Below are 72,089 nucleotides of genomic sequence, written 5' to 3' on the forward strand. Positions count from 1 at the left end.
TATGCTGAGGTGACTAGGATGGCGTAAACAAAGTCCATTATTTTACAGGTATTTTTTTCTCTTACTGAACTTCAGGTTTCCTTCAGGAAACTCACATTAAAATAGCATTTATCAATGAGCTAACCCTGGCTGAGAGAAGTCAGAGGATTGGCATAATTTCACACAGCTAGCTATCACTGCTGCCAGAAACTCAACACAACTTTCTGACTCCAAATCCTGTTCTTTCTACCCTTTCTCCCACTCAAGATTTTAGTTCAAATAAAAGACAAGTATGTTATTCCATCTTTGGGTATTTAAGCAAGCAAATTTTGTAAAAAAAAAAAATAAATAAATAAAAGCTGAAAGATGATAGGCATTAAGTACATTACAGTACGATTAAAAATAATGATAGGTAGACTGGAAAGAGGAGGATGTGAATTTCAGTCCCTGCCCTGACACCTACTAGCTTGGTGAGTTATAGGCAAGTCAGTCAAGTGAAACGTAGAGTAATTCTGTCCCTTGTAAAATGAAAGAATTTGTTCTTGTCCTGCAGGGAAAGAGAACAGAACTGTTTTCTGAGCACCTATGCATGTACTTTACAAGCATTTCTCACTTAATTCCCATAATGACTCTGTTCATCTGCTCAGTTGGAATTATTTGTTGTTATTGTTGTTTTATTCTGAGAAGGAATCTAGGATCTAAAAACTTCATTAAATTTGCTCAAGGTCACCACAGACTACTCTACATGCCTTAAAAAATAGTCATGAGATAAAATGGGGTAAGAGATGAGAATGAACATGTCACACTATCCAAAATCTGGTCCTATTGGTAAAAGCAGAAGAATGATATCCTGAACGTCAAGTCAGAGGACCTGAGTTTTAAGCTCTTATTTCAACACTTACTAACCGGGCAATCTTGACAATTTCACTTCACTTCACTTCTCTGGACCTCATTTTTCTCACCAGTAAAATGGGGCACATGAAAACCACAGGCCCAGAGGCTTGCTTGACAGAGCGGTAAGGAGGTCCCAGCAAGATCACAATTGTAAAAATGCTTTGTGCTCCATAGAGCCCTATACAAATGTGTGTTATTATTATTATTATTATTATTGCTATTACCATTATTATTACACCGTGTTCTTTGGGCAAGACATTTATGTTAAACTGACACAGCACATAATTGGAGTGCTCAAGTTAAATAAATGAAGTCAGCTGTCTGACTCCTTTAAGATAAATGATGTTATTACAACATAATTGTATAACCCCATATAGCTTACAGCAGCAAAAGGATGTGTATTTCACATGCCCTCCTATAATTACATCCCCATTATAATTTTGCAGTTAGTTGCGATGAGCTCTGGTCATGAAAACATGCCAATTTTGTATGGGATTGAAGTCTGCCTAATTTTAGCAAATTGAGAGTCACACAAAAGAAAAGAGATAAATACTATGTTGTTATTTTTCATTAGAGAACTGCTATATTAAGAGGCTGCGATCCAGCTGTGTTTGTTTAAATAAAAGTGTGATTTGAATACCTCCTACAGCTAATGTTCCTGCCAATGAATAAAAGATAAAAATGCAGTTCTCCTCTCGTTGGATGGGAGTCTCTGCATTCTAGCTGACTTGGAGATTTATTGTTCCACATAAGGAAGTTGAAAGCGTGGAGGGCAGACCACACGCAGGGGCCTTTTGTGTATTGTTTCAAGCCATACCTCTAATAGATTTCTTCCACCGAGGCTCCCAGCAATTCAGCTGTGCTCAAATGCTCCACTTAACTGTGAAAAAAATAATAATAAAATAGTAATTATGCCTAAATAGCAAATGCAGACCCGTTCGATGCTACGAGGAAGAAAGTAAACAGGAACAGATACCATTCAGAGAAGGAATGCTGTATTTAAGAATAGTTGTGATAAGGGATTTAAGCCTCCTTTATTTCTTCCAAATAGACCCTCTCACTTCCAGCCTAGTGCCTCTCTGTCCCCAGTATCCCTCAGGAACTAGCAATGTTCTCCTGAAATTCACGGTCCCGACCAGCTGGCCAGCCCAGAATGAAAGACAAGAGATGATCTCCAAGCTATAGCTACAATGTAGGACAATTCTGAAGCACCTAGAATGTTCTAGGACTCTGGCATACCAGGATAAGGACACCATTAAAATCTCTACCCTCGGGCGGTTCACAGTCTAATGACGGATATAAGGTATATATACATAGTCCCCATTCTCCAAATCGTTAAGCGTGACTTTTCAAAAATGCCATTGTCTGGACACTGCTCTTGACCACTCCATTCTTGTCCACAACGCTCTCTGACATAGCCATGCCAGACTTCTTACATGCACACAAACACACATACACACACACACTGCATCTTTTGCCTCCAGGTCTCTTCCGGGGCTACCTACGCCCTCTACCTGACCTCCTTCCCTGCTGTACTCAGGGAGTGAATTCATCTTCACGATGTAAATCAAACATCAGCTCCCGCAAGTCTTCCCTATACCACCCGCATGGATGATCCAAGCGAGATGGGAACATACTTCCTCTCTGTGGCACTAACACCTGTGCTCACGTCTCACACTAATCCCCACCTGAGGAGCCTGGACTCAGAGACCTGCAACATGCATCCCCATCTTGTTCCGGGGTGAGGGGAGCACATGGCTTCCATTTTCCCCCCCTTTCCCTCCCACCAGTCCTCACCAACTACCAGAATTGTAGCCATTATGAACCATTATAATAGGAATGCAACTTCAGATGTGTTGAGCTGGAATAAAAATAGAGAATGGTAGTCGTGTTGAAATATTCTGTTTACTTAGCTGTCCCTCTACAAGGCCTTGGACGAGAAACCATGTCTCTGCATCTCTGTATCCTCAGGGCCCTTAACAGTGACTAGAACTTCACAGGTGTTTTGTAAATGATGGACGGATGGATTAGCAGATGAACATAAGTGAGAAGACACAAAAAGTGAAAATAAAATGCAGTGAGAACCAAAATAAGGGACAGTTCATTCATAGCTGGGGAAAAAAAAAAATGGCCTTCTGAAGAATGTGACCACTGAGCTAAGATTTAAAAGATTTGTGGTTAGGAAATGGACATTCTAGACAGACGGAACAGCAAGCATGACTAGTCAACAAATACCCCATAACCTCACACTATCCAAACAGGGTAGCCACACTATCCAGAGGGCATAGTTACTGTAGACATAAAAACTTGGAAAACTACATACTGTTCCAATAATAACCAATTTCTGAATCCTTTACAAACAGTCTTCAAGATCTACCTACATAGGCCCTAAAGAAAATCTATCTCAGATGGCTTCAAGTTTTTTTAAACCCAAATCTGGAATACCCAGCTTCATTTCCCAGCTCACTGTTCCTTCGAAGGTTGAATATATATGATTCACACACACAGCATGTGCTCAATATATTGAATGAAGTCAGTGAACTAACAAACTCAAAATTGCCACCACCGGGGACAATAAAAATGTCACATCACTTCATCATAGTCACCAGTTCATAGTGAAGAAGAATTGCCTGGTGAAAGAAAAGAAGAGAAAAACATACTACTTATTGACTCTTTAACCCTGTACATATTCTATAAGCTAGCTAAGCTTCAATTTCCTCTCATAAAATGACGTTAATAGTAGTTGCTTCATAAAGCTAAGATCAATGAGACAAATGTTAGGTTAAACCATGTAAAGTTACTGTTTCCTGGTGAAAGATCAGCAATGCCACATGATTCAACCTAACAGAACATTGATTAGAGTACGGTAAATGCTCAATTTATCTTAAGAATAAATATTGTGTATACATGACAAGTATAGGTTTAAACCTTAGCTATATCATGTAATAGCAGTTAATGAGTGAGTCGGTTAATAAGGAAGCCACTTGTTCTAGTCATGGTTTCATCATCTATAAAATGGAGTTGATGATACTTGCCTAGTAGGTATACCATGAGGATAAAAGGAATTCAAAATACTGGATACAAAGAGGTCACTCAAGCAACATAAGCCTGTATGATTGCAAGAGACCATGATCTATGGAAAGGCTACAGTATTCCAAAAAAAACTGGCAGGGAGAAAGTTTATTCAAGAGCAGCTCACAGCCATGGGTACCCTGGCTTTAGGTTGGGATATTCTTTATTGAATTCCTATAGCCACACACATAATTCTGAAGACCTGGTGTGTTGGAGCTGATTTAGTTAACACCCAAGTAGAGGGCTTTGGGACACTTGCCAGAAGCCACCGACCCTTGAAGTCTCTGGAATGTCAGGGAGCATGGTTTATACTGTCTGAGTCGATTTAAATAACCAGCATGCTTGAAGTCTAAAAAATTCTATTCAAACAGTAACCTTCATGATCAAATTAAAACTACATGTTTTTTTTTTTTTTTCCCCCTGGGAATGTGGCATGGGGATCAAAACTAGATGTGAAATACTCAGAGGGATCAGACGAACAGCAGTTTTTCTGACTAGAAAAACATAAAGAATACATTCATTCGTACCATCAGAAATTATTATTATCGTCAGAAATCATAATAAACTAAGTTATGACAACATGCAAAAGTAGTTGAGACGTGAGAAGTAGTGAGAAGATGTGGTTTTTATCAAGTGTGTAATACTAATAGCCATCCAATAAGATAATTATTTTAGTTAAATTTTGGAATATCTGAGAAGTAGTACATAGGGATTGTAGGGGGATACTGTTCTTGGGGTGTACACAGGGGAGTGCTTTATCAATGTCCTGAATGTGTGCCTGGGGACCTCAGCCCCACACACAAAGTGTAGAGGTCACATCTTAATGCAGTGCTGAAGACAATCACCAAACCTCAAAAGATTTCTTCACTTAGAATTTGGATCAGGGATGATGTGAAGAATACTCAAGGGGATTTCTTGGAACTTGTCCTTTTTAAAAGAGGAAAAGAAAAGAAAAATAAAGACATTCTGAACTACACTGTGAGGCATTCAAACGTGGAGAGGGAAGTGAGCTGTCTCTCAAAACCAAGACTGAAACATCAGCTGGCCTTGCATATTTCACACCAAACAACAATGGAGAGCAGGGATCGAAGAGTACAGGCTTTGGGGTCATTTATATCTGGTCTGGTGCCGGTTCTGCCTCTGAAGACCTTGGACAATTTTTAATCTTTAGCTTCTTTATCTGCTAAGGATGCCAATCATCTATCTCCTGGGAAGTAAATAGCACAGAACCAGTCATTAGGCTATACATGAAGACTAAGGGGTACATGCAAGTTTGCTCAGCCTCTTAAGGAAGATTTTGAGCTATAAGAGGGGGCCCTTCATGTGGTGTCGGTTACCCAGATTCCTTTCCAATAAAGCTCTGTAGTGGGCCTGGGGGAGGCAAAGGGTGCTATGTGGGTGGCATCTGAGATTTTGAGGCACAGGTGCTGGCTGGCCCCCAAGGAGACTGAGCTCTATCTCGGAGTGGTGTCTGCTTGGGATGCCCTGAGGCCCTGGCCTGGCCCTGGGGACAGACTAATCAGATCCAGGCTGTTGTATGATTGCTGCAATATTGTGGGGGGAAATGATAGGTTTTCTCCTATCGGAAGTCTGAAACAAATTCAGCATGAGATTTTGGTCATTTGAGAAGGAGCTTGAATGAGAAGCAGAAGTTGAATAAGAACATATCTTTTCAATAACCTTGACAGATGCCTAAAGAAAAGTGAAGAAACAAATAGGATACAATAATGTTTCCTAAACTGTTCCCAGAACACATATTTGAGATGTTTATTAGGGTTTTACCAAAAAAACAGAGTGTTCTGTGGTCAGGTAAGTCTGGAAAATCCCATACACTGTATTTACATTCATCTTGGATAACAGCAATTCATACTAGTAAAGCAAATGCTCCAAGAAAATCTGTAATAAAAATATATGTCTGGGATGCCTGGGTGGCTCAGTTGGTTAAGCGACTGCCTTCAGCTCAGGTCATGATCCCAGGGTCCTGGGATCAAGTTCTGCATCAGGATCCCTGCTCAGTGGGGAGCCAGCTTCTCCCTCTCCCTCTGACCCTCCCCCTGCTCGTACTCTCTCTCTCTATCAAATAAATAAATAAAACCTTTAAATATATATACACATATATGTATATATATAATTGCTTTATCCTTGTGTTTGTGTTGTTTTACTTTGTTTCCTTTTAAAATACAATATCTATGAACACCTTTGAAAATACCAGTGTTTTTACCAGATAAATGTGGGAAGAGCAAAAGCTAACAAAAATGAGAATATCAAACAACACATTCTGCAAGTATCTTCCAGGGACTAACTAATGCCTCCTTACATTACAATTCCCATGGGATACCCTTTCCCATTTTCTTAACTGGCGAACTCAGCTAACCATTTTTAGGCACAGAGTTTTAAAAGATTTCTTTAATTTTCCTGCCAGTACCTGCTCGGAAGCTTAACCTATAGCTCCAGAGCCCATGGGTTTGGTACATGTGACAGTGTATCGAAATCGTCTTTGGCTAGCGTTTGTTGTCCCTACTAAGCTGTGAGGTCTTTGAGGTCAGACTTGCAACTGAGACTCTTAAACCTTAGCAACTATTCAAATACCCACATATACCCAGTTTAACGTTCTTCATGTGATTGTTAAACTTTCTAAAGTGAACGTCAATGTTTCAACAAGCGCCCTGTGCTCAGTCTGAAAGTCAAAGCAATTCCAACCCTTTTTCTACAAAGGCAATTTCTCATCCCTGGTTTGGTTGTCTGCACAGAATTGGAGTCTTAAGGAAAGCAAAGCTAGAAACTTAGCTTCTTGTCTACCAAATAAAAGACTCTTATTTGTGGTACAGCAGCCAAAAGCAAGAAGTCTTATTCTAGAAGATTTTATCTCCACAGCATGTTCAGAATATATCCAGTCCCCTTCAATCCCACCACCACTACCCTTGTTCCAGTATTTGATATTTCTCATCAGTGACATTGCACAGGTATCTGTACTGGTCTCACATCTCCCATTCATCTGATCCAAGACTAGTCATTTCTCTATTAACAATGGGTACCACTTCTACAGAAAACCACAAAATGTACTTTCACCTATGTAATGTTATGTAATATTACCTAGACCACAGTTTTCTCCTACAACCAAAAAATATTTCATAGAACTTCATGAATCTATCCAGTCATTCATGATCATCTAAAATCTGGCCCATATTTTATGATTGCAAAACTGAGATTGACAGTTTGGCATTTATATTATTAAATATTATTTAAGCACTCAAACAATAAATTTTATCTTAATTTTGTTCTGAATAGATTTACTTTTTTAGATAATAATCTAATACACTTTGATTTTTTAAAAGCTGCAAAACAAGTTCAAATATATTGTGCAGGTATCATCATATGGTGAAATCATATGGTATTTTTCTTTGACTGGCTTATTTTATTTAAGAGAACTGAATCTTTCAAAATTTTAAAGATTTTATTCCACTGTCTTCTCACTTACAGCATTTCTAATGAGAAATATGTTGTCATCTGTATCTTTATTTCTCTATATATGTTACTTTTTTATATATTTGCTTTTTTTATATATATATCACTGGTTTTGAGTGATTTAATGAGATATTCCTTGGTTTAATTTCCTTATGTTTTTTGCACTTGAGATCCATTAATCTTCCTGATTCTATGTGTTTATAATATTCATCCCGTTAGAAGAGTTTGGGTGATTATTTCTTCAAATATTTTCTCTGCCCCTCCTCTTCCTTAGTCTTTAGGAAATCCAATTATATCTATGTTGGGCCACTGGAAGTTGTTCCACAGCTTATTGATGTTTTCTTTATTTCTTTAAATTATTTTTTTCTTCCTGTTTTCCCCTTTTGATATTTTCTATAGCTGTCTCAACTTCACTATTTTTTTCCTTCTGAATTGTCTAATCAACCATTAATCCCATTAAATAAGTTTTCATCTCAGACATTGAATTTTCATCTCTTGAAGTATGATTTGGGCCTTTTTTATCTTCCATGTCTCTTTTTGAACATGTGGAATATAGTTATAATGGGTTTAATATGTTTATCTGCTCATTCTGTATCTTTATTAGCTCTAAATCATTATCAATTGATTGATTTTCTTTGACTCATTATGGCTTATGTTTTCCTTCTTTATTATATGCCTGGTATATTTTAATGCCAAATAATGTGAATTTGTCCTGTTTTGTGCCAAATATTTTCTGTATTCTATCAAATTTGTGAGTTTTCTTCTTAAATGCTGGAAATTGGAAATAGTTTGGTCCTTTCAAAGTTTGTTTTTAAGATACTTATTTAGTGGGATCAGAGCAGAGCTCAGTATGGAGCTATTTACTCTCCACTACTGAGATAAATTCTTTGGTTGCTCAACCCAAATCCTGGTGAATCATGAGGTCTGATTTTTTTTTTTTTTCCAGTTTGACTGGTAGAAACAGGCACTATTCCCAGTCTGGCATGGGTGTCAGACACTGTTCCTACTATCAGTTTAGGACATTCTTTTCTTATCCTCAGGTAGAGTCCCTACAAGTATGAGCTGACTCATCTATAGAACACTCAATGGAGATCTTCTACAGATTGAGGGTTCACTCTCTGTGAAGCTCTCTTCTTTCCAGTGCTTTGACCTATGAGCCTGCCTTGGTCTCCCCAGACTCTCAGCTATAGCATCTCAACTCAAGGTGTCCAGTGGGCTCCATGTAGATTCCCATTAGCTGTTCCATGGCCTGGAAATTCTCTCATGGCAGCAAGATAGGGAGATCTCAGGACTTACTTTATGTTTTCCCCTTTCCTGATAATCATTGCACTTCGTTTGTTTGGGGTGGGAAGGGGTTGTTTATTGGTTCCTTCAGTTGGGAGAGTAAATCTAGTCCTTATTACTCCATCTCGATAAGCAGTAGTGGTCTACCTCTATTTGTTAAATCTTTTTCCTCTCTGTGATTCCATTTGTATATTTCTGTTTATTATAAAAGGTTCACTGACCTTTTATTCCTCATTTTCTAATCTGTTAATTCCATCTAGTAAGTTTATTTTTCATTTCAAATACTACATTTTTTATCTCTTGAAATTTCATTTTTTTCTCTTTTGTCTATTATCCATTTCCTCATGCTTATATGGGTGTGATTCATGACACCCCAAAACAATTAAAACAGGAACATCAAAGATCACTGATGACAGATCACTATATCAAATACAAGAAGAAGAAGGAGGAGGAGGAGGAGGAGGAGGAGGAGGAGGAGGAGGAGGAGGAAAAGGAGAAGAAGAGGAGGAGAAGTTTGAAGTATTGTGAAAATTACCAAAACATGAAACAGACATGAAGTGAGCAAATGCCACTGGAAAGATGGTGCTGATAGACTGGTTTGTGGCAGGGTTATCAAATACCTTCAATTTATAAAAAATGCAGTATCTGTGAAGTGCAATAAAGGGAAGCACTCTAAAATGAAGTATGCCTGTGTTCAAATATCTCCCAGCCTAGTGTTAGCTCTTAGAATTATTTAGTTTATTATCATTTTTTAAAAATTTCAATTCTAGTGTAATTAATGTACAGCGTTATATTAGTTTTAGGTGTACAATATAGTGATTGTACAACAACCACTGCTCATCACAAGTGCATCCTTAATCCCTATCACCTATTTCATCCACCCCTCACCCACCTCCTCTCTGGTAACCATCAGTTTGTTCTCAGTAGTTAAGATTCTGTTCCTCAACTTCTCTCTCTTTTCCTTTGCTCATTTGTTTTATTAAATCCCACATATGACTGAAATCATAAGGTATTTTTCTCTTATTTCACTTAGCATTATAGTCTGTAGCTCCACCCATGGTCTTACAAATGGTAAGATTGCTTTCTTTTTATGACTGAATAATATTCATATGTACGTGAACAGATAGATCTGAATAGATAGAAAGGAATAGAATGATATATATATATCTATATATGTTGTAGATATATTAATATATATCATATCTTCTTTATCCATTCATCTATCAGTGGACACTTAGGCTGCTTCCATAATTTAGCTATTATAAATAATGCTGTTATAAACACAGGGGTACATGTATCCCTTTGAATTAGTGTTTTTGTATTTTAGTGGGTAAATACCCAATAGTGCAATTATTGGATGACAGGGAAGCTCTATTTTTAACTTTTTGAGGAAACGCCATACTGTTTTTCACAATGGCTGCACCAGTTTGCATTCTTACAAACAGTGCACAAGGATTCCTTTTTATCCACATCCAGGCCAACATCTGTTATTTCTTGTGTTGTTGATTTTAGCTACTCTGACAGGTATGATGTGAATCTCATTGTAATTTTGATTTGCATTTCCCTGATGATGAATGATGTTGAACATCTTTTTATTTAGCTGACATCTTAATGGCATTTGTTTTTATTCAACCTTTATACCTGAACAGATTAGAATTCAGCCAAGGACTCAAGAGTACCTCTGTACATACTTCAGGAGATTTTCTGTCCATAGATCTCTTTCCTTTCTCATAATTTGACTAGAAAATTCCTGACACCTGGGGCGCCTGGGTCATGATCCCAGGGTCCTGGGATCGAGCCCCACATCAAGCTCTCTGCTCAGCAGGGAGCCTGCTTCCTCCTCTCTCTCTTTGCCTGTCTCTCTGCCTACTTGTAATCTCTGTCAAATAAACAAATAAAATCTTTAAAAAAAAAAAAAAGAAAGAAAGAAAGAAAAGAAAATTCCTGACACCTATATCCTTCCAAATTTTGGGGCCTATAACTTCAACTCAGTGTAAATGCCATGCTCTGTGTGGGGTTCCCCTTTCTGCAATGCAGTCTAGAGGTTCCTTCAGATAGATAGCCAGGACAATTACCTTATTTTTCTCTCCTCTAAGAGATCAGTATTCTGCAGTACCTGTTGCTTGATGTATGAGAAAACATTTTAAATATTTTGTCCAGTACCCTAATCGTTTTCAGTGAGAGAGTAAACCTATTCAGTAATGGGTGGTATTAGAAATCCTCTGCAGGTTCTCAACACAAGAATGTCACACCATTATCTCCCACTGTACATGATTTCTGAAAATTGCTATTTGCTGTAGTTCTTTATTTTTTTTTCCTTCTATATGTAATGCAACTATTTTCTCTGGCTAGCTTCAAGATTTTCTTATTTTCCTTTGTTTTTAGCAGTTTGAATATGATACACACACATACACACACAAACAATGGAATATTACTCAGCCATAAAGAGAATGAAATCTTACCATTTGCAACAACATGGAAAGACCTAAAGCATATTACACTAAGTGAGAAAGAGAAAGACAGATACCATGTGGTTTCATTTATATGTGGAATCTAAAAACAAAACAAATGAACAAACAAACAAACCAGAAACAGGCCCATAAATACAGACAACTAGTGGTTGGAAAATTGCTAAGAGAGTAAATTCTCATGCTAAGAAAAAAAATTGTAATTATATATGGTGATAGATGTTAACTAGAGTTATTGTGATAATCAGTTTGCAAAATATACAGATATCAAATTATTATGCTCTATACCTGAAACTAATATAATGTTATGTCAGTTATATCTCAATTAAAAAAACTAGGGATAAAAGAAGTGGAACTAAAAATAAAAACCCTGAAGAGATGAAATATTATGTTTATAATATGGTAGGTGTTCAATGTATATTTTTCTGATTAACTTCTTAATTAATAATGGTATAAGCATGGATGAACTGGAGCTTTCATTAACACATCTGAAAGTTATACTTTCTACTTCAAACAGCTTCCAGAAAAATCTCATTTCCCCTGTTGCTATCCAAAAGGAAGATAAAAAAGGAAATGTTCACCACTCACATATTAAGAATGTCTTAGAACACAAAGGATTTAAAACAGCAAGATCTCAGGTGTTGGGTGAAGGGAATGGGGGTCAAGGGGACCCCTCTGAGCATGAAATAACTCTGACTCGTCAACAGCGGTCCAGGAAGTAGGGTAACTAGAAGATACAGTGAGATGACATGTTGGACTAAGGACATCCTCAGATGTCAGACAACACTGGCTTTAAAATCCCAGATCTCTATTTATAAATTTCTAAGAGGTGGCAATTTGGGCAAATGAATCAATCTTTCTAAACTTCAGTGTCTTTATCTGGAACATAGCAATAATAGTGCCTCCCCTGAAAATTTGTTATAAGGATTAATTAGTATAAATGAGATAATATACATGAAAGAGCCTGAGAGATAAGAGGAGTTCACTATATGTTTGTTTAAAAAACACATATACTTACAAAAATGAATGTTATCTAGCAGGAAACAGTGACTGGAGCCAAACACACAACACAAGCCAAAACTCAGAAATCTAAGAGAGACATGCCAAAGCAGAAGTTCCAATGCCAAGATTAAGAAGCAGTGGTGAGAGCTATGTAGCACCAGTCTGCTGGAACACAATTAACCAAACTTGGGTTAATGAAGACAACGTGTCTCAAGGGAGTGATGGCGGGGGCAGTCCAAAAGGAATCCCAGTCAAGGTCACCTCTAAGGAGCCTTTCAATACTTGTATTTTAGGATTCCATGCTTCTGATTAAATAGTTTTCTCCACTAGTTCCCATTTCTAGCCCATGTGCAGCACAGTAAAATAGTTCATTCCCTGGGTCTTAGCAAGCCCTCCTTCAACATCTTAGCATTGTGACCCTGGGCAAATTCTTGTAATGGACATTTGCTATTCTTTTAATTTACTTATTATCTGAACTCCTTCTGCCTGTTTGGGATATTTCCTACCTTATAAATCTTGGTTGGAACACAGCTTAATTCTCACCATAGAAACTAAAGAGGATGAATGTTTGGTTTTATAGTCTCCTCGGAAGATAGGTCTTGAGCATTAGAATCTACCAATCGGTAGCCTTCACCAGGAACCTTAAATGAGCTCATAACCCAAAAAAACGGGGCCATGGAAAATCCTCTCCTTTGGAGGTGACCATTACAAAATAACATGCCACCTGCTGGTCTCTTTCATCCTCTAATTGCTAACTCTATTTTGGCAGTAGCAATCAACCTGATGATTCTTTTAATAAATTCTTTTTCTTAAATCAGTCAAAGTCAGTGCCTTTTTCCTCCCAATTATTACTGCAACCAATACATTGCTCTTTGGCATCAGTAACATCATCTGTAAAATGGGGACAAGAGCAGTTTCTGCTCATAGGAAGCTGCAATGATCCTCTGAAGGAAGCATATAAAATGCTTAAAGGAGTTTCCAAAATGCAGATTTTTCTTAGTAAATGTTAGCCACTATTATTTAGTGTTTTGTGCTTTACAGAGAAATTTTGCAAACACTATATCATGGAAAGCTCACAAAATTGTTCAAGGAAGATATTTGTTTTGTTAATTTGTGAACACAGGTCCATTAATATTAGGCATACAGAATGAACAAAACTAGATGTACTGAGAAAGTCACTAGGCAATACCACCATTAAGATGGCTTGTGGGGGCACCTGGGTGGCTCAGTGGGTTAAAGCCTCTGCCCTCAGCTCAGGTCATGGCCTCAGGGTCCTGGGATCGAGCCCCACAATGGGCTCTCTGCTCAGTGGGGAACCTGCTTCCGCCTCTCTCTCTCCGTCTCTGCCTACTTGTGATCTCTCTCTCTCTCCCCCTCCCTCTGTCAAATAAATAAATTAAATTAAATTTTTAAAAAGATGGCTTGTGAAACAGTAGGAACAGATGAGGTCAGAGCAGGAAAGTGTATGTGAGAGAAGAGGGCCCAAGGGCTCATGAACTCTAATGTTTAAAGATCCAGTAAAAATGAGATGTTTGCAAGCAGTACTAAAAAGAAAAGAAAAAAGCAATACTAACAGGGAAAAGAATAAAGAACAAAGGAAAAGATTAAGGTTGGTCAAAAAATCAAAAGAAAATCATATATTAAGAAAGGAGGGTTTAATTATTCTCCTGCTTCAAATTCTTGTCCATGTTCCTACTGAAGGAAGAAAGCATGCAGGGCTGGAAGTAAAGAAATGGTAAAAGGATTATGAATGGGATGATCTGGTAAGAGAGGGAAATAGATGGTGCTGATGCAGGAGTTTCCAGAGGCATCCTGTTTGGCAGTTTCTACTAGAGTATCCCATGGTTCAACATTGAGGGCTAAAGAGAGTGGAGCCCCAGCAGGTGGAGCATGGACCTGGTATACAAGGAGGAACCTAATATCATGCAGTATCATGGGAAGGAATCTCTAGGAATCTCACAGGAATCTCTAGGTGGATTGTTATACTTGAAGTCAGAGTAAAGATTTATTCAGAATCCTACTTACCAGACCTTTCAGAATATGATACTGATTTTTATTCTTTTGTATCAGGCACAGCACCTGAATTAAAAAATAAGACTTAAAATGAGAGGTTTGAAGTGAGTTGGGGGAAACCAGAGGGGAAGACAAACCATGAGAGACTGTGGACCCTGAGAAACAAACTGAGGGTTTTGGAGGGGGGTGGGTATTGGGTGAGCCTAGTGGTGGGTGTTAAGGAGGGCACGCGTATTGCATGGAGCACTGGGTGTGGTGCATAAACAGTGAATCTTGGAACACTGAAAAAATAATAAAATTTTGAAAAAACAGAGATGTTCGATGAATAGTTATGCAGGCTGAGTTAAGCCAGAGTTCACCTATAGTGAAGTGGCATCAAAAAATGAGAAATCCAGTGTGGGGGGCGGGAATCAAACCACAAAAACAACAAAAAACCCAGCTATAGGTACAGGGTCAAGGCACATACGCAAGTTAGGTGAGAATCACAGCCACAGTGAACACTCATTGCTGAAAGCCACCCCAGAGACACCATGCAATTAGGTTATGGAAACAAAAGCACAGCAGAATGAGGCTCCTAAGGTGCTCAGAGAGACTGTATTCCTGCTCCAGCGGGGGGGGGGGGGGGGTGGCTTTATGGACCCCAGGTGAGGAAGCTGGTAGAGGGAAGGGAGAAAGGGAAGCAGGGGAAAGAAGAAAGGAAAGAAGACATTGGTAAGATAAAGAAGGAAAGCATGGAGAGTAAGAGAACTGGAAGAAGATAATGGGGGAAAGAAACAAGAAGGGAAGAAAAGAGGAAAGCGAAAATGAGGGAGAGAACAAGAAGAAATGCGAGAAAAGATCTCTGTGTTAAAGCAGGAAAATGCGAGTGAATTACAAGGAGAAGGGGGCTGTTAGAAAGAATGTTTGAAATGTATGTAAAATGTAACTCAATTATTTGAGATCAACCATAACACAGGAAGAAAAAAAATCACATCAGGTTGTAACTGCTATAGTACCCAAATAGTTACATTTAATGCATTTATAAACAGATATGTTTTGGCAAGTGAATCAAAAAGGCCTCCACAAGACACACGATTCTGGGCTTCAATCCATTCACTCTGTGAATTAATTGACTTTATTTGAACTCTACTGTTTTCAGTTGGAGAATTCACTGTGAACATGTTGTACATCTCCCAGATATCAAATAGCAAATGCATTGCAGCCAGATTCTGAAACACAGCCAGAAATTGTTTATTAATCAGACAAGGGTCTTCTCTATGATTAGGAAAGACAAGCAAGAGATAAATAAATAAAATAAAGAGCTAAACTCTTTGAAATGTCTTCCACATTTCTCCTTTCACTTAGGAAGCACAGACTTCACTGGAAACCAAGTAATTATACTCACTAGGAGAAGGAGGTGGTATATGACACCTGTTTTCAAAGCAATGTTTTTTTAAAACCTCACTTCTAATCTTTTTCCATATCTTACTCAAAGTCATCATTTGCCAGCAATAGATTCACACATTCAGTTTTTTCCTTCTCTTACAGCATAAAACATATTACAACTTAATCTTTTCCTGTGTATAAAACATTTCTTTGAGCTAACAAGCCCAGGGAATATATGTTCTGGCTAATTTCTAAAATGATTGCATTTTAAAAGGTTAAAGCACATAGTGTTCTTACCAGGATTCATGGTTAATACGATAATAGATCCAGTAATTACTCTGGGTCCCTGAAATACCCAAGGAAGGAAGGGAAGGAAGGGGAAGAAGAGGAGGAAGGAAGGAGAGAAGGAGGGGGAAAGAGAGAGGGAGGAAAGGAAGGAGGGGGGAGGGAGGAAGGGAGGATATGTTCACAGACTCTCATGAGAGGTTGGATGGACATCAGGCTGGGAAATAGCCATGGCCAAATGACAGGTCTGATCTGGTCCACATGCTACTATACTGAAACTGTTATCAATATTATCTGTGAATGTTCCCTCTACTTTTTAAAATTCAATATCTCTCCTTATTTCTTCATCTCCCTTCCATGACTTATTCATGGGCTAGGCAACATAGCACAGAGTGACAGCCTTCAGAACATAGCAGTCCTTTGGAAGATGCACTAAGGGAAGTACCCCCAGGCACAGAGGGAGAGAGCCACAAACAGGCACTGGTTAAGAGTGGATTACACCTCCAGGGGAGCACCCCACCACTAACTCCCCAAGAAAATTATTTTGAAAGTTATAAGCAGAAGCTCATATGTCAACTTTCTTCTAGGTACACACTGATGACCAAAGTAACAGAGTTCCAAGGAAATATTAGCTCACAGGGGAAGTGCTCACTTTGGCAGCACAAATACTAAAAATTAGTTAATAGGGGAAAATAATGACACAATAATAACAGTAACAGCAGATAGATGAAACAAATAGAGCAATGATTTTTTAAAGTATAATTAAATATTTACAGAGGAAAAGAAGCATAATGGGAAAACAAACCAGAAATAAACAAGTATGAAAAACAATCACTTGGGATTTACTGGGTACGAAAACATGATTGCTGTAGTAAGGAACTCAATGGATAGGCTGAATAACAGAATCAAAAGTGATTGGGTTGGCCAGAAGATCCAGTCAAAGAACTATCACAAGAGGTATTAAGAAATTTTGGTCACTGCTCATTCAGATAATATTTATTAAGTTAATAAATTAGCTCAATAATATGATAATAAAGTTTAAATAATAAATTAATAAAAGCAAATAAATTTTTTAAAAGAAATTTAAATAAGAAGAAAAAAGTTAAGAGATACAGCAGAGAAATGTAGAGGTACAAATATTTAGTGGTAATACCATTAAAGGAGAGGAATAAGAGAAATAAATGAGAGAAATGAAAGGAGGTAAAAACATACTTGAAGAACAATGACCAATGATTTGCCAAAATAAAAAGATCTGCAATATTTCAGACTAAAAGGGATCATAGAGTTTGACACAGAATAGATTTTTAAATGCCTAGATATATTAAAAAGAATATTCAAAGCACATGTTTCTCAAAGGGGACAAAAAAATGAATTCCAGAGAGTAACAATTTGCCTAAAACAGGAGAGGAATCAAATTGATATTAAAATTTTCAATACCAACATTGAATATAAGAAGAAAATAGTATAACATCTTTATTTTGAAGGACAAGGACTTGAAATAAATTTTATATCCAACTGAATTGTCATTTATATATAATGATGAACATTAAACAACTTCTGAACCTGAATAAGATGATACGGTTTTTGTAAATAAATTATGATAAAGAGGAGAAAGGAGGAGTAGAAGGGAGAAAAGAAAGAAGCAAAGAGAGAGGTGAAGGAGGGAGGAAAGAAAAGCAAAGAAAGGCAAAGAAAGGCAGGAAAAGAATATATGCCTATTAGGAAATATAAATAATATCGTAGAAATAAGTCTTATTATTTATAATAATGAAAAGTTTCTTCTAACTAATCCAAAGATAGAGATTTTCAGAATAATTTTTTAAATCCATGTTGACTGTAAGAAATAGATTAAATATTACTCAGCCACAAAAACTGAAATCTTGCCATTTGCAATGATGTGGATGGAGCTAGAAAGTATAATTCTAAGTGAAAAAAACACAAGACAGGAAACAACATGTGTTGGAGGGGATGTGGAGAAAGGGGAACCCTCTTACACTGTTGGCGGGAATGCAAGTTGGTGCAGCCTCTTTGGAGAACAGTGTGGAGATTCCTCAAGAAATTAAAAATAGAGCTTCCCTATGACCCTGCGATTGCACTACTGGGTATTTACCTCAAAGATACAGATGTAGTGAAAAGAAGGGCCATCTGTACCCCAATGTTTATAGCAGCAATGGCCACGGTTGCCAAACTGTGGAAAGAACCAAGATGCCCTTCAACAGACAAATGGATAAGAAAGATGTGGTCCATATACACTATGGAGTATTTTGCCTCCATCAGAAAGGATGAATACCCAACTTTTGTAGCAATGTGGATGGGACTTGAAGAGATTATGCTGAGTGAAAAAAGTCAAGCAGAGAGAGTCAATTATCATATGGTTTCACTTATTTGTGGAGCATAACAAATAACATGGAGGACATGGGGAGTTGGGGGAAATTGGAAGGGGAGGTGAACAATGAGAGACTATGGACTTTGAAAAACAATCTGAAGGGTTTGAAGAGGTGGGGGGGTGGGAGGTTGGGGGAACCGGGTGGTGGGTATTAGAGAGGGCATGGATTGCATGGAGCACTGGATGTGGTACAAAAACAATGAATACTGTTATGCTGAAAATAAATTTAAAAAAATGAAAAAAAAAACAAAAACAAGAGGAGGCAAAAAGAGAGAGAAAGGCAAACCAAAACCAGACTCCTAACTATAGAGAACAAACTGAGGATTACCAGAGGGGCGGTAGTGGGGGATGGGTAAAAAAGGTGATGGGGAGTAAGGAGGGCACTTGTCATGATGAGCACTGGGTGATGTATGGAAGTGTTGAATCACTGTATTGTACACCCGAAACTGATATCACATGGTATATTAACTAACTGGAATTTAAATACAAACTAAATAAATAAATAAATTGAAGAGAAACAAAAGAGTTAAAAATAAGCAGATGGAAATTTATACCAAGCAAATGCTGAAGAACAGAATACTTGAACATCAAATTTAATGTGATAAATAATATAGTATTATAAATACATTACAAAAAGATAAATTTATAATCCTATATATCTAATAATTAAAATAACACTACTATAAGATCATAAATAATTACAAAAGAATAACTTTAAAATTTCTTAATCCTAATAATTAAAATACTACTAAGTAACCCATGAGTTAAAATTAAGTCAGAAAGAAGCTGTTAAAATTCAGACCTGAGAAACAATATAGGAGCTACATGACAAAATTTGCGAGACATAACTGCAGAAGTATTTAAAAAGAAAATTTTAGTTTCTGAGTACCTAAATTAAAAAATAAGGAAGACTTGGGGCACCTGATTGGCTCAGTCGGTAAAGCATCCAACTCTTGATTTCAACTCAGGTCATGATCTCAAGTATTCTGGGCTCTGTGCTCAGGGTTGGGGAGATGAAGTCGACTGGAGATTCTCTCTCTCTCCCTCTGCCTCTCTCCCGCTTCCATGCTCTCTCTCTAAAATAAACAAATAAATCTTTTTTAAAAATAAGGAAGACTGAAAACAAATAAACTAAGCATTTAATAAGCTAAAAGAGTACAGTTCAATAGCAAAATTAATAGTTTTATTTCAAAGTGGGCAAAGGACTCGAATAGATATTTCTCCAAAGATGACATACAGTTGGCCAACAAATACAAGAAAAGATACTCAACATCACTAATCATCAGGGAACTTCAAATCAAACCGCAATGAATAGCACCTCTTAAGTGTTAGGAATTTTAACATTGTATTTAAAAGAGAGAAAATAAGTAATGTGAAGACATTGGAACCCTTGTGCACTGTTGATGGGCATATAAAATGCTGCATTCCCTATGGAAAGCAGTAAGGAGCTTTTTCAAAAAACTAAAAATGGGGGCACCTGGGTGACTCAGTGGGTTAAAGCCTCTGCCTTCGGCTCAGATCATGATCTCAGAGTCCTGGGATCAAGTCCCACCTCGGGCTCTCTGCTCAGCAGGGAACCTGCTTCCTCCTCTCTGTCTGTCTGCCTCTCTGCCTACTTGTAATCTCTGTCTGTCAAATAAATAAATAAAATCTTTTTAAAAAAATTAAAAATGGAACTACCACATGATATAGCAATCCTACTTCTGCATATTTGTCCAGAACAGTTGAAAGCAGAATCTTGAAATATTTGCACTCTCTTGTTCATTCGACATTATTCACAATAGCCAAGAGGTGGAAACAACATAAATTCCCATCAGGGATAAATGGGCAAGCAAAATGTAATATAAACCTACAATGAATTATTCTTCAATCTTGAAAAAGAAAGAAATTCTCTCATAGGCTACACCATGGATGAATCTTGTACACATCATGCTAAGTGAAAAAAGCCAGTCACAGAAGGACAAGCATTGTCTGATTCCACTTATCTGAGGCATCAAAAGCAGTCAGACTCATAGAAGCTGTTAAGACCATGGTGACTGCCAAGAGAAGGGTGGAAGGAAAATGGAGAATTGTTACACAGTGAATATAGTCTCAGTCATGCAAGATGAAAAAGTTCTGGAAATCTGTAATATTGTAAATACTGTATCTTATAAATATTGTAAAGTAATAGGCATATAGTTAGTACCGTACTATACAATTAAAAATATGCTCAAAGGATAGATGTCCTGTTAGCTGCCTTTGTAATTGCAAATATAATAAAGCAATATGCAGATAGTGAACAGTACTGTACTATACAATTAAAAATATGTTAAAAGGGTAGATGTCACACTACCTGTTTTTTATATTAGAAGAAGCTAGAAAAAGAATATTAACAAACACAAAGAAACAAGAAAGAAATAGTAAAGAGTAGAAATAAGTAAAAAAGAAAAGACAAACAGCAAACCATAATTTTTAAAAAAGATTAGTAATATAGATAAATCTCTAGTAAGAATAAACTGACAAACACAGAAGAAACCACATATGCACACGCATACCCACACCCACACATGCACAGAAGGAAAAATGAGAAATAAATTCAGATATAATAGAGTTTTTTTATAAAACAACAAGAGGACCTACAGAAAACTGTTATGTTAGAAAAATATATAATGTCTAAACTGACACATGTGTAATTGGAAAATTTTAATGAATCAATGATCGTTTTTAAAAATGAAAAGGTTACCAAAAAACCTTGCTCACCTAAAAAGCCACAACCTAGACACATTTTCTTATGAATTTTACTAAATTTTCAAGAAATAAATATTCTAATCTAAACAAGTTTATTTTTAAGAACAGAAAAAGAAGGATGCCTGGGTGTCTCAGTCAGTTAAGCATCCGCTTTTAGCTCAGGTCAAGATCCCAGGGCCTGGGTTCGAGCCCCGCATTGGGCTCCCTGCTCAGTAGGGGGGGAGCCTTTTTCTGCCTTTCCTCCCCACTCCTGCTCTCTCTCACTACCTCTGCTGCTATCTCTGTCTCTCACTCAAATAAATAAAATCTTTTTAAAAAGAATAGAAATAGAGGTCAAACGACCCTATTCATTTGTGAAGCTAACATATACTTGATACCAAAATCAGATGACAAGGTGAGAAAGTAAAAATACAAGTCAACGTTAATTTTAAAAATAGACGTAAGGTCTGCACAAAAATCTCCATCAAAATGTTTTTAGAGACTTAATTCATAATTGCCAAAACTCTGAAGCAACCCAGATGTCCTTCGGTAGGCGAACGGTAAACAAACTGTGCCAAATCATACAACGAAACACCAGCCGGTGATAGAGAGGAATCGGCTATTCATCCATACAACACCGATGACTCTTACATGCATATTGATACATGAAAGGGGCCTCTCAAAGAATTCCTACTTTATGACTCCATTTTCATGACACTTTGGAAAAGGCAGAATGTTAGGCAGAAGACCAATCAATCAGTGAATACCCGGGATTTGTAGAACAGAAGGGTTGATTAGGTGAAGCACAGGGACTTAGGGCAGTGGAAAGTCTTCTGTATAGGACTCTAGTGGGGGATTCACGACAGTACACGTTTGTCAAAACCCATAGACCCTAACAGCAATGAAAGTAAACGAAATGATATTTACCGATCTATAAATATCTCCATCTTAAACACATCAACAATGTGTATATTTTCTTTTTTTTTAAGATTTTATTTATTTATTTGACAGAGATCACAAGTAGGCAGAAAGGCAGGCAGAGAGAGAGGTGAAAGCAGGCTCCCCGCTGAGCTGAGAGCCCAATGTGGGGCTCAATTCCAAGACCCTGGGATCATGACCTGAGCGGAAGGCAGAGGCTTTAACCCACTGAGCCACCCAGGCACCCCAACAATGTATATATTTTCAAAGGTTTACAAGCACTTATTTTACGCCAGTCACTAATTTTATACTGTAGACATATTAACCTATTTATTCATCAAATAATCATATACAAATTAAGCAGCTGAGGCACAGAGAGGCTAACCAGCTGGCCCAAGCTCCCGCTGTCCTGTGACGGTGGACTGCAGGTTCTAACACCCGTGTTCTTACACAGCAGGCCACAACACCTCCTGTGGGGCAGATGGGTAAAAAGGGCATGTATCAAATATATCGTTTGTGTGGCATTTTGGAGAGGGAAGATGCAGAGTTAGGGAAAGAGATGAAGGGAGAAAGTACTAAAATACAACACAAAAAGGGCACCTTCTAAGACTGATGATGAGATGAACCAGACTGTGTAAGATTAACTTAAATCTTATGCATCTGATGCTTTTTTAAAAAAGTGCTGACATTACCCAGGAAATTCTGATTGCTCTTCTGTCTTAGATAACTAAGCATTTTAGATACATCGTTTTCCCTAAATTAGCAACTTTGTAGATGACAAATATGTAGCCCAAACGATTAAGGACTACTTGCCTGAAACATCTGAAGGACAACTAGATCCCCAGAGACCTACTCAACTCTTGCTGGGACTCTGGCCCAAAACCATATATTCCTAATTTGTGCTTCAATTTTTCGACTGGAATTTCTCCCAGCTGAAGATTATCATACTGTCTAGCACCTAGCCTCTATCCTTCACCTTACTTATCTATTCCCCAAACCCTTTTCCTACTCTATTTTGCCTCTCAGCTCTGACAATAAGTCCTATATGACATGTACTTGGGTATTTGGACTTGTAGATACTGTCCAGTATCTATCTATCCACCTGTCCATGCATGTTTTCAGTCAACAAACACTGACTCCCCTCTTTGTGCCAAGCACTAAGGACACAAGGAAAAGTTAGACACAAATCCTAATGGCAAGGAGATCACAGTTCAAGAAGAACAAACAGCATGCAAGTAAATGAGTACAGTAAAATGAAACCTGACTCATTGGATTATCACTGGAGTTAAATGAAATAATGTACATAAATAACTCAAAATGTTTATAAAAAGTACTGTGGCTAGTCTTTAACAGCTACACCAAATTCCATAGAGCTTTCCCCCAAATAGGCATCAATGTAATTATGGGCCATTTATTCATTCAGCAATGTCAGGCACTGTGAGGGTTGCTTGGGCAGAGTCAGCAAACAAGGCAGTCACAGGCTGTACCTCTATTTCCAAAGTATTGAGACATTTTTCATTGAGAAGTGATTGTATGACTCGAGATCATATCTCCCATCTTCTCTTGCTTCTCGATGAGGTCATGTGGATTTGTTAGAGTATCCTTAGCCTCTGTAACAAAGAGATCCCAACATTTCAGAGACTTAACACAATAAAAGTGTATTCTGTTTTCCCTGCAATAAAATGAAAGTAGTTATGGTGAATGAAATGGGAAACATTCTAAATGGTCATCCAGAGACCCAGGTTTCTTTGCTTTGGGGCCCTGCCATGCCCCAGAGCCTTATCATCACTGGAAGGGAAAGAACGGGGTGAAAAATGAAGCCCACTTTTAACCAGCATGGCCCAGATATGATATACATCGCTTCCATTCAAATTCCATTAATGAGAGCGGGTAACACTGCCCTAACTTTTTGCAAGAGAGGACTCAGGAGTACCAGTCTGAACAACTACAATCCAGTGACAAATACGCACAGTTGAAGAGAACGCAAACACTTGAATGATACCGTGTAACGAACCAATGAACGTAAGAAGTACAGAGCATCAACCGTGAACCCAAGTGGTGAAGCAGCCAATGTATTTCTCCATCTTCCAGGTGAAAGGACCTCAAGGATAACCAAGCAAAAGAAGTTCCGACAGCCAAATCACCACATGGAAGAGACTCCCACTAGACAGGAATGCTGGTTTAGACTGTAACAGCATCAAGAAATAAATTTCTCCTAAGTCTACCCACTAACATATTGACTTTTATTTGCTACAATAGCTAGAATTGCCCAATTAATAAAATACTGTACTTACTAATATAAACTCTATAAAGACCTTGAGTAAATGGCTCAGCACCTGGCATGGTACAGAGGTAGAGCTCGATAAATACTATATACTTGCCTATTTGCCATTTCTTTAATGTCTTTTCGGGAATGTGTGATCCTCTTGCTTGTTAAATGACTTGTCACACATTTTCATTCCTCTCAAAGGCCCTCAGGATGTGGCTGTGGCCCTGCTGCTGCTCATATTAATGTAAAAAGAACAAATATATCAGGTTCACATTTAGTGTCAGGAAAAAAAAAAAAAAACAACCCTGGTACTTTTTCTACAACACATTTTCCCACTTGCCTATTCATTTTTCAGACCTGTCCTTCTCAAGCTCTCTTCTATGGTATGAAAAGCTATCCTGCTTTTGAATCCTAACAATTTAATTTAATCTATACAACAACTGTTTCTTTAAATAAACATGAATATTTACCATTATAAAAGGCATGAATTATTGAAACTTTTGAGAACAAATCTAATATGATTTGAAGCCTCCAGAAAGGTAAAAGAGGCCAGATGCCATCTGTAGTATTTTGCTAGGGCTGCCATAGGAAAATATTATAGACTAGGTGACTTAAACAACATATATTTATTTTCTCACAGTTCTTAAGACTGGAAATCCAGGATCAAGGTACAGGGTTGGTTTCTCCTGAGTCTTCTTTATTCAGCTGTGTACTCAAATGGACTTTTCTCTATGCGTGCCCGTGATATCTCTCTCTTCACAATAAGGATACCACACCTTACTGGATTAGCATCCCACCCTAATGATTTCATTTAACTTTAATTACATTCCTAAAGGCGCTATCTCCAAATATAGTTACACTGGGGGGCTAAAGCATCCAAATATGAAGTTGGGCGGGACACAATTCAGTCCATAACATCATCCCTTAATGTACAATATCTTCATTCCCAAGGAATTCATCACTGTGAGTGTATGTAACACTTGTAGCTCTATCCCAAGTACCAAAGGTGATTATTGGAGAATGAGTCATCAAAATGGCAAAATAGGAGTTTTCTACTATCATACCACCAAAGAACACTGATTTTGACAATCACCCATGGACAAGAGTGCCTTTGTAGAGGTCCCCTAGTCCAACAGAGAAATTCCAGCATGCTATTGGAAGAAAAATCCATTATTGGACATAACAAAGAAGGTAAGAGGGGTAGTTTCATTTTGCCTGTGTCACCCCTCCCTCAAGGCAGCACAGCTCAGTGCCAAAAGAGGCCTTCTAGGCCCATGATTTCTCCCACAAAGACATGGGAGAATTTTTGAATGAGCATCTGGCTTTTCAAGCTATGCAGGACACTGCCAAAGACATACTTCATCTAGTATACTGGTATGTGCTGTGCAACTGGGCAGGGGTGGGGGAGGTTGGCGGTGTGGCAGGAGGTGGCTGGAGAATAATAGCCAGGCTCCTCCGAGGGCATCCAAGGGATGTAGTACTACAAATTGCATTTCAGACTCCATTAAGAAGTCTGCCTATGAGCCAGTAAGGACGTCTTGCCTGTAGACACACCCAAACGGCCAACGATGCCCCCAACACTCAGTGTGCCTTATCTACACACATTGTACCCTGTGGTTGGATCCTTGTGTGTGCTCCTGAGAACAGCAAGACCAAGCCTTTGAGACAGGTAGTGAGCATGTACAGAAAGCTGGCCCAATTCTATAGGACTGAAAGAAAAACATGCAAACTTGAGCACTTAATACTCTTCCAGGAAAAGCAAATGGGAGGCTGTCAGCACCTGACCCTGTTCCATAGGTTGAGAGAAGGCATACAATTTTAAGAATTCCACACAAGAAAGAAAAATAATGGAGCTGCATATTATAAAAGTTTGAGAAAATCTCAGCATGCCCATAGATGATGGAAGATTGCTGGGTTGAAGGAAAGAAGATATATCTCTCCTGATGTAAGTCAATAAAGACTAGAGGAGGTGACCACTTCTTCACATGCAAAGAGAGCAATATAAGACTTCAAGGAATATGAAATATCAAGGAAATGTGACATACCAAAGGAATATGAAAGCTTTCCAGTGACTGACCTTAAAGAAAAGGAGATCTGTGATTTGCCCAAAAAAGAATTCAAGATAGTTTTGGTAAGGGAACTCAGTGAGCTAAGAAAACCCAGAAAGTCAATTTCACAAAATCAAGGAAAAAAAATACACAAACAGAGCAAGAAGTTTAAAAGAGAAGCAGAACTCACAAAGAACCAAGCAGAAATTCTGGAGATGAAGATTACAATGAATGAAATGAAAAGTACAATGGAAAAGTACAATGTACAAAGTACAAAAGTACAATGGAAAACATAAATACCAAACTTGATGTAGCACAACAAAAAATCTGTGAGAGAGACAAGAGAGATCAGAAATTACTCTGTCAGAAGAGAATAAAGACAAAAAGAATAAAAAAGAGTAAAGAAAGTCTATGAACTATAGAATACCATGAAAAGAAGCAATCTATGTATTTTTATAGTACCAGAAAAAAGGGGGAAATGGGTAGAAAGTTTATTTAAAGAAATAATGGTTGAGAACGTCACAAATCTGAGGAGAGATCTGATGTTCGAGTTCATGAAATTCATATGGGCCCAAATAAATTCAACTCAAAGATATCTTGAAGACACATTATGATAAAACTGTTTAAAGTTAAAAACAAAGAATTTTAAAAACAGTAAGAGAAAAACATCCTCACATACAAGGAAACCTCCATAATCCTGATTTCTCAGCAGAAACACTACAACCCAGGAGAAAGTGGGATGATATATTTGAAGTGTTGAAAAGAAAGAAAACAAAAGCAAAAACAAAACAAAACAAACAAACAAAAAACAATACTGCCAACCAAGAATCTTTACCTAACAAAGCTGTTCTTCAGAAATGGAGAAAGACTCCCTGACAAACAAAATCTGAGGGAATTCATCCACACTAGACCTGCCTTACAAGAAATGCTGAAAGAGGTTCTTTGAGCTGAAAATGAAGGAATGCTAATTAGCAACATGAAAACATATGAAAATGTAAAACACACTGGTAAAGGTAAAAGTAAGTAAAATTCAGAATACTGAATTGTAAGTAGTTAACCACTTAACTCTAGTATAAAGAATGTTACTTAGCACTAAAAAGAAATAAGCTATCAAACAGTGAAAAGACCTGAAGGAACCTGAAATGAAGGAAGGAAAAGAAGCCCATCTGTAAAGGCTACATAGTATATGATCCCGACAATATAACTATGTGGAGAAAGCAAAACTGTGGAGTTAGTAAAAAGATCAATAGTTTCCTGGGGTTAAAAGGAAGGGAGAGATAAACAGGCAAAACCCAGGGGATTTTCAGAGCCGACAGACTGCTCTGTATGATGCTGTGATGATGGATTCCTGTCACTGTAAATGTGCTTAACACATAGAACCCACAACACCGAAAGTGAACCCTGATGGAAACTTTGTACTCTTGGTGGAGTAGTATATCAATGTCTACTCAATTGTAACAAATGTACCACTGTGGTGGGGGATGTTGACAAAGGGGAAAGCTATGCATGTGGTGGGATAGGAGGAATGCGGGGAAATCTCTGTACCTTCCTCTCAACTGGGCAGTGAAAATAAAACACCCTAAAAAATAAAATCTATTAAAAAAATTTAAAAATAGAGCCATAAAATAAACTTTATACCTAGTTCCCAAACCATTCTAATTAATAAACAAGATCTTTCCATACCAGCAATTGTGATTTTTTGTTTTTTAACCTGTATGTTTCTTACCTGTATATGCAGGGGTAAGGGATATCAGTGTCTCTCCTTCAAATGGGAACAACCACCAGGTTATCCCAAATTACCAGATGGAAAGGGCAAGTACCTATACTGGCATTAAATGCCAAGCAGGTTGTTCAGTTTTATGCAGATAGTAACTCATTTAACCATAAAAACAATTTTATGAAGAAATATTATTATCCTTGTTTAGCAAATGAGAAAACACAGTCTCAGAAATATTAAATAACTTATTCAACATCACTCAACAAAAGGAAAGAGAATACTATTACAGAAAGTTCATGGACTTTGAGATGACAAAGACTAAAATCTTGTCAGTTACTAGCTATGAACTTGAGCCAGTAACTTAGTTGTACAAACTGGCCAAAATAACAAATCTAAAAGCCTGACTAGTGGCATGTACATATTAAACAGTGATCCCACCTTCTCCTAGAGAGCAGCAGGACTGTGCTTTGACCCCACTTCTGCCCTATTCCAGAATCCATGCTCTTTGCCCCCCCTCGTCTCCCTGCAATAAAAATCTGCCTCGTACAGACCTGGGGAATGTGTTTTCACACAGTGCAGAACTAGAAATGGTTTATTATCCTCAGCAACCTTAAAAACAGAACATGTAAGTATTGATGTACTTTTACTTAATATGACTTCCTGAAAAACCTCTTGTCTACTGAAGATGTGTTTGAAATATTAGCCTATAGGCATTATGGATACATGACATATACAGCTCTAATAAAAACAGATTAACCCCTCTCTCCTATTTTATACCACACCAGGCACTGAAAACTAAGTCTGATGTAATAGATCTCTTTTGTGGTTTTAATCATAACAATTGTACCAAATGACTTTTCTTTTTGTGCATGTGATAACATCATAATGGAAAGCTAAATCGATAGCATATTTCTCAATCTAATTATATGCCTTGCATTTCTAAACCAGTTTTAATGAAACACAATAAGTGGTAGTGTGGAAATTAGAAAAGGTTTAAAAAAAAGCAGCTGCAAATAATGCTGTCAGTGGCAAGAATAGAAGTGTGAACTATGCTAGTATAGGGGAACAGTGTCTTCTCATTTCAACTATACAATAAAGAGACAAAAGAGGAGGTGATGGGGAATTATCCAAACAAATTATCATTTTCAGAAACAAGCATTTTTACAAAATAAACCTACACTATGGCAACTCAAAATTGGATAAGAAACATCAGAGATCAAAAAACTCATCTACACATAAACCTCACCTGTGACTCATAGCCAGGTTACCAATTTATAAATATACTAACACTGTCACGTAATTTTAAAATAATTTCTTTCCTTATTTAGAAGAGTAACTCATGCTTATTATAGACATTTTTTAAATATTGAAAAATACAAAGAAATAAATACATTAACCCAAAATCCCTTACCTAGAGATAAACCATGATTAACATTTCGCTATTTTTCCTTTACTTTTTCCTTTACATATGCTGCGTACTTGAAATGATACAATATATGCATATTCAAATGGCAATGTAAGATTGCATGGTCAGATTAAGTAGATAACGCACAGATCCCAAGATAAAAATAGATTACTTTTATAGGTGCCACATTAGTTTCCTAGGGTGTCATAACAAAATACCATAGACTGAATGGCTTTGAACAACAGAATTTTATTTTCTCACAGTTCTGAAGGCTAGACATCTGACATGAAAGTGACAGTAGTATGGTATTGATTTCTCCTGAAGTCTCTCCTTAGGCTTGTAGATGACCATCTTCTTTGTCTTCGTGTGATTTTCCTTGTGTGTATCCACATTTATATTTCCTCTTTTTTAAGAAGACTGGTCATATTGGATTAGAGCTCACTCTAAAGACCTCATTGTAATTTAGTTACCTCTTTAAAGGCCTTATCTCCAAACATAGTCACATACTGAAATACCAGGGTTTAGGACCTCAATACCTGAATTCTGGAGGGATACAATTCAGCCCATAACAGGTGCTATGTGGCAACACAAATATGTCAAACATACAATAAGAAGATAATATGTTCTAGGCCTTGCAGCAGGTACTAGAGACATCAAGTTTAGTAAACCAAGAGTTCTTACCCTGAAGAGGCTTAAATTAGTGGCAACGGAAGGACTACCTAGTAAATATCTACAAGGAATTTATTAAAACCCTAGGGGAAAATGTGTAAAAGCTCACCTTATACCATATGCCAAAATAAATTACATACTTCGTAAAATGATATGTGTTAAGGAAAGGAACAAAAGGAAGAAAGATAAGGAGGAGGGAGAGGAGAAAAAGGAGGAAGAAGGGGAGGAAGAAAACAAGGGAAAGGAGAGGAGGGGGAGGAGAAAGAGAAAAGCAGAGAAGAAAGAAAAAGTAGAGAGCAGAAATGAATTTTATCTATCTTGCCTATGATGGGGCTAGGTATTTTGTTTTGAATCCATTCATTCATTTAATAAACATTAGCTGGCCATCTCCCACATGCCAGGTGTTTGGCTTGGCACAGCAAAGAACCAGAATTTTTAACTGCTTATGTACAATGGAAGGAACGCCTAGGATTGTTTAATGTGTAAACACACATTCACATTCCTATACTGCCCTGTTCAGTATTGACCACATCTTCTTATACAACATTATGAGCAATAGGCAGTCAATATGCTGCTGCATACGTTGTTTTCAAGACATTTTTGTAAATCAGATCCTATTAGAAATGCACAAAGAGAGCCAGCTGTTTAAAGGAGCCCTAGAGGGAAACCTATGGTAAAAAGAAGCATCCTTATGCAAAGGGAGGAACTCAGCCTTGGTTCCAGCACTGTGTCAATCCCAACTGTCATACCTGTGTCCTGGTTTGTAGGTTATGCCTGAGCGCTCATCTGTGCTCACACTGTCTGTCCTTCTGCCTTGGATTACAAACCCCTGGAGGTTGGCTCACCACATCTGTTCCCTTCATTGTGTCCAGTGTCACAGTGAAGCATTTACAAAGAGATCCTAATAAATGCTTTTAGATGTTGTTAACGGATGCAGACACAGATCTCAGCAGCCAGTATCCATGGGGCTACCTTGAGGGGATGTCCTACGCATCCTACGTCAAAACAGTAAGATCCTACATGGTGTGCAAAGCACAGCATTGCCTTCGGTAGGGAGGGACCCCCAGGATCCCACAGTACTATTCATGTTCCCAGCAACAGAGAGGAGAAATTATTTAGAGGGATGACAAAAGAAAGAGAGAGACCCCTTGGGATGCTCCAAGAAGCTCAGACTGAGTTGTACTTGGTTATCCACCACCCAATGCCTTTGAAGAACACAGGCTTTTCTTTAAGTGTCCAGGTAGCGCACAATGACAGTTGCCGTCCTCCCCGGTGGGGGTCCTCTCCTATCAGTAGCAAATTGCATACCAGCTTGCTCTCCGAATCTAATGATCAACTCAGAAGAAATGAGTAAGTCCGTGCCTTTTATCTTCAGTTCAGAGAGATACTTCAGCCAAAATTTGCTTTTCTAACAAATAGGTTTATAGTTCCATTGCCAATAAATGAGTGGTATTATTTTGGCTGACCATTGCTCAATTCAGTCAAAATGTAGTGACCCTAAAATTGTTTAAACTCAATATTCACAACTACAAACATATCCCCAGAATTATATCAGTATTGGTGAATTTTCCTTAAAAAACATATATATCTATATATCTATAGATATGTATATATGTATTGTGTATATATATGTATATTTATATATAAAGTCATTTTAATTCTATGACCAATTTTTAGTAATATTTTCTGACTTCATTTTTATCTTATTAAAATTATTTTCATGAATATCCCATTTTCCAAATACATTTTATAATAGAGCTTTCATCCATTGATTTGTTTTCCATCCACATTGAACTGAATGAAAGTAACTTCTGCCATAGTAAGTTTTCTCTGGGGGCCATTTTTTTCCACAAAGCCCAATTTTCTTGACTCAATTTTGAGTTTATAAATTTTGTCGAAGTGATTTTATTCATTCATCAATATTTTGTTAATTTTTTTCCATATGTAGTTTTAGGCTTTGATAGTTTTGTCGGGTTATTACTCCAAAACCTGTCATTTCCCCAGTTGACCTTTGCATTTTTCAACTTTCCCCATTTTTTTCATCTGTAATACACAATCACATCAAGTTTTAGCCATTACCAATTTTCCATTATTTTGTCCATTTCTATCATCAATATTCCATGTAAATTAGATGTAAAATAATACAGTTTTTATTCATCTGTCAAGGCAAATAGGAAACAGAAGGAGGAAAATATCTATAAAATCAACATAGTATAGCAAAACTTTTCACTTCAAACATCCCTGGAGGGGTGCCTGGGTGGCTCAGTGGGTTAAAGCCTCTGCTTTCGGCTCAGGTCATGATCCCAGGGTCCTGGGATCGAGCCCCGCATCGGGCTCTCTGCTCAGCAGGGAGCCTGCTTCTTCCTCTCTCTGCTCAGCAGGGAGCCTGCTTCTTCCTCTCTCTCTGCCTGCTTGTGATCTCTCTGTCAAATAAATAAATAAAATCTTAAAAAAAAAAAAAAACATCCCTGGAAAGGTCAGCCACCATTCATATTTGGGGTATGGAAAAAGCGACTTGCACTCTATGCTTGCCTGAAAGATGGCAATGGAGGCTTCACTTGTCCAGCTGCATGGCAGAGGGAGGTGTGGGGCCATAACCTGGTCTCCATCCGTCCTTTACCCCTTCCTCAGGCTCTCACTGCACAGCTGGAGAAACAAAGCAGAGGGATGGGAGAACTGCTTTTGGCCGCACAGCTGTGGTAGCAGGGACAGAATCCTGGAATGATCCTGAGGGCCTTAAATGCCAGGCTAAGGGGTTTGAAGTTGATCCTGCAGGGACTGGAGCACTCTGTCTGGAGAGCCATATGCTCAGATCTGAGACTCAGAAAGAGGACTCTGGCAGTATCAGGGAGAATGGATTGAAGATGGCAACCCTAAAGACAGACCTCTGCAGGGCTGACTCTGTACCACAGTTCTGCATCTCCCTAATCCAAGACACTGGGTGCCAACACTTCTGCCCTGGTCCTTTATGAAGTGGCTTTTGCCAATCTTTCCATCTGCCCGATAATCTCACTCGGCTCCACTGGGGCCCTCTCTGTTTTCCAAACAAATTTTTCCATATCTCCATGCCTACATACATTGCTTTCCCTGACCCAAATAATGCCTTAACTCCCATTCTCCACCTGACAGTCTCACGTACATAATTATTTCTATATGTAATGAACACTAAGAGTTATAATATTAGCCACAAGTTATCTATTCAGAATATGCTTTATGCCATTCACTCCTATTAACCTCACAAAATAACAAAACCAAGTCCCAGAAAGGTTGACTAACTTGTTCAAGGTTGCCCTAGTGAGTCCTTGTCAGTAGTTCGCCTGGATTTTAAATTTAGTTTGAGTCATGTATGTTCTCAAGCCACACCATGCTGTTCCACCAGCAAATATTTGAATGTCCCCTGGGTTTCGCACATAATCTTTCATTGGATCTCATGGCCACAGAGAGAGGTAGATGTTACTATTTTAATGTGGAGAAAACGGAATCTTAGGGAATCTAAATAGTTTCTCCAGAGCTGTTCATTCTAATACAAGGCCATTTTGCCTCCTTGTAAATGCCTGACTTGTAGCTGGTTACTGACATATTAGCTCCTTCCCTTCTACTCCTTGTTGTTTCTGCCATACCTATATCCAGATCACACTGATTACCTAAAGGTGAACCTGGTCTGATCACACTCACCCAAAACCATCTAGTGTACATTCCTACTCAGAATCTAGTTTGCCTGTTGGGCTGGAGGGATCAGGCATTTATTGTACCTTCTCACCCAGATCCTCTTCCAAGTGGAAAACGTCCTTCCCCACAGTCCTCCCACAGCCCCTGCATGACTATATGGTATACTACCCGGTTCTGCTCTTTAACTACAGCTAATTAGACCTAGAGGTCAACAATCAGACTTCCTTTCTTGGAAGGCTGAAATAAGAAATGCTAAGGGGATGAGTTAAGTTACTGTTGGTAACTGCAGCTCAGTGATAAGAGTCAGGACTAGTGCAGCTACGATGAGCCAAGGGTAAGCCAAGGACACAGGGCTCAAGAACAGATAGATGCCTAGAAATCCAGGTGGTAGCAAAAGAAGAAAGCATTGGATATGCTCACAGGAGCAGTGAGACTTCTGAGAGGGCAGAGGAGAACCATGAAGCCGTGGCAGAGAAAGGAAGCAGTCATTAGAGCTGCCTGCTTCCCGAACAACCCCTTTTCCATCCAGATGTGTCCCAAAAGAACACTTTTTTCCCCTCAAGTAATGGAGGCTGCACTCTGTTCCTTACCACCCAAAAAGCCAAATTTTAAAAACAGCTGTTCAATCTTGAGGTTTTCCTGTAAAAGGCCTTCAGGTGTCCCAATCCAAGAGCAAGATGGGGAAAAAAGTTAAATTTTAATATGCAAAGGCTTGAAGCCTTAAGCTAAACCCTTCACCCCAGCTGCCAATCCATAGGACTCTCTTCCCATTCCTCTCAAGCACCTTCTTCGGGTCCCCCCACCAGCCCTCAGGAGTCCATCTCGATTGCCCAATTGGCTGGGCTGTGAGAAATCTTCTTTCTGTCTAGAACTCCTGTTACTTATCTGATCCAATCTCTCTTCAAGCTCTGTGAATCAAGAATGGATTTCTGCTGTTGTTCATTCATTGCTGTAACAAATGCAAGCCAGATCTGACCCCCTCTTATCCCTGGGCTTTTTATTCCTGCTTTCAAAGTGAGCCACTGGCAGGAAACATATCTTGATTTATTTCTCCTTCCTGATGATATTTCAAGTCCATTTTGTCCCAGCAACCACACATGCTATCATTACTAACGCGATTTAAAAGGTGAAGGTCTGGGTTCTGGCAGCTTTGCCAAACCTCTACATTTATTTTCAAACAATATCTCTCAAAGACCCCTGCAGTCCTTAGAAGCTTCACTTGACAAAGGTAAAAATGTGAATGCATTTGGACTCAGCTCCTCTGATAAAGGTCTGCCATGCACACTTTGAAAGACGAGGCTCCATGCGGCTGTGATGCTAGCAACTCGCCATGTTTCAAATCTGTATCTGCCTCAGTGGGAACTTCCTGGAAAATGAAGGAGATAGTGATGTGGGATGATACCTTTTTTTTTTTTCTCTTGCTGTTTGCCCCTCACTGCTCACCCTGCAATGCACAAACACACATGTGCACGCACACTTGCGTCTGGAATACAACCTGAGCCCAGGCCAAGTGAGTCGCTAGCACGATGTCTCATATGCGTACTGGCCTCTTGTGCCCCACGTCCCTGTCAGTTCCAGTTCTGGGGGGTAATTCTGAAGATGCTAAACTTCTCCCTGGAAAAGGCAATGTGGCAATTCCCTAGTGCCTTTCGGGGAATGAATACCAGAGTTTTTCCCCATCAGTTAAAGAGCAAATATTTGGATTTGTGGGTGAGTGAGTGAGGAAGGGCAGAGAGGAAGAGAGAAAATGAGTGCATTAATAACAAAGTTTGTATTTTTTTAAATTTCTTACAACAAACATATTATTCCCAGGACTTACAGAAAAATAGACAAATATTAAAATCCTCCAACCCTCTCTCCCCATAACTATTCATTTTTGTCAGGTCATTCGAATATCCCAATTTAGATAGGCTGACTCAGCAGGAGTCTTCTGTCTTAAGCATGGTTCCCCACAACACAGATCTGAGTCAAAAGCTTTCATGGTAAACTTTATTAGAGAGTACATCCCAGGGACCCGGGAGGCAGAGAAAGGGGAGTGAGACCAGGAGCCTTACCACACTGGTCACAACTTACTCTCAGAGGATGTCTTCCAAGAGATGCTATGAAACCATCGCTTCTCCAAAGAAAAGTAATATGGAGAAAAAGGGAGAATTACCCCACTGCTAAAGCTAACCCAATGTAGCAACAATTCCCTCACACATCCAGCTCTATTACCAGCCCCCTGGCAACCTCAGGAACATAAGATCCCTAAATTCCTAAAGCAAGCCCACTGGCAGTAGCTGAGGGGTGAGTTACTACAGGTGGCGAGCCTATGGCTCTCCTTGTCTGGATACGTGCAGCCTGCACCCCAGCTGCCCAACCACCATGAGCCAGCATGCATGCATTACACTGAATATCAGTGTTTTCTGTCTCTGTAGTTGCCGGAAAGCCCTGGAACGAGAGCCGTCTCATAGAGATGAGAGACTGGAAACAGGTGGAGTACCATGACAACTTGGCCAGCCATAAAGTGACCACAGATCTCAAGATGAAAACCTCCCTCTTCAGCCTATAAGAATACAATGATCAGGTGATCTTCCTAGGTCAAGAGCTTCAAGCCAAAAACCATGGCCAAGAAAATATGGAACAGGGCACAAAATGAGTCTGGCAACACACCTGATAGAACAGGTAACTTTTAAAACTTAAGCAACAGCTCTACTAATGATCAGTTTTGTGATCCTGGCAAGTTTCTGAAATCAGTTAGTTAAAATAGGATAAGCTGTAGGGGCGCCTGGGTGGCTCAGTGGGTTAAAGCCTCTGCCTTCGGCTCAGGTCATGATCTCAGGGTCCTGGGATCGAGCCCCGCATCAGGCTCTCTGCTCAGCAAGGAGCCTGCTTTCTCCTCTCTCTCTCTCTCTCTCTCTCTCTCTCTCTCTCTGCCTACTTGCGATCTCTCTCTGTCAAATAAATAAAATCTTAAAAAAAAAAAAAGAATAGGATAAGCTGTTAACATAAGAGGAAGACCCCAACTCTCATGACCCACTACCAAGTATTTCTATAGTCTTTCTGGTACAGTTAACTTCTAGATTCCTGCACTCACCTCTCAGTCTCCTGATGTCCATGATTCTGGACACAGAAAACATGGCCCTTATTTCAGTTAGGAATTAGATTCCTTCAATAATAGAAGATCAGAGGGTGAAATCCAAGACAGGCAAGGAGTCACGTGGTGCTACCAATATCTCGGACTTCCTGGACTATTCTTCTCGGCCATTCTGAGTGGAGAATCACAAAGGCTTCAGGGTGAGGCAGATATGCACTGCATGTCACTGCTCAGTGATCTATGCGCCATCTTAACCTACTCTTGAAATGTCACCAGAGACCAACTTTTGCCATTCTCCCTAAAAACGCATAGTCTTTGTGAAACTAAAACAGAAAGTAGTAGTTTACTCTGTAAGACAAGGTGGTTTCAGAAGATCATTAACGCCTGATAAAACACTGGAATTTTCAGTGGCACAGGAGGGAAGGGAAGATCATTTTGGAATAGAAAGCCCGCATCTTAGTATGTTCAGGCTGCTATAACAAAATACCAAAAACTGAGTGGCTTATGAACAACAAAAATGTATTTCTCACAGCTCTGGGAAGTTTAAGATCAAGGTGCTGGCAGATCCATTGTCTGGGAAAGACCTGCAACTCAGTTCACAGATGGCTGTCTTCTAGTGGTGTCACTGGTGAAGAAGAAAGCTCTCTGCAACCTGCTTTGCAAGGGCACTAATCCCATTTACGAGAGCTCCACCCCGATGACCTTACAGCTTCCGAAAGGACGCACCTCCTAATGCCATCACACTGGGCGATTCAGTTTCAATATAGGAATGTTCAGAGGAACACAGTCAGCACATGGCAACTAGGTGTCTTAGAGAAGAAAGGATTTTCATGGGTGCAAAGGGGAAACGGGTCTCTTACCATTAATGTGAAGTATTTATTACAAGAATTGGATTGCTGGAATAATACTTCATTCTTACCCATGAAATCATCTGTCTTTCAGGGACCTTGAAGACTGGCATAATATGGCCGGGCTCAGCATTTCTAACAATCTGTATCCTAGATACCTGCTTCTCTGTATATATCTACTAACCACACACAGCATACACACACACAGAGAAATGAGTAGTGTGTTAATTGAGGTAAGGCTAGCCACTGTGACAAACTCCAAATTGTAAAAAGGCTCATATCTAATAAAAGTGTCTCGTTCAAGTAGAGTCCACAACAGATAATCCTGATTGGTGATTGTTTTACGCTAAGTGATGACCCCAGAGCCAGGTTCCTTCCACCTTGGGGCTCTGCCATCTTCATCACATGGCTGCCAAAGTCACTGTGTTGTCCTCCACAAGCCAGTGGTAAGAAGAAAGTGCAGGGACAATCCCAGCATGTGGGGTTTTAAAAGGAAAAGCAGGGAACAGCACATTTTACTACTGCTTACATTCCGTTGGCTGGAACTCCATCAAAGAGCTATACTTAGCTGCAGGTGAGAGCAGGAAATGGAGCCTGACCCACGAAGAAGAGGAAATGGGTTTGGGTGGAAGCTACGCTGTTGCTGCCATTAGCGCCTGCTGTGTTCTAGGAGTTGGGCTATGCACTAGAATGACACAGACATAGTCTCCCCTCAGGAAGTTGAAAATATAGAGAACAATAAGGGGCTTCACAAGTGATCACAAATACGTGGACACACGTATTTAAACACTACAATTACAAATGTGACATGATCATAGAGTATAAGAGGCAAATTCTACAAGTATTATAGCATAGACTTTAGGAGCCTAAGAGAATGTATAGGGGTCAGTAGGAATTTACCAAGTTAGAAGAGACAGAGACTGTGTGTGTGTGTGTGTGTGTGTGTGTACACAAGCATGATGTTTAAGGAAGACATTCCAGCATATGGGAATAACATACATAAAAGCTTCTGTCATGATACACTATTAGTTTCATCTATTCATTTAGCAGTGAAGCATCCATTATATACCAAGTATCCTGCCGATATCACACAAAAACCTGCAGTTTGCCTGGAAGAACTCATTTTGATTCATCAGGAAGACCTCAGAGACCATCTCGCATATTTACTGTGATTTTAAGTGTGGAAGAGGACCTTTATGCCACGAGGGTGTTTTTTTTTGAAAGATTTTATTTATTTATTTTACAGACAGAGATCACAAGTAGGCAGAGAGGCAGGCAGAGATGGGGCAGGGGGCGAAGCAGGCTCCCTGCTGAGCAGAGAGTCCCGATGCGGGGCTTCAACCCAGGACCCTGAGATCATGACCTGAGCTGAAGGCAGACGCTTAACCCACTGAGTCACCCAGGTGCCCCCTACTGAGACATTTTTATCCTTCCATTGATTAAGCACACAGCCAGGATATCAGCACTATCCCCTTAACTGAAAGACCCAGCTTTATCCTAGCAGAGACCAGACCGAAAATTTAAATATCTGCCATGTTTACAGCTCCCTTTTAAAGAAGTCATTCCAAATGGATCACTGTGCAACCTTTCTGTGACTGCCACACTGTCACTCTCCCACCCACCCCCAGGCCGCTCAGGCCAGGGCTCAGAGCATGAGCTCTTGGCCTCTAAACTCGGGCACAGAGGGGCCCAACGTTGGGGAAATCTATGTGTCTCAGTCGACTAAGCATCCAACTCTTGATTTCAGCTCAGGTCATGCTCTCAGGGTTGTGAGATAGAGCCCCACCTTGGGCTCCACACTGGGCGTGGAACCTGCCTGAGATTCTCCTTCTCCCTCTGCCCCTCACCACCTCTGCCACCATGTGCTCACTCTCGCTCTCTCTCGGTGTCTCTCTCTCTAAAAATAAATAAATAATATTTAGAACAGCCCAACTTTTTCTGTGTATAGTATGGTAGTTTTAATGGTAATAGTAGTAGTGATATTTAACAGTGAGAATTTGATATCAAACTTCTCCAGATTCCTCTCTTAGTATTTATAAAATCCAGATTCTTATTTCTTTTGGAATAAAATTTAGAAACTGTTTACAAGAAAAAAATATATTTTTGTACCCTCCTATGCTGTTCTGGATGGGTAAGAACTTACAAAAGAAAGAAAGAATGAGGGGCACCTGGGTGGCTCAGTGGGTTAAAGCCTCTGCCTTGGGCTCAGGTCACGATCTCAGGGTCCTGGGTTGAAACCCCGCATCGGGTTCTCTGCTCAGCGGGGAGCCTGCTTCCTCCTCTCTCTCTGCCTGCCTCTCCTCCTACTTGTGATCTCTGTCTGTCAAGTGAATAAATAAAAATCTTTAAAAAAAAAAAAAAAAAGAACGAACGAAAGAAAGAAAGAAGAGAAAGAGAGAGAGAGCATGCTGACTTGCACTGCACATAAATGAATGGGAATTTTGGAGCCGTGGTCAAATGAAACATGTCCGTAAGTGCATAAGTAGGACCTGAATATACACAGCAAGGGAAGATTTCCCCTGTGGGAAATAAAGGCTGGCAGTCTTTAAGACTTCTAATAATCCAGTTTCCGTTTTAGGTCGCTTCCTTTTCTGTGCTATAATCCTGTAGTCATCCCTAAACTTTTAGTAAAAATCTGTTCCATATAGCTGCCTTCTGTCAGTGATGCTTTGGAGAATAAACAAGAAACTGTCAATAAATGGAACCGAGCATAGAGAGACAGGAGGGCAGCCACCGGAGGCAATGTGTGAGCTGGCTTATCAAGAAGCCAAAATTCACAGCAAAAGACCCTACAAGATCAGAAGAGGTATGTCATGAATCCACTTCCATCTTCTGGAGGGAACTCAGCTGGCCACTGCAGACAGGTGAAGGGCTCCCAGACACTGTATCTGGTCATTCAGTTAAAAAGTGTCCTGCCCAAGCTCAAAGCACATGAGGCCACTGAGGTCCCCAGGCTTCCACACAGGTCCTGCCAATATCAAATGCGCATATTTCCAGATGGTTGTGAAAAGAGATACTGATGACTTGGTTTAGTAAGAACACTGAGGTTTAAGCAGACAGAAATACGTTGCTTCTACTCTCCTTCCCATCTTCTTGTTTCCATATGTGTACGTTGTCTGTTGATGGTAGGTTTGTTTTGTTTTGCTTTTTTTTTCCTGTAAGGAAATGAAAAATTGCATCTTGAAAAGCAGCCATAAAGCTTTTCTGTAATTACCAAGAAAACTATCAATTTTATAGACAATCCAACTGATAACATATGGTCCAACACTGTTTGGTGGCTTCTTTGTTGCTGTTGTTGTTTCTCATGGGGATTTTGTTTTGTTTTTTTGTGTTTTTTTGCTCTCTGAAACCAGCACAATTTGGAGTGATATTTTAATTTATTATTATGAAAGGGACAGCAACTGGTTTTTAATGGTTACAGAATGGTGGCTTGCAACCTTGTCCCAGCTGCTGTCACGGCCGTGCGGAGAGCAGACTTGCAGCATCTTGTCTCAGGCACACATCAGTGCTCGCGCCTGCTGCCTCCCTCCCAGTGGACAGGCCGCCACCTGCTGCTGGCACAGCGCCGGTCCTTCGGGGAACAAATGTTCTCTTGCTGCTGGGTGACAGGACAGGACAGACGCTGGCTTTCAAGGGAACCAGGGAAAGGCGCCCTCAGGCCTGCTGCCCCTACTCCTCCACCCATCTGCCTTTCCTGCCTAACGGATCTCACCAATCAGAGCCCTAGGAGAGTGGGCTTTTCGGTTCGACTGTGGTCTAGACTGCTCTGTATCCTTTTGCCTACCAGTCTCCCTTAAGGCTACATCAGCCATGCATTTATTTATGCCACAAGCATTTATTTTGTCTCTGTTCCATGCCAGGCAATTTACTAAATGCTAGGAATATAGACTTGAACGCCTCATCCTTTGACCTTGAGAAGGTCACAGAGTAGAGGGTTAGACCAGACACACCAACCAAAAAATTATGTTCCAGCACAGGAATGTAACAACAGAATGAAAACCAAATGTACAGAGAAGAATTCAAGTATCATGTAGGCATGAAATGTAGACTTGGAGACTGCTAGCCATAGGGAAATTCCAGCTTTCCCTCTTGCCACCCACTTGCCATTGGACAATTCACTTAAGGTTGTTAAGTCCCTGTGACTCAATAGTAAAGGGTTATGGGAGGTAATACAGTGAAGCACTTCAGCGTGGCACATAATAAACACTCAGTGAGTCTGAGCCATTGTTACCATTGTTACCGTTGTTACCGAAAGATGCAATTTGCCTCTTTCGGAGATGTGAAATCCCAGCCACTGTACCTGTGCAGGGGTTCTGGGAGCCAAGAAAAGATAGAGGGAGGTTCAAAGCTTACAGCCAAAGAAGACCCCAAAAGGCCCTGGCCAAGGACAAAGCTACAGTACACGACCAGATTAAACTTCCACCCGGACTATTAGGCAGCAGGGACCAGTCAGAGTGAAAGAAACTAAATCCAGGAGAGAACAAATATGGGAAGTTATCATTCAAACCCATTCAGAGAAGAGAATATAAGGCAGAGGTGAGACTCTGGAGCACCAGAGTCTTGGAAAGGCTAGAAAATCTTCTCAGAGGAGGTGGCATTTAATCCGGGTCTTAAAGGATGAGTAGGAGCTTGCAGGGAGAGAAACCAGGGAAGCATAGTCCTTGAAGGGGAAAAGGCAGGGACAAGTGCATAGTGATGCCCAAGGGGAAAAGCAAGAAGGTCAAAGGAAGAGGAAGGGAAGGAAAAATAAGATTAAAATTGAGAGGGAGGCAAACCGTAAGAGTCGCTGAACTCTAGGAAACAAACTGAGGGTTGCTTAAGGGGAGGTGGGTAGAAGGAGGAAGGGATGACTGGGTACATGTGCATAATGAGTACATAATGAACACCAGGTGTTACAGGCAACTGATGTATCACTAAATTTTACCAGTGAAACTAAAAGAAAAAAAAAAAAGGCCAAAGTAGCAAGAACATGGAGTATGTGGATTACAGTGGAAGGAGATGATCCTGGAAACTATAGGAGGGGAGACATGGAATGGAGACCTTGAGTGCCAGCCTGGGAACCTGGTCTTACCCTGTAAGCCCACAGTGGGCACAGATTAGAGTCACCCTTCAAGCTCTCATAAACCCACAATAGGCACAGATTAGAGTCATCCTTCAAGTTCTCACAGAGGGCCAAAGCTCAGGCCATACTGATAGCAATTTCAAGTTAATTGGTCTTGGGTAAGACCAGACCATGGGTATTTTTTTTTTTTAAATATCCCCAGGTGATTCTAATGTGCAGCCAGGGCTGCAAACCACTGCTGCAGGCAATCAGAAGCAACGCAGATCCTCCTCGTGTGCCCAGAATGCTGTGAAGCTAAGAAAAGAGATTCATTTAATTTCAACAAACATTATTAACACCAACTTGGTGCCAGGCCCTGTGCTAGGCATTGTAAATATGGAGATGAGTAAGTCAGGGTCCACTGCTCTCTGTTTAGCTCTGCAGAGTTTATGAATCATGTTCACCTTCACTGTCTTATTCTGCCTGGGAATCGAGAGGGAATGTGGTTGCAGTCCTTCAGGGGAAGCAGTGCACATAATCAACTTGGTCATCATGGGGCCTACCCTGAGGTCTGGCACTGGGCCGAGGTGGAGAAAATGAATTGAGCAATCTTTTATAGAAGAAAATCAATAGCATCTGAACAGCCAGGCATACCAGCAGCTGGGGCTGGCAGGAAGAGGGGGGGAGGCACCAGGGAAAGGAGAGGAGCTTGTGGGAGAACACAAGGACAATGCACCAAAAAAGAGAGGAGACTTGGGGGAGTTAAGGAGAGAGGAAGGAGAGGAGGGCCAAGCGGAGGAGGTTAGGGGGATGAGGTGGTTGCTCCTGAGAGAATTTGGACAAAACCACAGTATTCCTCTTGCCTTAAGCTCCTGCTGCTGCTGAGAGCCCTGAATATAGAGATAGGTAATGTGAGGAGGTGTGAGGGAGAAACTAATACTTAGCAAGTTCCTGTCCTTGGCTTGGTGTTTTGCGTACATTAACAGAATGTAATCTTCACCAATCACGAATTTTACAAATGAGGAAACAGAAATCCTACAGGTCCCTAGGCTACCAAGCTCATGTGTGATGGAGTCATTCATCTCCTTAGAGCCTTAAAAGAGAAATGTATGGGAGAGTCACTTTGTAAAAAGAGAAATACTTCAGAAATAATTATTTTTCCACTTTCTTTTTTTTAAATTTAATTTTTTTCAGTGTTTCAAAATTCTTTATGTACCATACCCCGTGCTCCATGCAATACATGCCCTCCAAAATACCCACCACGAGGCTCACCCAAACCCCCAACCCTCTCCCCTCCAAATCCCTCAGTTTGTTTCTCAGAGTCCACAGTCTCTCATGGTTTGTCTCCCCCTCCAATTTCTCCCAACTCACTTCTCCTCTCCATCTCCCAAAGTCCTCCATGTTATTCCTTATGCTCCACAAGTAAATGAAACCATATGATAATTGACTCTCTCTGCTTGACTTATTTCTCTCAGCATAATCTCTTCCAGTCCCGTCCATGTTGATACAAAAACTGGTATTCATCCTTTCTGATGGAGGCATAATACTCCATTGTACATATGGACTGTATCTTCTTTATACATTTGTCCTTTGAAGGGCATCTTGGTTCTTTCCACAGTTTGGCAACAGTGGCCATTGCTGCTATGAACATTGGGGTACAGATGGCCCTTCTTTTCACTACATCTGTATCTTTGAGGTAAATATCCAGTAGTACAATTGCATGGTCACAAGGTAGCTCTATTTTTAATTTCTTGAGGAATCTCCACACTGTTTTCCAAAGTGGCTGCACCAACTTGCATTCCCACCAACAGTGTAAGAGGGTTTCCCTTCCTCCACATCCTCTCCAACACTTGTTTACTGTCTTGTTAATTTTGGCTGTTCTAACTGGTATAAGGTGGTATCTCAATGTGGTTTTGATTTGAATATCCCTGATGGTTAATGATGATGAACTTTTTGTGTGTGTCTATTAGGCATTTGTATGTCTTCTTTGTTCATGTCTTCTGCCCATTTTTTGATGTGATTATCTGTTTTGTGTGTGTTGAGTTTGAGGAGTTCTTTATAGATCTTGGATATCAGCCCTTTGTCTGTAGCGTCATTTGCAAATATCTTCCCCCATCCCGTGGGTTGTCTCTTTGTTTTGTTGACTGTGTCCTTTGCTATGCAAAAGCTTTTGATCTTGATGAAGTACCACTTTTCACTTTTGTTCCCTTTGCCTTTGGGGACACATCTTGAAAGAAGTTGCTGTGGCTGATGCTGAAGAGGTTACTGCCTATGTTATCCTCTAGGATTTTGGTAGATTCCTGACTCACGTTGAAGTCTTTCTTCCATTTCAAGTTTATCTTTGTGTATGGTATAAGGGAATGGTCAAGTTTCATTCTTCTACACATAGCTGTCCAATTTTCCCAGCACCATTTATTGAAGAGACTGTCTTTTTTCCACTGTATATTTTTTCCTGCTTTGTCGAAGATTATTTGACCATATGAGTTGAACCCATACCAGGGCTCTCTACTCTGTTCCACTAGTCTATGTGTCTGTTTCTGTGCCAGTACCATGCTGTCTTGGTGATCACAGCTTTGTAGTAAAACTTGAAATCAGGCAATGTGATGCCCCCAGTTTTGTTTTTCTTCTTCAAGATTTCCTTAGCAATTCAGGGTCTCTCCTGGTTCTATACAAATTTTAGGATTGTTTGTTCTAGCTCTTTGAAAGATGCGGGTAGACTTTTGATCAGGATGGCATTGAAAGTATAGATTGCTCTAGGCAGTACAGACATTTTAACAATGTTTGTTCTTCTGATCCATGAGCATGGAATGCTCTTCCATCTTTTTGTGTCTTCTTCAATTTCTTTCATGAGTATTCTGTAGTTCCTTGAGTACAAACCCTTTACCTCTTTGGTTAGGTTTATTCCCAGGTATCTTATGGTTCTTGGTGCTATAGTAAATGGGATCAATTCTCTAATTTCCCTTTCTATATTTTCATTTTTAGTATATAAGAAAGTAACTGATTTCTGTACATTGATTCTCCAAGAAAATTTTCCCAATCTGGGGAATAGAACCAGCATTCGTGTCCTAGAGGCAGAAAGATCACCCCCCAAGATCAACAAATCTAGAAAGACCTCAAGACACTTGATTGTGAGACTGATGAATCATAGCTTTAGACAAGAGCTTTTGAGAGCAGCTAGGGAAAAGAGATTTCTTACATACAGAGGAAAGCCTATCAGAATAACATCAGACCTGTCCACAGAAATCTGGCAAGCCAGAAAGGGCTGGCAAGACATATTCAGGGCACTAAATGAGAAGAACATGCAGCCAAGAAAACTTTATCCAGCAAGGTTGACTTTCAAAATGGATGGAGAGATAAAGAGCTTTCAAAGTCTAAAAGAGTATGTGAGCAACAAGCCGGCACTACAAGAAATATTAAGGGGGGCTCTATAAAAGAAGAAAGAACCCAAGAGTGTCATAGAACAGAAATTTACAGAGACAATCTGTAGAAACAAGGACTTCACAGACAACATGATGTCAATAAAAATGTATCTTTCAATAATCACTCTCAATGTGAATGGCCTAAACACTCCCATAATATGGCACAGGGTTGCAGTTTGGGTAAAACAACAGGACCCATCCATATGTTGTCTACAAGAGACCCATTTGGAACCTAAGAATACATCCAGACTGAAAGTGAAGGGATGGAGAAACATCTCTCATATCAGTGGGCCTCAAAAGAAAGGTGGGGTAGCAATTCTCAGATCAGATAAATTAGATTTTAAACTAAAGACTGTAGTCAGGGGTAAGGAAGAACACTACATCATTCTTAAAGGGTCTGTTTTATCACTTTCAACCCATATACAACACTTGTATAAGGCTCAGAGTAGGAAAGGATGTCACAGATCATCTAGTAGAGATAAGAATGAACCCAGAACCAGCATCTTTTTTGGCTCACATAGCTTCTGGATAAGATCTTCAATACGCTTGGAAATACAATCAGGGATTTTGGTTACAGGAAGAAAATGAAAGAGAAAGAAAAATTCTACCATGCAACCGCACAGAAAATTTTCTTAGAATATTCAGGAACAATATCCTCCTGTAAGAATCCCATGGGAGGAACTGTGCCCTTCCTCACTGTTGGTGGAATGGCTTGCAGGGAGGGGAATGAGCTCATTACAACCTACTGGAGTGATAAAGCCCTTCTGGAAGGCAGCAGAGTTCTGGCTCACCCTATGCTGTTAAACCACATGATCAGGTCTCTTGTGATTGCTTTAGATGTATACCTAATTCAGATGTGCTCAGGCAAAGAGAGTATTTATTAGAAGGATACTGGATTATCTCACATAGGTGGAAGCCTTGAACCAAATTGCAGGAATGTATGACTGTAGCTGGGTCTTGGAGCCATTGGAATCAGGAACGTGAACCATAAGGACTTGCTCATCTCTTTTTTGCACCTCCCTGGTTTTGCACTGCTGGCTTCCTTACCTATCATTGTTGAGTGCCTTCTGCAAAGTGGAAAACATGGCTACCAACCACTACTGGGCCTCATACTGCACAGAATACATAATCATGTACCAATCATTGTGTCTAGAGAAACAAGATTATATTCAACTATATGGCAACTGCAGCTGCATACATTTGAATGGGGCTGCGGGAGGAGTAGGATACTACCAGAAGCAGAGAGAGAGGAATTAGGATCTCACACTCCATCTGACCAATAGGAAGAAGACCCTTCAACAACAGCAGAGCAATGTTCTGATGGTGGGAAGATTCTCAGCACATACTCATCTACAAAAGCAAATATGCAATACACAGAGATGAATAAAACCTAGTCCTAGTCCTCAAGATGCTTACAATACTAATGTGGCAAATTATCATGCCCCCCTTCCTTTCTTACCAGGCACCCAGTGAGAGTACATTTCCCAGCCCACTTGGAGTCAAGAATGGTCATGTGATTGTCCAAGACCATGGAAGATGGTGTGAGTCATTTCCAGCCCTGCTCCATAAAAGTGTTCTTCATGCAGTCCTTTGTGTGTTTCCCCCTTTCCAACTGAATGGAATGTAGATGACCCCCAGGTAACCTGGGGACCATGAATTTAAGACCATATAACTACAGATGGAAGGAGCTTGGCTCCTGACTTGATAATTAGAAAAGACCCCCAAACCATAAGCATACACATTAGGCTCTCAGATAAGCAAGAAAAAAACTTTAATAGTATTAACCATTAGGATTTAGAGGTCCATTTATTATACCTGTTAGGCTTGCCTTTGTTAAAATAGTTAGTGAATATTGCCTTAACTAGAATTAACTACTTTGAGTCTCAAATCTGTGGCAAACTTGCTGGATGACTTGGAGAAATCACTTTACCTCTTCAAGTCTCCCCATCAATTATAACACATTGCAAGGATTTTTCATTAATGAATAGAGATAACACATGCGAACAATGTGAATGCTAAATTATTCTACAATTCCAGAATGGAATACTACAAACTTACCTCTCTAATGCCATTTCTCAAATATGCTGAGATTCAATTTTAGTGGCTTAGAAATCTTCCATGTTTCTCATTGAAAATATCCTATTTGATAAAGAAGATAATATATGTTATAAGCATATAATTTTCCATAGAATTCCGTAACGTTATTTTCACTTTGAATTATTTAAATAAGTAGCACTTAAACATTTTTTATATCCTGACTTAATATTAGAAGATAAATAGCTTGTTCACCACTGATATTATGAAGCTACATTTATATCTTGAAGAAATCAAGACTGAATTAGAGGTTTTGAAAAAATAACTTGCCCTTAAGAATTGGCAGCTCTGAGCCCTGAACCTGGAACCTCTGCCTCCAAATTAGCATGCCTCCCCATCTTCTTTGTGATTCCCGTCTACTAGGCATAACTATTTCATAACTACCCCCACCATTAGGTAGTCTCACATGGAAAGATGGATAAGAGCTCAATCTCAATTGATCCTTCCCTTCACCCTCATTAGAAGGCTTTGAACAAAGACTTATTACATTAACGGTTTTCAAACTGTGCTCCCCAGGAGCCATTTGTGTTTGAGTTTGGAGGTAGTGACTCCAATGCTACTTTAACCAGAGCAGCTGACTTTGCCTGTCTTACACATTGAGCTTCTGAATACAAACAAGAGTTTCTTAGTTAGGAAAAAAAAAAAAAAAAAAAACAAAACAAAACAAACAGGGGCTCCTGGGTGGCTCAGTGAGTTGGGCATCTGCTTTTGACTCAGGTCATGATCCCAGGGTCCTGGGATTGAGGCCCACATCAGGCTCCCTGTTTTTCCCTCTCCCCCCTTATATGAAGGGAATATTTATGAATGGAAAATTTTTACAACATGAAAACTAGCCCCTCCTATTTCACTTTGGAATGTCCATGGGGCAAGGCAGCTCAGGGTGTGTAAGCAGCCTTGGCAGGGGAGGTAGGTAGGAGGGACCAAATGTTGAGAGGAGGAATAAAAGCCCAGATAGTTTAACTTGATTTAAGAAATACTGAGTTACAACGATGTGCCAAGTTCTCTACAAAACAGTGAGGATATCACATTGAACCAAACAAATATAGGGCTTATGGTGCCTGGTTTTACAGCGATGGATGTCAACACAGGGGGAGAAAAGAAAGCTGTCAGAGAGAAAAGGATAGCACCAAGAAAAAAAACAAAAAAATTATCTGGGGTTTTACCCCCAAAATTCAATCATCTTCTTCATCGGGTTTTAACTCCCTCTCTCACTCTTTCAGTCATTCTTCTGGATCAGGAATAGAGGCTAGAAAGAATCTGGGCTATCTGTCTGTCTGTATGTCTTTCATCATTTACATACCATACACACTGAGATCCTTGATGTCCAACATTTTATACCAGGAAATGAGGACCCAGAGGTAAGCTAAATGTGACACTAACCCTCGGGATGCTCATGGTCTGGTGGGGAGATGTGTAAAGCATTGCAATGTGATGAATGTGCTAAGGGCAGACATGCAGGTAAGGGTGGAGAAATCATGAGTGATCCTTCTCTACTCCTCAGATGACTCCAGATTCCTCCTTCTCCAACTCTGCCACCTCTCTGCACCTCATCTATGTCTTTTGGATGCACCCCTTTATGCTGAATCAACAAGATCAGGCACAGACATCCGCAGTGAGAAATAATGAGGGCACAAGAAGGTCACTGCAAATAGAAGGCAGTTATGTTGCTTTGTGATTTAAAGTACTAAATGGTACATTTATTTCCATTAACTACAATAGGATGGTGTTCTCATGGGTGATAACAGTGGGATTTTCATGACATCATTTCAGTCTATCTGATTATAGAACCTACTGGGTTTCCTGAATTTGAATGTTCCTGAAACATTGAAAAATAAAAGATATTCTGCACATTATCTTCCTAGCATCCCTCCACCTGATCTTTTTTAGTTATAGAAAAAGTCCTTGTTTTTTAATCATTCAGTTAAGAAATACTGAGTTTTAGTGCATGGCAGGCACTGTCTCTATAGACATATAAAGAAAAAACAAATGATCCCTGACCTCAAATTTCTTATAGTCTCACAGGGAAAATAATCAAGATGATTAAATTCAATATGACTGGTGCCACATTAGAATTGCGGCCAGTGTACATAAGGGAGAATAAGAGAGGGGCATACCACTAGCTGGGAGGTTCTATAAAGGATTACTAGAAGAGAAAACCGACGTGAGTCAGGAGTGAAGAATCATGGTTGGTCGGGTAGTTGGAGCTTGGAAGGGTGTCTGGCCAAAGGAGAGTCTGTCTCTGAAGGATACTGCCCAGTGAACAGGCCAAAGCAAACATGTTCATACTGCTCAGAAATTTGGCATGCTACAGATATTTTGGAGTCAGAGAGATTTTATTCTCATTTTTTTTCTCTCTTCACCTACTTTGAGTCATGATTGTGAAGTTGATATAAGAAAATACAGTAGATGATGTGTTTCATATAGTATCTGACACCAGTGAGTTCTTATAAATTTGGAGGGATGAGAGGATGCATGTAGGTTTTCGTGCATATAGAGTGAGGAGCCCCTGAGCATATCTTTATAGGATTGAATGGTATGTATGTACAGTATGTAAATGATGAAAGACAGACAGACAGACAAATGGCTTACTTTATCCAGTATAATGAACTATCTATCTCCAGTTTGTTCCCCCAGATCCACTCGTGATCTCTTATCACCTGCTATGTACCTTGGGGACTCTATCAAAGGGCTTCTTCCCTGACTTCCAGTTGAGTCAAACAGTGAAGGACATCTAGGAGATCCAAGAGAAAGAAGAGTCATCTCAAGCTCCCTCCTCTGCAGTCATCTCAGGCGGCCACGTACTTGGTAGAAGGTCACAACTCCTGCCAAGTGGCCTGCTCCATACCATTTTCTATACCATTAGATTCTGTTAACGGCTTTCTCCTTCTATCCCTCACACACAAGGGTAAAATATCCAGCTGCTAATAGCCCTGGACATTATTTTCCTTGTGGTCTCCATACACCCTATCCATACCTTTGAAAATAAATCCTTTATTCAGGTCTGCCCTAATCACCCAGTTTGAGTATGCCATCTATTTCTTTCAGGGACTAAGCTTTGCCAAAGCACTCCAAATAAATACGTGGGAATTCATTAAAGATGGGGAGAAAATGCATATATTTTGTTAGGGACAGATTAAGATACTGAACCAGCTGAGGGCTAAGTGAAAGAGGTATCTCTCTCTTTCTACTAAAGTGAGCAAATGGAAGAGTCCAAATCTTATTCATCTTTTAATCTGTAGCCCAACATTTAGTTTAGAAAGTGAGATACAGAATATGTGCTCAATATATGAGTACCGAAGTGTTCTGTAGCATTACCAGTGAGAGGAAGCGATGGAGAAAAGAAAAAGATGATATGTCTATATTTCCTGACTCTCCATACTCACAAACACATATACACTTATTCCACAATTATGACTTTTTTTTTTTAACATTTTAAGAAACCTTCACTTGGTCATTCCAGTCTTGATTAAACTAACACACTGATAGAGGTCCACAGGAAAGACTCTCTCCTTCACTTTGTGGGATCCAGACCTAAAACTGCAATAGTAGCAATGTGAAGAAACTCATTTATTGACTCAAGGACCTCAAAGCCAGATGGAAGCTTAGAGGTATGTGGTTCAGCCCGGCTTGCTGCTGGGTGCCGTGTTTGAACATTCCCTGGGACGGGGAGATCCCCACTTCCTAAGGGAGGCACTCCCATCCATGATTGTTTAGCCCTAACTGATAGGAAAGGTCTTCCTTGAACTAAGTTAAAATCCGCCTCTCTGCAATTTAATCTCTGAGAAAAAATAAATGTTCTTCTAACAGATATTGCAAGATGTTTCAGATCATCAAGATTAAACTCCCTCCCTGACTTTATATATTGGTAGAGTAGGACATGACCTATGAGTTGTAATTTGGAGAGGACCAAGAGGATTGTAGGAGGATCTTCTCTGTGTTCCAGTCCCACCTCCCACCACCTAAAAGATCTCCAGCAATAATCACATCTGTGAGTGGGGACGTGTACTTAAAGGGACCCCTTTGAAATGGAAATAGTTCATAGTAAATGTCTTTAATGGAAGAGCTATGTCTTCTACATGTTTTATATTGTGACCAGACATTAAAAGTACAGAGATAGGAGACTAGAGGGTTGTCAGCTGAGGATGAGGAAGTATCCCAGGCATCATAAATGACAAGGTATCCTGGCATGGGGAAGAGCATTTGCAAAAGCACAGAAGAGGGGAGAGTCCAGCCCTTTCAGGGACACATTATTTGGTGAGATTATAGAATATCTGTGAAAAGAGGCAAGCTATGAGCTAGAGACAGAGCAAGGCCAATCTTGGCTACCTTCTAGCTATGACCTTGGGAGAGTCACTTCCCCTCTCTGTGAAATGAGGAAGTGGGAGGGCTACATCATTTCTAAAGGCCTCCCTTTTCCATAAATCAATGATTCTAAAAATGCCTCACACTTCTGTAGCTCTTCACAGTTCATAAAGTACACTACCTCATTTCATTCTGCAGCATGGAAGGCAAAACTTGGCAGAATTCAGAGTTGACCTTACTCTTTTCTGATGACTTTTCAACGGGAATGCAAAACCCAGGGACATCCCCAAGTTCTCACCTCTGAACCACTCTTTCAAGTAACCTATAACCCCCTTGCTCACCACACACACACACACACACACACACACAGTTTCTGAAGGATAAAATAATAATTCTTAAAAGAGTTCCCATATTTAAATTTCAAAAAGTAGTCTTTGCACCAACCCAATCCCAGTTAAAATGCTGAAGAGTGAAGGTCATGTCTAGTGCCTAGAGAGTAGGCAAATCATACTCCTGCCATAGAAGCCCTTGGTGACTTGGAGATTCAGTTAGTACTCTTAACCACAAGGTCTGAATCCAGGGTATCAAGAAAGGTATTTCTAATGGGAATATATTAGGAGAATGGGGTTAAGGAGCACTTAGCTTCCCCAGTTGAGAATTTTAAATTGTGTAATTGACCTAAAAGGGCCTTAATAATTGAGGCTATGTTGTAATAAGAAATGCTGGAAAATGTTTTAGTCTGGATTCTAATGCTACCCAGCTGAGTAACCTAGAACAAGTTAAATTAAATTCTCTGAGATCTGTTTTCTCATTCATAAAATTAAAGGTTGTGTTATGTGATCAATAAGATGCCATTTGGTTTATATTTTATTCACTCAATGCATGTTGATTAAACATCTACCCTATATCAGACATTGCAAAAGTTATTAGAATAAAACAAAAAGAAGTTAATTAAAATTACATGTGAGTGAGACAGAGAAAGAAAATACTCCATGCCTTCAGGAGCTCACATTTTGGTTGGGGAGGGAGATGTGCAACAAATAAATGCATAAAGGATCATTTTTCAGTGAAAACCACATAGAGAGAGCAAACACAAGAGAAGGAATTCATCCTGGTGGAAGAATCAGGGAGTCAAGAGAGAAGGAGAGAGAGAGAGATGTTTAACTTGGATCTAAAGGTAAATAAGGCAGAGAGGGGCTTTCCACCAACAGGAATCAGAGAAAATGGAGACAGACTTAAAGAAACAGAATTCATTTGTCATGTTTAGAACATGGAGTGATGAAGAAGGAAGGTGGCTGATGGAGATGCAGGCAGGAGTCCAACTATGCTTGATGAACCAAGTTAGCCTGGATAGGACACTGAGAAGTCACTCAAAGTTGTAGACCAGGGAGAAATACAGTCTGCCCTGAATAGTAGTAGATAATTATAATAGTAGATCATTCTGGTTGCCCTAGAGAGTATAGACTGAAGGGGCACAAGACTAGAGGCAAGAGCTCACTGGGAAAATGAAGATCACTGAATTATTCCAGAGGAATTAGAGTCTGAACTAAGGGAGCCTCCATGGAGACAGAGAGGAACATGTGAAATTAATAGTCTTTTAAAGAATGTTATGTGTGATTTATTTATTTAAGAAATATTTACATAGTATTTCTTATGAGCCAAGCACAGGTCTAAGCACTTAGAAATATTAACTCAATCATCATATCAAACCTATGAAATTGGAACTGCTATCATCCCTGAATTATAAATGTGATAAATATCACACGAAAAGGTTAAATCACTTACTTAAGATCCCATAGCTAGTGAATGGGTAGTCTTCCTCTTGAGTCTATGTGCTTAATCACTAATATGAATACAACCAACACTATGTTACCAGGAGTGTAAGTGACTGGCTCTGACTTTGTTGGCTACTGGATGGATGGCCATGTCATTTACTTCCTGACATAGGGAAGAGCAGATGTTGGGAGAAAGAATCATGTTTCTTTGGGAGCATGTTCATAGAGGCAATTGAGACATCATGGTGGAAAAGCCCAGTAAGGAGCTGAGCAAGTATGAGTGGAGCAGAGAATTAAGTCCTAGGCTGAAAATCTAGATTTGGAAGTCACCTGTATATAGATGGCAGTGGTCATCAAGTGGGTGACCTGGACTGTCAATCACTGTCACTGGGGTGGCCAATGGGAAATGGCAGGGTGGTATTCTTCAAGTTGCATTCTGGTTCTGAATGCATGTCAAGAACTGTTCCTCATATCCTTAGAATGTTTGTTATTCTATTAGTTGTGAACTAACTATTATCAAAGGACATGGCTATTTTCAACCACTGTTCATACTTAAAGTACTTGAAAACACAAAAACAATGAACATTTGAGCTGCTGACAGAAAACAGGACTTTTTTTTTTTTAGATTTTTATTTATTTATTTTGACAGACAGAGATCACAAGTAGGCAGAGAGGCAGGCAGAGAGAGAGAGGTGGAAGCAGGCTCCCCGCCGAGCAGAGAGCCCGATGCGGGGCTCGATCCCAGGACCCTGGGATCATGACCTGAGCCGAAGGCAGATGCTTTAACCCACTGAACCACCCAGGCGCCCCAGAAAACAGGACTTTGATTGAAAACCTGTAATAAGAAATTAAGGCGAATGATGAATCATGAAACACTACATCAAAAACTAATGATGTACTGTATGGTGACATAACATAATAAAAATATTATTAAAAAAAAGAAATTAAGGCAGATGAAACCTCTAGCAAGACTTGATTTCATAAAATCCTCCTTAGTAATCCTGGTCTTTAATATTTAAAACCTACATCTAGTAATTGGTACAAAACATCAAAACTGTAATTTGGTCATTCCAGTTCTGTATTTACATTTCTTTTATTAAAAATTTAGTGAAAATGAATAATTGAAGAAAGATTAGAGCTTAAAGAATTTTGCAACTACAAGTTAATGGTTGAACTCTGGTCTACTGAATAATGATTATATCCATTTAAGAATTAGGTCCTTTGTTTTCAGAGCTCAAAGAATTCTGACATGATTTTAGAAAAAGTATAGACGACACTCACTCCCTCAGGAAAGCCACTTCATTTACAGGCACTGCAGTTACTCCTGTTGTAGCAAATAAATGTATTAAGCTTTTACTATGTGCCAGGCATGGAGTTGTATGCTTTCTATCTATTGCCTCATTAATATCTCACAACTGCCAGGCAAAGGCAAAATTATTGTTTTCATTCTAAGGATGATGAAACCATAGTTCATAGAGGGGAATTCACTTGCCCAAGTTCATTCAATGAGTAAGTTAAAGACTGAGGATTCCACCACTAAGTGAGATCCATATTCTGTTTGGGCAGTAATCAAAATCTCTCAAATTTCAGAGTCTAGCCATTTCCTGCATGCTGTATCTCTTGCTTCCTAGAAGGCCTGTCAAGTATTCTTCAACTACCCAATTTAATTTCTATCCTTCCAGACATCATCTCAGGGCTCACCTCTCCACCAACTCCAGCTCATACCAGTTTTTCTTTTTTGTCCTTCCCTGTTGTGACTGTACCACTCACATTGTCATCTAGGGCGATGGTCTTCCCAGGGGTACATCCTGCCTTTGCCCCATCACTGTAAACCCTTTTTACCCTAGACTTACCAATACCTTGTAATGAGGTCTCATTAAACTTGTTTAATAAATTATGGCCAAATAACTGAAAAACTGTTTGGGGGGATCTCTGAGGGAACCCAAAATAAATAGCACCCCTCTTCTACTCCTGAGACCTGAACATATTGAAGAATAAGCAAAAGATGGCAGGTGAAGGTCAAAGTTCAACTTTAGTGTCTGTGCTGATAGGTTGAAGTTTGTAAGCTAAAAGGTGAATCAAAATGGCTTTCCTAGCACTGAAAACAAAAACCTGGTAACTTAGGCTCAGTTACAGTATAGTTTGCCAGGACAAGCGTGCTCAGGTGACGCTCACAGTGTAGCTAAGTAGAGACGAAATTAACTGCAGGACAATGGTCTTGTTTCTTCCCAAGAGGAAGAAAGAACAGCATCACCAGTTATTTTTACATAATTTTTTCATAAAGTCTTGACATCTTTCCAGGAACAGAGCACTTCCATAAGAAAAAAGAGATTGAGAACTGGCATAGAGCAAGGCATAAGGAAAAAAACATGTCCTTCTAATAGTGTGGAATAATTCATAAAATTTCCACCCATTCTACATTGATTAGGTATAAAAAAAAAATGAAGAATGACAGCATCTTCTACAAGACCCATGAGAGTGCGTAAAAAGCATTCAAGTCTCAATCATAGTAATAATAGTAAAAATAAGAATAATAATAAGCACCAGAAATTATGCTGTGCTTCAAATCCTTGTAATTACCATATGTATGACACTATGATTATTCCCATTATACAGAGGAAGATTATAAAAATTAAATAAAATTTCCAAGGTCACACAATTAAATAGTGGAAGCAAGACTCAAATCCAATTTTCCTAACTCTACAACCTCTTAACAATGAGAGTATAGAAGTAGCCATTCCTAATTTTGCCTACAAGACGAATAATTCCCAGACATATGACCTTTAGTTATAATTTTCATACTATAGTGCATGGACTCTCTTAAAATATGGTTTCCAGAAGCTGTTAACCTTTCATTCTTAACAGCTACCAAAGTAATTATCAATGCCAGCAGCAAACATATATGCATGCTGAATAGAGCAGTTATTGTATCCTGTTAAGTGTGATATACTTCAAGTCCAAAGATCCAGGCATGAAAGCCAGCTTGAACACTTATTGGCCATGCCAAGCTATTTTGAAGAAATTAACATCCCAGTTCTGTTTTTTTTAAATAGGATCATAAAACATTCCACAGTGGTGTTATGAAGACTAAATTAGATGGTCTGCATTAAATGTGTAGCACAAAGTCTGGCACAGAGTAAATAAATAAGAGACTGTTACCAGGAGTAAGGCAAAGGGTGAGGAGAAGAGGAAGAAGGATATCCACATTCTATTTTGACAGTGTCTTTTACAGACTAAAATTTGAGGGACAAAAAGGAGGGGGAAGGAGGAAGAAGTAGAAGCTACAGGAAGTATAAATATAAACTGTTTTTGCAAGTATCCATGGCATTGTAATAGGAGGAACCATGCGCTATTGGCTGTCTCTCCGGGGACTGGCCGAGTGTGTCTCGGAGCAGGAACACCAAAATGCATGTAAGGGGAGACCGTCCTTGGCACAAGGTCACCCTAGACCTTGTGGCATTTATCAAACAACTTCTCTGCTCTTAAGACCCTCCTTGTCTCTCTTTCTTACCTAAATCATTGTACATTTTTTTACCAATGATATCATAGAAGAACACAATCCCCTCTCCCCTCACCACTGCATAACGTCAACAATTTCCTTCATGAGACGCTGCCAATAACTGCTGTGGATAAGATGCTTACATTTGCTGGATCTTAGTTTCCTCAACTCTAAAATAGGGGGCTTACAACAGCTGTTTCTCAGCATTTGCAGTAGGAATATAATAATGCATTTAAATCAAGTTTGATAGACTCATGGTCCTTCCATACACACATACACATTCCTTTTTTACAATAGCCCTGAAAGTTAGGGACTAGGGCTTATGGAAAGGGACGAGCACTTACTGTTAGACTTCTAGTTCTAGTCCTTCCTATATGATCTGTCCTGTTACAGTTGAACACAATACTTTTTCTCAGTTTGCAAACAACACAGATGTTTAAATACATATATTTTTAATCTGCTGTAAGAACTATACTAAAACCTAACTTTGTGTAGTATTTTATGGTCATACCATTTTTACTGCCTTTCTTTATTTGGCCCTCACAGCAATACTGCAAGGAAGCAGAGCAGCCACGATGATCACTACTTTGCAGATAAAGAAACACTACAGAGGGATTTCGGGTTCTGTCTTAACCACCCAGCTAACTGTAAACCTAGCTTCCCTAATGCTGAAGCCCAGATTCCCCTGCAGTGACAGAGGGAAAAAGAGGTGATGAATGTGATAGCACCCTCTAAAGGGGACCATAATGAGAGCCCTTCTCTGGCAACATGAAATTATTTAACAAAAACAGAGGGAGAACAGCCTGACAGATGAAAACTTCAGCATCCTGTGACAGTGGAGGGGAGCTGCCCCTAGTCCCACATTATGATGACAGCCCTTCCTCCCGCTGGAGAAAGATTTCCACAGAGGCCTCAGAGATGAGAGCCTCTACCACCCTGCTAAAGAGAACATACAGTCCCCAGTCCTCGGTTTTCCAACTGTACTTCCAGCCTCTGCAGTGGAAGGTAAGAAGGAAGCCCTGACATGCCAACCTAGAATCTCTTTTACCTCTTTCACAGATTGAGCATCCACCTGATAGTTCCATTAAGAAATGGATCTGCCACTAACAATAAACAAAAAGTAGTTTGATAGTTATAGATCTTGTTCATGTTTTCAATTGGTATTCAAATCTTCTCCATAGCATCTGCAGAAGCTTGTCCAAAGCATTGGGCACCCCCACTAATGGGGACTCAGCTACTTCAGGAAGCAGTTCATGTGACCTTGGGAATTTCGTTCTTGTGTTAAACAGTGATCAAACCTTCCATGAGGCTTATTGCCCTTTGGTCTGATGTTAGGGTGCTATTCAAAGTATTAATCTGAAAGGCCGATGCAGTCCCTGCCATCTGCATATCAGCCCCGGGTCCAGGTCATGCACGAGGACCATAGAAGACAGGTGTAATGGCTTATCTTCAGGAAGCCTTTTTAGTAAAGTGCATGGAGCTGGAGGAAGGTGAGGTAGAGGAGAGAAAGCCACCAAGTCAAGCCACTTCAGGATTGACTGGAATTTCCATCACATTTCAATTCTAAGAGCATTGTTGGTTTTGAGCTGCTTTTTAAAATTCTAGTCTACACACCAATGAAATGTGGGGGGCGGTGAATAAATTTTGATCCTCACTAATGTTGACATCACCAGCAGAGAAGTATCTGGCCTAGTAAAAGAGAAAGAACATGACCATTTGCTCATTCATTTGATTATTATCTATCCAACTCTGTTTACTGTGTACCTAATAATTGCAAGACCCTGTGCCAGGTGCTGGAGATACCCAAGTGAGTTAAACGGACATGTCTTCATCCTCCAAGAAATTTAAGGTCTAAAGCAAATGTTTTGAATATGACAAAATTACTTTTGAATCCTAGCTTCAAAGACTGCAGGAAAGTGATTTCCTGTTTTTATTTCCTCATTTGTAAAATAATAATGTCCACAAGGACATTATCATATCCAGAAAAACCCAAGTAACCGTAAGGACCACTGTGGTTTTTAGACAACAAACTGAGGGTCTCTAATATTTAATAAATTATCATTATTTTCCTTGTAGTTGTTATTGATATCACATACAAGCATGTAGGATCTAGCTTATATTAAGATAGCAAAGTGCTGGTCTCCTTCTTCATTTCATCATATTAATTATTGAAGTTTTTTTATTAAAGTCTTAAATCCTAGGTTATAATACGTATTGTGTTTGTGTGTATCCTTGTAACTGCAACATAGCTCAACATATAGAACATTTCCAATACCCAATTTTTCCCCTCCTGCCCCTTCCCAGTCAGTATCTACCACCGCTCTCCAGAGATAACCACTTTCTGACTATCACCATCCATCAGTTTGTTTATTCCTGACCTTCACAAAATAGAATCATATAGTATGCAATCTTGACTAAAGATTCATCCATGTTATTATGTGAGGCAATATGGCACCTTTTTTATTGCTCTGTAGGTTTCCATCTTATTGAAATTCCCACAAATGTATTTGTTTTCCCCACTGCCAATGAACATTTATGTTGTTTGATCTGGCCATAATAAATAAAGCTTCTGTATGAAAACTCTTGTACATGTCTTTTGGTGGACATATGCATTCACTTCTCTGGGGTATATGTCTAAGAAGGTCTCAAGGAAAATATATTTTTTATCATTAGTATATATTGCCAGTCAGTTTTCCAATGTATTTATACAACTTGCATCCCAACCAGCAAGTGTAAGAGGTCTACATTGTTGCCAACATTTTTTTTATTAGCCACTTTAGCCAGTCTGATGGATGTGTACTGATATAGTATTGTGGTTCTCATGTGCATTTTGCTAAGCAGTAATGCTGAGTAACTTTTCAAATGCTTATTGACCATTTATCTATCCTTGTCTATGAAAAACTTGTCAAGTATTTGGCTCACTTTCTAATTGTGTTGCTGTTTAGTTGACTTACAGGAATTTTTTATATATTCTGAATAAGTTCTTTCTATAAATATGTATGGCTCACATCTTATCCAAGTGTACAAACTGCACATTCCCTTGCTTAATGGGGATAAAAAAAATCTTAATTTTAATGAAGTTCAATTTATGTATCTTTATTATAATGATTCATGATTTTTCTATCTTGTTTAAGAAATATTTGACTGACCTTCCTTTAAATTCTAAGTGAAAGTCTTAAACATAATTTTTAAACACTTGGTCTTAACATAAAGGCAATTCTCTTATTCTAGTCTTTAAAAAAATACTGTCAATAAGCTTAATTCTTATGAGCAAAGAGTAAAACATTCTGGAAGCCAAACTTTACTAGATTCAAGAAAAAAAATAGTTGTTTCCATAAATACTTTATTTAACTAGTTCATTCAATCAACATATACAAAGTAGTTTAACATAATAATTAAAAGCAGGAATCTATGTGCTGTTTGAATTTAATATCTAATTCTAATATTCCTAAAAATCAAGTGCTGGTTTATATTAAGTTGCAAATATAATCACTTATAACTAGAACTAGGTAAGAGCAATGCTATCTGGTACATAAGTTTTGCCCTTGCAGGCTGAGCTGTCACAGTTCCTTGAACTGTATCAGGTATACCCACCATGCTGGCTACTCTTCTCTGTGTACACTACAAATTTTAAATATCCTTAAATGAGTTGCTCAAAAGTGACTTCCACAGCACAGGTGTGTTTGCTCTTTGATCTGTATAAATTTGACTCCCAATAAGATTTCTTTACCTTTTCAGGAGTATTACCCTGTCGATTTATATTAAACCCAGATTTAATTAAAACTCTTAACTTTTGGTTCTCAAACTTTGGTGTGCCTGCTATTCATCTGGGTGTTTATCAGAAATCCAGATTTCTGGCTCCCAACTTAGAGATCCTAATTCAGTAGATCTAAGGTGGGGCTCAAGAACCTGCATTTTTAAATAATTTCTCCCACCAATAATTCTAGAATCAGTGATTTTTGGACTACACTTTGAGAATGTTACATTGAATCTTTCTTATAGATGTCTTAGATAAAGTGTATCTCCTGATGGTGTTTTTCCATTTGGATTTGAGATCCAACTTCATTGCTTTGTATTGATTCCTCTTAAATTCACCAATAAAAATTTGTGGTATGGAAAAATTAAAAAGTATAAGATTTGGAGATAAGAAGCCAAAACTTGGCTCTGCAAATACTGACCTTGGGCAAGTAAGTTAACTCCTTGAGTTTCAATTTCCTCATCTGTAAAACAGAACACATTCTTGCCTGATTGTTTCAATCATTCAGATAATCTATGTGCTATGGCAATGCAGTGTGGAGCTTACAAAAGGTGTTCCCTATATACTCAGCCTCCTCAGTACATTCCTATTATTCCAGTATATGACTATTTTTGGGAAAACTGATATTATCACCCAATTAATTAATTCTTTCCTGCCTCCTGTTATTTGAAAATTTTATTGACTTTTACCTCTGACTTCCTCTCAGCCAATGGTACCCAAGCAGATCTGCATAGTGGAATCTCCTGGGAGCATCTTAAAAGTTCCAGATCCTTGAGATAAAAGTCTCCAGAGGTCAAGACTCAGAATTATAGAATTAAAGAGATGATTCTGATGTGCACCTTGATTAAAGAATCACTGATCTAAATAGCTGATACTAATGTAGTTACTTTGTATCAAAAACCATAAAATGTGGAGACTCTTTGAGCCATAATTATTTATTCCTAGAAATGGACTCTGAGGGAATAATCATAGATGAACGCAAAGATTTATTTACAAGGATGTTTAACATAGATCTCTTTATAGGTAAAAAATAAAAAAGGAGGAAGAGGAATAAGAGGAGGGAGAGTTGAAGGAGAAGTTGAAGGAGAAGGAGGAGAAGAAAGGAAAGAAATCGCAAGACACTGAACACACCTCAAATGTAAATGAAATCTGGTATTCCTTACTCCACAATATCATACAGCCCTAAAATAATGGTTATGGAGACTATGAGAGGTATGATCTACTTATGAGGGATATATAACAGGATGTTAGCAATAATTTTAACTGGGTATTAGGATTCTAGGTTATTTTATGTAACTCTATTTTTAATTTTTTTTCTGTAAAAATCATTCTTACATCAAAATTTAAATACATATGCTATTTTTCATGACAGCAGGATTTAAATCAAAATTATGAATATACTGCTAGACTCTTTCTCAAGGTTACTATTTCTCATTGATCAGAATTATTCAGCTACCATCATTTATTCTGAGGAGAATATCTGTTTATTGAGGACAGGTTGGGTACCAGTACCATGCTAGGTTGTCTCATAGATGCTCTTTTAAATGATCTTCAAACAATTTCATGTGGTATGTACTTTATTTCTCCCATTTTATAGGTGAAGAAAATGAGACTTAGCTAAATTAAGTGTCTTGCCCCAGGTCAAAATCAAATGATGGGAGAAACCAGGTATAGGGTACATGAGTGATCTCTCTGTGTTTCTTGCAATTGCATGTGAACTGACAGCCATCTTAAAATAAAACCTTTTTTTTTAAGCAAGTAATTGAAAGAACAGGGATTTACACATAGTCCTGTATGATTTCAACACCTGTATGATTTCAACACCTGCACTTTCCTAGTCACACCAGTACTAAATTAACCTCATTGGCTGTCATCTGACCTCTCTTCCCCTACCTTGCCCACTAAGACACTCTGAGTGACTTTGTTGGGAGCTCACAAAACCCAACTCATTGTCCTCTGTGGCGTGACTCTGCTGACACCATTCATGAAGGCCATTCTCCAGGTCTGCTAGAAGCAGCAGAGGGGCAGCCTGCAGGTTGTGCCGCCAAGAAGGAGCAGAGTAAAGGAGGTGAGTAGTGGGCATTTTGCCTGACTCAGGACTCTGGGATTGGACCCTCAATAGATATGCAAATTAAATTCTGTGTAATTTGTGCTTTTCAATAACCTCAGCATGTGTTGGATGTGTACAAAAAGAACCATAAAATAAAATTGCAGACAAAGGGGGGAGTCAGAACACAGAAAGGGGAAGAATCGGTTTATTCCACAAGCCAAACAATGGGTCATAATAAATTCGCCAGGCATTAGCTCTTTGGTTGCATGGAACAAAGAGATTGAAATGAAATGGGGGAAAAAAGCATCATAGTTAACTGTTAGGTGCCTGGCCTGCTTCCATTTGGCCAAGGAGACAGATCACAGGATGAGCCAGGGAGCTGCCCGGGGGCATCTGCCACCTTCATGGGGCAGCCCCCACTGGTTTGCAACCCAGCCATGGCTCTTCCATATGCTCAGGTGTCACTGGGGCAATTTTTCCTTAGGAAAAATACATAATAAAAAGATCCAATTGTGTTTTAATCGGCCATCAGTTAATCCATAGTTAGATGCTCCCAAAAGAATTATAAGATAGGGTATGAAAGGAGAAATGCAGAAATGGAAGGAAGAGAGAGAGCCTTGTGAAAAGAAACTGAAAGAGGAACAGAGAGAGAGAGAAACTAACAGAGAAATATGATAACAACAATCAAAACTACTATTGCCAGTGCTATCGCTCCCACCAGCAGTGCCATTGTCATTTTTGAGTATTAACCATGGCCTCAAACCTAAGGGCAGCTGTCCCTCCAGAACAGAGCCCTGGCAGCCCTCCACACACTTCCCCAGAGGCCTGTGAAGATCACTGTGAAGCTGTCATCTTGTCTGAACATGTCTCAATCACTTGCCATCTTAGTTTTTATTTTTTTTTTTTTAATTTGTTCATCCTCCCAGTGACCTCCGAGGTCCTTGATAGTGGCACCTAAGTTCAACTATGCATCCTAAATGACAAGCATTGGGTCTGACCCATTTTATGTTCTCAAACATTTACAACATGAATGAATGAGTTTTAAATGGATAAATGGTTGGATGGATGGATGGATGGATGGATGGATGCCAGGCACACTCTAATCTTCACACTAGCCAAATGAGTTAGTTGTTAATCTCATTTTACAAATGAGGAAAATGGTGTCTAGAAAATACCAAGTCTATCTGATTCTTTACCCTGTGAAATAGCTTTCAAAAATGATTCATATTCTTATAAAAAATAAAATTTATTAAAATTAAAAAAAGAAAAAAACTAAACATAAAAAAAATGATTCATATTCTGAGAAACAAAGAGGAATAAATGTTAAGAGGTTTGGGGAGTAAATTGATGGGTAAAGAGAAAGAGGATAGAGGAATAGCTGGGGCATTAGGGGTGCTGCTTGTTACCCTCATAATAGAGGACAAGCCTTTGGCTTTGTTTGAAAAATGAGTAATAAAGTCTAGAGTGAGCATAAGCCAGAAATGGATGACATCATATTAGCATAGAATCAGGAGTTTAAGAGACTCTTAAATCCTATTTGGCTCTGACAGCAGGTAGACTGGGTTGAGGATTTGCAAACTGGCCAAGGACATCCCTGGTAGTCCTAATGCAAAGTGAAAGTCAACAGAGATTTGATAAGTAAACAGAAGTGCTCTGAGATTCTGGTGTCCACATTAAAAAGAAGAAAGTAGTGAAGCAGTTTTGCTTGAGTGAGGCTGGAACAATCTTGTTCTTAAAGACATAAGCCCCATGGACCCTGCTTGCCATAATTTTCAGAGTAATATGATTTTTGACAAATTCATTAAGCAATAAGACATGACAGACTGTAAATTGCTCCACTGTTAATTTATGTCCACTATATTGTTAGGCATCAAGCCAAAGTTTGGTCCTATCTGAAAGCAAAGATATAAATTGCTGTTGTGTAACCACAATCTGGAATGCTTCGTGAAGATCAGAGAATTATCAAATACTAGAATCCTCCACACACAGAAGAGAATTAAATCCCTTATCCAGGCATCAGCTTCCATTGAGTGCCCACTTTAGAACAGCTATTTCCCTTGAGGGGATTTTACCAGAAATGCAAATAGCTTGCTTTCTATAAGTAATAAGGCCTGTGCTAAACGTAAAATGTCAATACTTGAGGAGCACCCCCCCCCCAAAAAAAAAAAAAGGAAAGTTCAGTTCTAGAGCAGTAGGAATGAGAAGTGGGAATCAAGGAAGACTCCAGAGAAAAGATGATTTTTGAACTGGGTCTGAAACACAGACATTCCTCAATTGGAAAAGTATAGAAGTTTGCTGCAGGAAAATCTTACAGAAGCATGAAGGTATGATATGTTCAAGGATCTTGAATAATTTGGTGGAAATCTAGCTCAGTGGGCATGGAGGAGAATCATAAACAGGTTACATGGCAAGAGCATAATTTTGGATCAAACTGAGAAGCCGTATACTCCATGCTAAACATCTATGAGTTTATTCAACAGAAGTGTCTTTGCATTTCCATTGCCAGTGCCACATTCAGGCTGTTATTGTCACACTTGAGGACTGAAGACTTCCATCAAGAATGATGTCTGGATGAACCATTAGTTCTTAAGAAGTTTATAAACCCTGAGGCTAGTACACTATTCCAATGATTTAGGCAACAAACAATAATAAAATGAATAATGACTAATATATATTGACTGTCATTGTCGTGGTCACTTTGAGAGTTATTCTGCTCAGGCTGGAGCACTGGTTAGAACAACTCTCAGGAGCTACTTTTAGTGGAAAGGTTTTCCAAGCCTACCTTTTCATAATCCAGAAATAAACAAACCAGTTTAGACCTCTTCCTTTCTAAGTATCTAGAGAAAGATGAAATGAAGACCTGGGTTTGAAAATATAAATCTCCATGCCATCAGCCTCATTCCCTAAGTATTCAGCACAGCCCCTTCTATATACCACTAGACTGAATCAACACATTCAATCCCATTAATTTGATGCTTTTTTCAGTTTCCCTAGGTATATCTAAGGAAAATAAAAGAAAGAAGAAAGATTATCCCTTGAATAAATGATGTTGGGAAAACTGTACAGTTACATGCAAAAGAATAAAACTGGACCACTTTCTTATACCATTTGCAAAAATAAACTCAAAATGGATTAAGGACTTAAATGTAAAACCTAGCACTATAAAACTCCCAGAATAAAACACCAACAGTAAGTTCTTTGACATCATTCTTAGCAATATATTTTTGATATGACTCCTTAGGCAGAGGAAACAAAAGAAAAATAAACAAATGGGACTGCATCAAACTAAAAAGCTTTTGCATAATGAAAGTACCCATCAATAAAACCAAAAGACAACCTACTGAATGAGAGAAGATATATCCAATATATATCATTGCAAATGACATATCCAATAAGGGGTTGATACCCAAAATATATAAAGTACCCATACAACTTAATAACAAAACAAAACAAAAACCTGACTAGAAAATGAACAGAGGAACTGAATAGGCATTTTTTTTCTAAAGAAAATATCCTGTATATGCAGATATTCAACATTACTAATCATCAGGGAAATGAAAATCAAAACCACAATGAGCTATCACCTTATACCTGTCAGAAGGGCTGTTATCAAAAAGACAAGATATAATAAGTGTTAGCAAGTATGTGGAGAAAAGGGATCCCTTGTGTACTGTTGGTGGGAAGGTAAATTAGTGCAGCCATCATGGAAAATAGTATGGAGATCTCTCAGAAAATTAAGAATAAAACTACCGGGGCACCTGGGTGGCTCAGTGGGTTAAAGCCTCTGCCTTTGGCTCAGGTCATGATCCCAGGGTCCTGGGATCAAGCCACGCATCGGGCTCTCTGCTCAGCAGGGAACCTGCTTCCTCCTCTCTCTCTGCCTGCCTCTCTGCCTCCTTGTGATCTCTGTCTGTCAAATAAATAAATAAATATAAAAAAAAAAAGAATGAAACTACCATACAATCCAGTGATGTCACTTCTGGCTATTTATGGGAATGAAATGAAAACACTAATTTAAAAAGATATATGTATCTCAAATGGCTATCAGACACATGAAAAAATGTTCATCATCACTAGCCATCAGGGAGATTCAAATTAAAACCACATTGAGATACCACCTTACACCAGTTAGAATGGCCAAAATTAGCAAGACAGGAAACAACATGTGTTAGAGAGGATGTGGAGAAAGGGGAACCCTCTTACACTGTTGGTGGGAATGCAAGTTGGTGCAGCCACTTTGGAAAACAGTGTGGAGATTCCTCAAGAAATTAAAAAAAGAGCTTCCTTATGACCCTGCAATTGCACTACTGGGTATTTACCTCAAAGATACAGATGTAGTGAAAATAAGGGCCATCTGTACTCCAATGTTTATAGCAGCAATGGCCATGGTCGCCAACCTGTGGAAAGAACCAAGATGCCCTTCAACGGACGAATGGATAAGGAAGATGTGGTCCATATACACTATGGAGTATTATGCCTCCATCAGAAAGTATGAATACCCAACTTTTGTAGCAACATGGACAGGACTGGAAGAGATTATGCTGAGTGAAATAAGTCAAGCAGAGAGAGTCAATTATCATATGGTTTCACTTATTTGTGGAGCAAAACAAATAACATGGAGGACATGGGGAGTTAGGAGAAGGGAGTTGAGGGAAATTGGAAGGGGAGGTGAACCATGAGAGTCTATGTACTCTGAAAAACAATCTGAGGGTTTTGAAGGGGCGGGGGGTAGGAGGTTGGGGGAACCAGGTGGTAGGTATTAGAGAGGGCACGGATTACATGGAGCACTGGGTGTGGTGCAAAAACAATGAATACTGTTACGCTGAAAGGAAATAAAAAATTAAAAAAAAAAAGATGTATGTATCTCATGTTCATTGTAACATTATTTACAATTGCCAAGTTATAAAAGGGACCTAAATACCCATTGATAAATGAATGCATTTTAAAAATATGGTATCTATCTATCTATCTAGATAGATAGAATATTACTCACCTATAAAGAAGAATGAAATCTTGCTATATACAACAATATGGCTGGACCTAGGTGGTATAAAGCATTAGTGAAGTAAGTCAGAGAAAAACAAATACTGTATGATTTCCCTTATGTAAGATCAAAAACACAAAACAAATGGACAAACAAAACAGAAGTAACCTCATAAATACAGTGAACAAACTGGTGGTTGCCAGAGGGGAATGGGATGGAAGGGATGGGTGAAATACATGAAGAGGATTAAGAGGTAATATTCTAGTTATAAAATAAATAAGTCACCAGTACATAATGTACAGCATAGGAAATATAGTCAATAATATTGTAATAATTTCATGTAGTAATAGATGGTAACTAGACCTATCATGGTCATTATTTCATAGTGTATAAAAATATCAAATTATTATCTTGTACACATGAAACTAATATTGTATGTCAATTATAATTCAAATAAATAAATGAATAAAATTTTTTAAGTGGGCAAGAAATTGCAGGAGCTGCTTTCTAACTGGCATAAGTAGAATTAAGGGACTTATCTTCTGAAAAGTACCAGGAGACCTAGGTTTTAGTCCATGCTCTTTCTTACTAGTCCTACCACCTTGAGGAAAGACACCTCACCCATCTGGGTTACTATGGGAATCCAAATGAGATCATGCATGTGAAAATATCAGGCACAGAGTAGGCTCTCAAAAGATGTCTTCAAATGTGCATCTACGGCCAGCTAGTACAGATCCTGAGAAATAAGCAACATTCATAGGAGAAATGTCCAATATGTGGGAAAAGGGTGGCAGACCCAAGGATTAAGCTCAATGAAATCGTCAGCTTGATCTCCTGGCATCATGGGGTGATTTTGTCCAGTTATTTTCAGCCCCCAGAGACCTTCTATCAGTTTCCATTCTATACTGATACTGTTGGTGAAGTTGGCACATGTTATTAGTCTTCTTCAACCTACATGGAGTGAGACAGGTCCCAGGGGTTGGAGGGAATTTTTGTTTCACATGAATCTAGCTACATGTGAAACGCACTGAGTCCTTGGGGATTCCTGACACGATTTAGACGTTCTTTGCCTGCCCATCACAGGAGGCTCTGTATAGAAAAGGCATCCTGTCACCTCACTAACTTTCGGGAAGCAGACAAGGTGCTGTAGAAAGAACACTTGTCCTGGTCTCAAGAGGTCTGGCTTCAGAAGCTCAGCTCTGCCAACTGGGAGATCTTGGGAAAATTAACTCTTCTGAGTTCCAGTTTGCTTGTCTGAAATGTAAATGCAAATCATCACACCTACTATTTGGGATTATTTCTTGACTCAAATGATAGAACTTATGTGAAAGCTCTATAAATTGTGGAGTGCCAACAACTGTGAGTGAGTGTTAGGACTCTCCTCACTGCTATTTATGGTGATAGAGTGTACAGGATTTGCAGCCAGTTAAATCTTTCAGTCCCCATGTCTCCCTTACCCCTTGGCTACCATCTCTATCATCCAGGGTCACTGCAGGAGAAATGATTCATTTCCAGATGATTCTAATGGGGAGACTCTAATGAAGCCCCTATGCAGAAAGGTATGCATATAGTTAAGAGAATAAAAAAAGGATGGTGGGGTGACAAGAGATCAGCAATATCTGAATTCCATTACTCCCCACTATGGCTTAAGTGACAAAGAGAAAGAAGTCTTCTACCAGAGCTCAGTGAGGAGCTTAAAGGAGGAAGGGCTGTCAGAGGTAGACAGCTATTACCAGATGAGGAATACCAAAACAGGTAAAATATCTCTCTCTTTCTCCCTACCAATCTCCCATTGGTTGAAACCAAACAGAGGGCAACCTGCAAGGGATCCCAAATGATGCAATTCACAGGGTCAGACTCTCAAAGACCCGGGTCTTTGTGGCCACCTGTTATTTCTCATCTTCTACTCATCACAGTGTTTTATGCACATTTTCTGGGCGGTTGCGTAGCTGGTGGTTATGAGCAGGATTCTGAGACTACAGTTTTGTGTTCAAATTCAGACTTTCACTTACTAGCTATGTGACCTTAGGTGAATTTATTTAACCTTTCAGAACTTCAGTTTTGTCATCAATGAAAGGGACCTTTCAGAGTGTGAATCATGAGAGAGTGAGAGCATCAAATTCAATAATACAAGTAAACACTTTACAAGGTACATATAATAAAAGCACACCATGTTGATGTTGCTGTTTGACCTTCCACAGATTCATTTTCTACTTCTCCCCTCTCTCCCAAACCTCTGCACTAGAAACCTTTTTCCATGAAAATCACTCCCTTTTACATCTTTAACCTATTTAATAATTCTATCATTTTTTTTTTCTAACTGAAATTTGGATCTCCCGATAAACTTTTCTAATTTATTTCTTTTTTTATCTGACTTCTTGTCAGCATTGATACCGGTGACCACTCTTTTCTCCTAGGGAAGTCTTCTTCCCTTGGCTTCTATGTTATTGCCTCCTGGTTTTCATCTTGTTTTGACGGACCATGTACAAAACTGAACTTGTTCTCTTTCTCACAAAACATGTTCCTTTCCTCTTACCTTAATTAATAATACCCACATCACCCAATTACTTAAATCTGGGTGTCTCAACTCTTTCTCACTCCTTATAACCAATAAACCATGGTGCTCCATACATTAACCTCTAAAATATCTCTAGAATCCATCTACTCTTCTCCATCCCCCAGAGCACCATATTTATGTGAACCATCAACAACCCTTGGCATCTGAATTGCAGTAACTTCTTAAGAGGTCTCACTGTCGTTGTCTTTCTTTCTCTACCCATTCTTCACACAGTAGTCAGAAAGGTCATTCTAAAGAAAACACTTTCTCATATCAGCACCCTTATTAAAAACCCCTCAGTGATTTTCCATTGCCCTTATTAGAAAGCCCTCTCTCTCACGTGCTAGCAAGACCTTCTATGACCCAACACCTGTCAATGACTGAATACTTACCTAGAGCCATTCCTTTCTCTCCCTCAACCCCAATCATACAATTTGAAAATCCCCCAGCACCCCAACTTTCTCTTGTGGGTGATGCTGGCCAGGAACCCCTGCCCTCAAACTATGCTTGGGTAGCTCTTTCTTGTCAGCTGAATTGTCATTTTCTCCAGTAACTTTTCCTGACCCTGAAACTCTGATTTAGTTGGCCTTCCTAGGTGTGCCCCCATGACCATAAAGTGCTGACTCTATGAAGTAAAGGGTAGAAACATGTGTTTAGAAAAACAACTGTGGGAAATAAACCATATGGAAACTGACCACATACTGAAAAGAAAAATATTAAAATCCACATCTAGCTCAATGCCCCACATTGGGAGAAAACTATTTTTAATTGAATTTAAATATCCTTTTGAGTAAAAATATGCTGCATGGCTGTAGATATTCTTGATAATCTTTAATTAGAAACTAATTAAAGTGATTTTATTTAGCATTTATTGCCCACTTCCTACTGGCAATGATGGTAGTAAGTGCTTTGCATGCATTATCACATAAGAATCTACATCATAACCCTATGTGGTAGATACAAACATGCTTCCCTTTCACAATAAAGAAACTGAGGTTAAGATTAAGACATATTTCCAAGTCCCAGAATTATGAAACCCAGATTCAACAGGACTTTCCGATTCTAGAACCCAA

This window comes from Lontra canadensis, unplaced genomic scaffold, assembly GCF_010015895.1.
Source record: "Lontra canadensis isolate GAN:19392208 unplaced genomic scaffold, GSC_riverotter_1.0 scaffold109, whole genome shotgun sequence".
In the NCBI taxonomy this organism is placed as follows: Eukaryota; Metazoa; Chordata; class Mammalia; order Carnivora; family Mustelidae; genus Lontra; species Lontra canadensis.